Source organism: Coffea eugenioides, chromosome 11 (assembly GCF_003713205.1).
Source record: "Coffea eugenioides isolate CCC68of chromosome 11, Ceug_1.0, whole genome shotgun sequence".
NCBI classification, from domain to species: Eukaryota; Viridiplantae; Streptophyta; class Magnoliopsida; order Gentianales; family Rubiaceae; genus Coffea; species Coffea eugenioides.
This window is the reverse complement of record NC_040045.1, coordinates 38,262,450-38,324,732: the sequence shown is the minus strand read 5'-3', so window position 1 is coordinate 38,324,732 and position 62,283 is coordinate 38,262,450. Positions and strand designations below refer to the sequence as shown.

The 62,283-nt window shown below is 34.7% G+C and overlaps 6 protein-coding genes and 1 pseudogene across 7 annotated transcripts; 6 read left to right on the top strand and 1 right to left on the bottom strand.

Moving 5' to 3' along the window:
- Positions 1-10,393: 10,393 nt before the first annotated feature.
- On the bottom strand, positions 10,394-10,714 carry LOC113752521 (tubulin beta-6 chain-like). Its single transcript, XM_027296634.1, has one exon. The coding sequence runs from the start codon at positions 10,712-10,714 to the stop codon at positions 10,394-10,396; it is 321 nt and encodes a 106-aa protein (XP_027152435.1).
- A 1,449-nt stretch (positions 10,715-12,163) lies between these two features.
- Positions 12,164-25,912, top strand: LOC113753014. Of its 2 annotated transcripts, none has more exons than XM_027297087.1 (7): positions 12,164-12,753; positions 13,632-13,873; positions 13,982-14,104; positions 14,277-14,393; positions 14,492-14,674; positions 24,661-24,802; positions 25,468-25,912. In XM_027297087.1, the coding sequence occupies exons 1-7, from the start codon at positions 12,369-12,371 to the stop codon at positions 25,635-25,637; spliced, it is 1,362 nt and encodes a 453-aa protein (XP_027152888.1). In that variant the 5' UTR covers positions 12,164-12,368; the 3' UTR covers positions 25,638-25,912. The 2 variants fall into 2 exon arrangements, with proteins under 2 accessions (XP_027152888.1, XP_027152887.1); XM_027297086.1 differs by lacking the exons at positions 24,661-24,802; positions 25,468-25,912 and adding exons at positions 15,865-16,006; positions 16,726-17,150 and having other exon boundaries at positions 12,306-12,753.
- Positions 25,913-27,902: 1,990 nt separating this feature from the next.
- LOC113754272 (MLP-like protein 423) lies at positions 27,903-29,837 on the top strand. The gene is made up of 2 exons (XM_027298652.1): positions 27,903-28,207; positions 29,409-29,837. The coding sequence occupies exons 1-2, from the start codon at positions 28,021-28,023 to the stop codon at positions 29,681-29,683; spliced, it is 462 nt and encodes a 153-aa protein (XP_027154453.1). The 5' UTR covers positions 27,903-28,020; the 3' UTR covers positions 29,684-29,837.
- Positions 29,838-38,922: 9,085 nt separating this feature from the next.
- LOC113751616 (MLP-like protein 34) lies at positions 38,923-39,962 on the top strand. The gene is made up of 2 exons (XM_027295683.1): positions 38,923-39,194; positions 39,530-39,962. Exons 1-2 carry the CDS (start codon positions 39,005-39,007, stop codon positions 39,799-39,801), a joined length of 462 nt encoding a protein of 153 aa, XP_027151484.1. The 5' UTR covers positions 38,923-39,004; the 3' UTR covers positions 39,802-39,962.
- Positions 39,963-41,600: 1,638 nt separating this feature from the next.
- LOC113752520 (MLP-like protein 34) lies at positions 41,601-42,329 on the top strand. The gene is given in 2 exon segments (XM_027296632.1): positions 41,601-41,761; positions 42,127-42,329. Coding segments are annotated over 2 exon segments (336 nt in total). The 5' UTR covers positions 41,601-41,628.
- Positions 42,330-43,720: 1,391 nt separating this feature from the next.
- On the top strand, positions 43,721-44,904 carry LOC113753136 (MLP-like protein 28). Its single transcript, XM_027297233.1, has 2 exons — positions 43,721-43,954; positions 44,265-44,904. Exons 1-2 carry the CDS (start codon positions 43,762-43,764, stop codon positions 44,528-44,530), a joined length of 459 nt encoding a protein of 152 aa, XP_027153034.1. The 5' UTR covers positions 43,721-43,761; the 3' UTR covers positions 44,531-44,904.
- Positions 44,905-53,944: 9,040 nt separating this feature from the next.
- On the top strand, positions 53,945-54,532 carry LOC113753686 (annotated as a pseudogene).
- Positions 54,533-62,283: the final 7,751 nt, after the last annotated feature.

Here is a 62,283-nt window from a genome sequence, read left to right as displayed (position 1 = left end):
TACACGGTAATTTTTCACGGAAAGGTTAGGTCAAATTCCCTTGACTAATTCCGAATAATTGGGCAATCACGATGTGTTGCTAGACACCGCTCGTGATTTATAATTATGGGTTAATTATTTATTATAAGTTATGATAAAATAAAGTTGTTTATTTTATCTAATTATTAAACCATAATTATTACCAATACATTCGGGACCTATTGGGTCACACGCAATAGAGATTTAATCCTGGATTGAAACTATGTAAATTATCGGGGTTTAATTTTAAAGGAAAATTAATCCCAGGCCTTTTTGAGCAGATAAGAGTAAATGGTTATCTCTTATCTATCAGATAATTGGTCACACGCAATAGAGATTTAATCCTGGATTAAAACTATGTAAATTATCGGGGTTTAATTTTAAAGGAAAATTAATCCCAGGCCTTTTTGAGCAGATAAGAGTAAATGGTTATCTCTTATCTATCAGATAATGATAGATAGAGTCTGGTGTGATGAGAAGTCTTATGATTTTGATTTTGAATCAGACAAGAAGACTCATCATTCTAGCTTATCATATATCTCTCTCTTTCTCCAATGGTTTTTAGGGGTTAGCTGATATGCAGATACAGAGTGTGAGCGTCACATACGATAGAGAGAAAAAAAAATATAGGTTCGAAGAGAGTAAGAAGGCTAGCACATTTTTTCTCTTCAATACATAGTTCGTGAGACGGTCCAGAGTTGTTCTAGCGTGGATATCAGTAGAGGCAGGATGACTGGACTGCTTAAGGGCTGACCATCCTCAAACAACGCTGCAGGGAGACGCCGCTTGGATTAAGGTAATCCTAAAACCCTACTTCTAGTACATCATACGTAAAATCTAGGGTGATTCCTGGATGGTTTTAGGGAAAATTTTTTTATTTTTTCGCTGCGTAGTATCCCTAAAACCCATCAGTGGTATCAGAGCCATCCCTAAGAATTTTACGTATGATTTTAGGCAATTTTGGATTCATGGATTAATATTGCTAATTGGATTTAATTGAATATGCGAAATTATGGGAAAATCAACTTTTGTTTTTCAAGAAAAAAAAAAAGGGTTTTCATGAAAGCTTTTGAAAACCTGGTTTTTGAAAGCTTTTGAAAGCCGCGGCCGCAGTCGCAGGTTTTCACAAGCACCTGGTTTTTTTCCTTTTTCCCCTTCTTTCGTGGATTTGGGTCACCCATGGTCATAGTTGATCATCTGCAAAAGTTGCAGGATGATCATTGGACCAAAAGAAAAAAAAAAAAACCGACATAGCAAGTTTGCGTTTGCAAACCTGCGGTTGCTGCGATGTTGCGGCTGCAAGGGCTGCCGCCAGCTGCTGCTGCCATGTGAGGCCATGGTGGTTTTCCTTGGTGGCAGTGGGAGGTTGTACGCCTGGTAGTAGTTGCTGGGTAGAAGAGCTATGAGCTCTCTGGGACAAAAACGCAGCAAATTTGCTGCAGGCATCAGCAAGGGCGCAGCAGCCTCCTCACGGTTGCTGCCCATGACCTGCGGTGGCTGCTACCAGGAGCCGCTGCCACTGGTGGTCAGTGGAGACTCCAGTGGTGGTGGCTGTTGCGGTGGTAGCTCCGCTATCCAGCAAACAGGCGCGACAACGAGGAGCAGCAACAATCAGGCACGGGAAAACTTTGCAGCTTGATGTTGCAGCCGACTGGTTGTTTCCAGTGAACTCCCTGGTGGCTGCCGCTGGGAGTTGCTGCCGTTGATGGTCAGTGGAGACCTCAGCGGTGGTGACTGAAGTGGTGGTGTCCAGTGGTAGTTGCCGGTGATGATAGAAAACGATTGCAAGAATGGTTTAGAAAAAAAAAAATTTTTTTTCTTAAAACTTGAAGTTTTGAACTTTTGGCAATCTTCTGAATTAAATCCCATTTTAATTGTTAAAATGTGTTATGGAATCATTTATTTCATATATTATTAGGTTGGGAATTAATTTAGAACTAATTTGATTAATTTGAATTATTTTCCCATTCTTTCCTCAAATTAGTTGAGGATAAAGTTGACCTAATAAAATTTAATTTTACCAATTTTTCTCGCATATGCATGGACCCAAAATTTTGTTTGGGACCTTAATAATTAAATTCAATTAATCCATGAATTGAGATTGCTTATTTTACATGCTTTTCTTTTATTTAAAGTTGTTTAAATTGTGAAAATGCATGGTGGATGGTTGTGGATATAGTACGCAATATGATTGTGGTATTTTGGAAGGTTACAATCATTCTAGGTTTGAATGGTTGTAATTAATTTTAAAATAGGGCCTGCGTGTCCTGCCTTTCTTATTTTCTAATTGTAATTTCTTTTCTCATCTAAATTCCCCCCGAATGTAACTCGGGGTTTCTTCTATACTATTTGTAATGTACAATAGATAGGAATAGATGATAGGAATTTATATAATTTATATAGAAATTGTAACTTTGAAAAGAAGAAAGGAGGCATACGACGACGAAGGGGTTCATCTCGTATTCAGAGACCTTAGTAAATTGCTAATTTCCCTAGTGGCCGGGGAAATTAGTTTAGGAATATCCACAACCATCCACGACTTAAATTCATGTTTATAAATTTGATATGGATATATGCATATTTATTGATGAGACCAAATGAGGAATTTTCCTTTTTTTCAAAAATTTTAATTATAAAATATTTTTGGAAAAAGAGACAAATCCCTCAACTATAATATTAAATCAATAAAATGCCTTCCATCATTATAGTATAAAACTAGAGTAGTTATTAAGTGCTAGTTTGTTGGGATTCACCCAAGGCTGCCTTACTTACTACGTGTTTTTACTATGAGAAATGTTCTCAAGAATGATGGGTTTGATTTAACTAAAATTATGATTTGTTGGGATTCACTCAAAATCATTAATTTTAGAGGCAAGTGTTGGGTTGATCCATAGAGATTTAAAGTCAAGAGTTGACACCCAACTGATCTAGGAATTACAATAAGTTGTAATTGGTAAAAGTACCTACCTTTCATAATTATTTTCGATTTGTTGGGACACACTCAAGGTCGAAATAAATTAAGATAGGATCCTAGCCACTATGGAATTTTAGAAATTCCCGATTCAATTTTAGAGGGTAATTGATTTGAAAAAAAATAGTGGAAATAAAATCATAATTTTGAAGTTTTTATGATTTTATTAAACAAAACATTTTTCTAACAAATTCTATCTTTCATTTTGTTGTAGAATGAGTAACAATTTGAGCCTTCGTACTATTCTTACTGATTGCAAACTCAACGACACGAACTTTCTTGATTGGCATCGTAATGTCCTTATCGTTCTCACTCATGAGAAAATTGAGTATGTACTTGATGGTCCAATGCCTCAAGAGCCAGAACCTACTGCGCCTGCTGCTGTTAGAAATGCTTATAAGAAACATAAGGATGACAATAGGGAAGCTTCATGTATCATGATAGCTTCCATGACTCCTCAGCTTCAGCAGCAGCACATGAACATGGGGGCGTATGATATTGTGCAACACCTGAGAGAGTTGTTTGAACAACAATCAAGGACGGTTAGATATGATACCTCTAAAGATTTGTTCAGGTGCAAGATGGCAGAGGGAGCACCTGTTGCTCCGCATGTCTTAAAAATAATTGGGCTAATTGAAAAACTGGCCGAATTAGGTTTTAAGATGGATCAGGAGCTGAATGTTGATTTAGTGCTCCAATCTCTGCCAGATTCTTTCTCACAGTTTGTTATGAACTATCAGATGAATAATCTGCAGCACACTTTGCCTCAATTGTTGAATGTGCTGAAAACTGCTGAGAAAGAAATCAAAAAGGGAAAAGGCTCTACTGGTGTGCTTGTCGTTACTTCCTCTAAGAAGAGGAAGAGGCAAGAAAAGGGATTTAAGAAATCCAAAAATAAGCCCACCCAAAGGCCCAAAAAGGCAAAGGCGGACCAGTCCAAAGCAACCTGCTTCCATTGTAATCAAACTGGACATTGGAAAAGGAACTGCAAGTCATACTTGGAGAGCCTGAAGCAAAAGAAGCTTGCTGAAGCTTCATCATCAGGTACATATATGATTGAGATTAATGTGTCTACTTCCAAATCAGACTCTTGGGTATTAGATACCGGATGTGGTTCTCACATTTGCACATCTATGCAGGGTCTAAGGGACAGTAGAAAGCTGGGAAAAGGAGAAGTCATCCTACGTGTGGGCAATGGAGCAAAAGTTGTTGCTTTAGCTGTAGGGACTTATTATATCACTTTACCCAGTGGATTGATTTTAGAATTATCGAATTGTTATTGTGTTCCAGCACTTACTACAAACATCATTTCTATTTCCTGTTTGGATTTAAATGGGTTTCGGATAACCCAGGAGAATAAATGTTGTTCTTTTTCTAAAAATGGTGTGTTTTATGGTTCTGGAAGTTGGAATAACGGTTTATATATTCTAGACCTTGATCATCAAATTCTCAATGTGAGTGAAAAAAGAATGAGAACAGATAAACTAAATAAAACCTACCTCTGGCACTGTAGGCTTGGTCATGTAAATGAAAAACGCATCTCCAAGTTATACCAACATGGATACTTGGATTCATTTGATTATGAATCGTATGATACATGCGAAGCTTGTTTACTTGGCAAAATGACCAAAATGCCCTTTACTGGAAAAGGGGAACGAGCCAGTGATTTACTTGGGCTAATACATACTGATGTATGCGGTCCAATGTCGATCACTGCTAGAGGTGGTTTTTCATACTTCATCACCTTCACAGATGACCATTCGAGATATGGTTACGTGTATTTAATGAAATACAAATCTGAATCCTTTGAAAAGTTTAAGGAATTCAAGAATGAAGTAGAAAAACAAACCAATAAAAGTATTAAGACACTACGATCTGATCGTGGTGGAGAATACTTAAATGACGAGTTTGGAGTTTATTTAAAGGATAATGGAATAGTTCCACAATGGACTCCTCCAGGTACACCACAGTTAAATGGTGTATCTGAAAGGAGAAACCGAACCTTATTGGATATGGTTCGTTCTATGATGAGCCACTCAAGTGCCCCAAAATCGTTTTGGGGATTTGCATTAGATGCAGCCTCTTATACTCTTAATAGAGTACCCACTAAAGTTGTCGACTCCACACCATATGAGATATGGAAAGGAAAGAAACCAAATCTGTCTTATATGAAGGTTTGGGGCTGCCCAACTTATGTGAAGAGGGCAGAGTCAGACAAGCTTGAATCTAGATCTGACAAATGTTTGTTTGTAGGGTATCCAAGAGAGTCTATAGGATACTATTTCTACAATCCAATTGAGCAAAAAGTGTTTGTCTCAAAACATGCTATTTTTCTAGAGAAAGAATACATTCTAGAAAGAAGCAGTGGGAGTAGAATAGATCTTGAAGAAATTCAGGATCATCCAACAAACATTGAACGATCTAATGAAGAACAGCTTCAACCACATAATGATGGGGCAGATACTGAAGCTGTTAATACACAAGGGCTTCGTAGGTCAGTAAGAACACGCTCAACTCCCAAGAGATACCAATTTCTTGTGAGCCATAGCAATGATGTTCTAGTCATTCAAGATGACGAACCTACTACCTACCAAGAGGCAATAAGTAATCCAGACTCCTCTAAATGGTTAGAAGCCATGAATTCCGAAATAAATTCCATGTATGACAATAAGGTGTGGACCTTAGTTGATCCACCTGAAGGGATAAAACCTGTAGGGTGTAAATGGATCTTCAAGAAGAAGACTGACATGGATGGTAATGTGGTTACCTATAAAGCTAGACTGGTAGCCAAAGGCTACAAGCAGAAAGAGGGAATCGATTATGATGAGACTTTCTCACCAGTAGCTATGCTTAAATCCATTCGGATATTGCTTGCCATAGCAGCATATCATGACTATGAGATTTGGCAGATGGATGTAAAGACCGCGTTCCTTAACGGGACATTGCATGAGGATGTGTATATGACACAACCTGAAGGCTTTACATCTACAAATCCTAGTCAAATATGTAAGCTACAAAAGTCCATTTATGGACTTAAGCAGGCATCTAGGAGTTGGAACATCCGATTCGATGAGATGATCAAAGAGTTTGGATTTCTCAAGAATCCGGATGAATCTTGTGTGTATAAGAAAGTTAGTGGGAGTTCAATTGTTTTCCTTATTTTATATGTAGATGACATATTAATAATGGGAAACAATATACCGATGTTACAATCGGTAAAGGGTTGGTTGTCGAAGAACTTTTCCATGAAAGATTTAGGAGAAGCGGCCTATATATTAGGCATTAAGATCTATAGGGATAGATCTAAAAGGCTACTGGGTCTTTCACAATCTACATACATAGAGAAAGTGCTAAAAAGGTTTAGCATGGATCAGTCTAAGAGGGGTAATTTACCTATGACTCATGGTATAAGCCTTTCTAAAAACATGTGTCCAAAGACACAAGTTGAGACTGATAAGATGCACAATGTTCCATATGCTTCAGCAATTGGATCAATTATGTATGCTATGTTATGTACAAGACCTGATGTCTCCTATGCTCTGAGTGTCACAAGCAGATTTCAAGCTAATCCAGGTGAGGGTCATTGGATAGCCGTTAAGAACATTCTTAAGTACTTAAGAAGGACCAAAGATTTGTTCTTAATATATGGAAAGGGTGAGTTAGAGCTCAAAGGCTATACTGATGCGAGTTTTCAATCAGATAAGGATGATTGTAAATCACAGTCAGGCTTCATTTTTACTCTTAATGGAGGTGCTGTCTGTTGGAAGAGTTCCAAACAAGACACCACAGCAGATTCTACAACAGAGGCTGAGTACATTGCGGCCGCGGAAGCAGCTAAGGAAGCAGTTTGGATCAAGAAGTTCGTAACTGAACTTGGTGTGGTTCCAACCATTGTTGATCCGGTCACTTTGTACTGTGATAACAATGGAGCTATAGCTCAAGCCAAGGAACCTAGGTCTCATCAGCGATCCAAACATGTGCTTAGGAGATTTCACTTGATTAGAGAAATCGTTGCTAGGAATGATGTAAAGATAGAGAGAGTCTCCACAGAGGATAACATAGCTGATCCTCTTACTAAAGTTCTTCCTCAAAAGAAGCATGATAATCATGTATTATCTTATGGGATGAAAAACATGGATAATGTGTTATAGTGCAAGTGGGAGATTGTTGGAATGTATGCCTTAAAACAATGTATTTGGTTTTATTTTATACATTCCTAAATTATATGTTTTGTATTTTAATAACTTCTTATTTATCTGTTAAATATTAGATATAACTGATAAAGTCCTTAGAATGTTTACTAATGTGATGGTAGTCACAAGAGTTGATGACTATGAGATATCAATCACTTTTATAGTAATATTCTTAAAATTCCCTAGTTATAGTACTAATGAAATAGGACATCTTTAGTACGGTAAAACTAGTACACAGTTAGCCTCTAATTAATGTAATTAGTGGTTGCTCTCATCAACTATGGTATGATGATACCTAGGCTAATGTGTAGATGATTTGGAAAGTACAAATGCATTGGATTGATCCGTTTAGAGATCCCGTTAGGATATCTATCTAGTGCCAATGGTGTATCTCTAGTGAAAAATTGTGTAAGTGATCCTACGACTTGAGATCACCATAATATCTTGAGTGTGAATCGCTACATTTTGACTCTAATTACTTATTACTCTTCGTGAGTGCCTTAAAGTGTAGAAGTTGGATGTAGTGTAAAGCATGTAAAGAAAATGGGTGATTGAGATAGGATTTACCACTCTGATAGAAGGAGTTGATATCCGGTTGGCCACTAGTGAGAAATTAACCCTAAAGTCGACTATTAGGTAAATTGAAGAATGTCTTCAATTTAACCTAATTAAGGGTAAATTTCGGGAACTAGAAAATTTAATTAGTCATCAGGGAATTGGCACTTATTCCTTATTCCTGACTAATTGGATATCTTTGGTGAAAGGATAATAATTACACGGTAATTTTTCACGGAAAGGTTAGGTCAAATTCCCTTGACTAATTCCGAATAATTGGGTAATCGCGATGTGTTGCTAGATACCGCTCGTGATTTATAATTATGGATTAATTATTTATTATAAGTTATGATAAAATAAAGTTGTTTATTTTATCTAATTATTAAACCATAATTATTACCAATGCATTCGGGACCTATTGGGTCACACGCAATAGAGATTTAATCCTGGATTGAAACTATGTAAATAATCGGGGTTTAATTTTAAAGGAAAATTAATTCCAGGCCTTTTTGAGTAGATAAGAGTAAATGGTTATCTCTTATCTATCAGATAATGATAGATAGAGTCTGGTGTGATGAAAAGTCTTATTGTTTTGATTTTGAATCAAACAAGAAGACTCATCATTCTAGCTAATCATATATCTCTCTCTTTCTCCAACGGTGTTTGGGGGTTAGCTGATATACAGATACAGAGTGTGAGCGTCACATACGAGAGAGAGAGAAAAAAAATATACGTTTGAAAAGAGTAAAAAGGCTAGCACCTTTTTCTCTTCAATACATAGTTCGTGAGACGATCCAGGGTTGCTCTAGCGTGGATATCAGTAGAGGCAGGACGATTGGACTGCTTAAGGGCTGACCATCCTCAAACAACGCTGCAGGGAGACGCCGCTTGGATTAAGGTAATCCTAAAACCCTACCTTTAGTACATCATACGTAAAATCTAGGGTGATTCCTGGATGGTTTTAGGGAAAAATTTTTATTTTTCCGCTGCGTAGTATCCCTAAAACCCAACAGCACTAAAGCGGCAACTTTATGCACTAAAGATGGTGGAGGGTGGCAGCCTCATGGATCACATGAATACGTTCAACGGAATTTTGGATCAACTCCAAAAGGTTGGCGTAGATATTGAGGAAGAAGATAAGGCCCTTTTACTTCTTATCTCAGTCTCTGATTCTTACGAAAGTGTCGTGACAACTCTGTTGTATGGGAAGGACACTTTAGAGTTCGAGAATATGTAGTCTTCTTTGTTGGATCATGAAAAATAAATGAAGGCAAACCAGGATATGACACAAGAAACTACGTTAATTGCTCGAGGTAAGAATAAAAAAGGAAAATAATTTGACGGTGAATCTAAGGCAGGTGGTTCAAATGCCAAGAGAAAGGGTGGAATCCAGTGCTTTGGTTGTCATGAGTTTGGCCATATCAAAAAATATTGCCCTCATCGAAAGAAAAATGATGAGAATGACTATGATAATGTTGCTGGATATGCATCGGGTGGAGATATTCTCATAATCTCCAAAGGTAATAATACTTCTTCTCGTGATGGTTGGATTTTAGATTCTGGATGTGTTTCACATGTTTGCTCCAGATTAGGCTATTTTGGTACTCTCCAAAGAAAGAAGACAGGTTTTATGTCCTTGGGAGATGGATCTACTTGTCAAGTCAAAGGTGTTGGAGTGGTAAAAATCAAAATGTTGAATGGAGAGATTCGTTCTTTGGGTGGTGTGGCTTATGTCCCAAAATTACGAAGGAATCTAATTTTTTTGAGCCAGTGAGACTCCGAGGGTTACCATTTTTCCGCTGCAGGTGGAGTCTTGAAAATCACACATGGCGAGATGGTCTTGTTGATGGGGAAGAAGTATGGTAATCTGTACCATTTGAATACCTCAATGGATTGGGAGCGGAAGGGGATCCAAGAATGCTCAAATTACAAATGGTGGTGAGAGGAAAAATCCTGCTATGGGAGAGGGTGAATTGAGGCCCCTCTCGCGAGTCAACTAGATGTTGGACTCGGTTAGCTACACACGTTCATTTGCCGATTGACTCAATTGAAAACAAGACCGTTTTGATTCAGGTGTGTAGTTAGGCACCAAGGTACTTGGTGGGAAAAGGCAAATGGAGTTTTTTTTGGATGATTTGTTGTGTTTGCTAAAAGAAATATTCGCCAAGGTGGAGATTTGTTAGGAAATTGGCTTAATTTCTTTTAGTCAAGATTCCTATTTGGTGTGGGAAGTAACTAGTTTTCTAATTGGATTTAGTTACTTGAAGTAGTAGTCAAGTAAATTCCTATTTAGCTAGATACTATTTTTCTACTCTATATGAGTTTAGGAAATAGTATTGGTTTTCAATTGTTATTTGATTTTTTAGCAGTAATGTTCTCTATAAATTGGTAGATTGGAATATTACAAAGATACACAAGAAAGGGGTGAGAGAGTTTTTAGTGGGTGAGAGGGTTATACAAGAGTTGGGGCTTGGGAATCAAGTTGTAATCTTGTGGTGTTTTTCTCATAGTAAGAACAAGTTTTTTTCTCCGTGGATGTAGGCTTGGTGATTAAGTCGAACCACGTTAATTCTTGTGTGTTGTTCATCGTTCATGCTAGATATTATTTTCTATTAAATTGTTGGTCTTTTCCTTTTCAAATAATTGGCCTGATACCCTAACACTTTAGTCCAGTTGTTATCGGCACCAGACTGACCAAAGACGAAGTTGTTGGGCTCGAAGATCTGGCCATAAGTGCCGAACCTACTGTTGTCCATTGTGTCGGCTCGAGATCCATGAGGATAGCCCGAGGAACATAACAGCCATCGGAAGCCTCATTGAAATAGACATTGATGCGTTCCAATTGAAGATCATTGGAGCCATCTCCCCTGTAATGGCCGGTTGGATCAACCCCGTGCACGTCGTAGATTACTTCCCAGAATTTGGAACCAATTTGATTCCCGCATTGACCTCCTTGAATGTGCAAGATTTCCCTCATTTTTGGTTTTTTTTTTTTTTTAATTTTTGGATGGGAGAAAATTGAAAATGTAGTAGGAGGAGGAAGAAGTTCTTTTCCCTCCTTTTCTCTTGGGACGAGAAGGGGGAAGATGAGGGGGGAAGATTTTTGTAGCAGCAGTAGTTGTAGAATAGAAATTTATATAATACTCTCTCCGTCCCACTTTAATAGTCCTGTATTCCTTTTTCATCTGTCCCAAATTGTAGTCCACTTTCGAATTGAAAAATGTAGTTGTATTTTAATTTTCCTAAAATACTCTTATTCAATGTAAGTAGTTGTTACTATAAACCTACTCCATTTAATGAGAGTTGATTCTTTTTTTATCATCAATTCAAGTTCCCATAAAGTTGTACCATATTTAATGTGAGGGTATTTTAGGAAAATAGCAATCTAAATTTACTTTTCCAACAAAATTAACTACTTTTTCTTAAACTGTGTGAAAAAAGAAACAGAACTATCAAAGTGAGACGAAGGGAGTAGTATGATGTTGGGATGGGGGAAGAGGGAGATGGAGCCAAGAGGAGAGAGACCGACAGAATTGGGGGGAGGGGGAGGGTAATGAATCAGCAATTTAAGTTGGAGAGGTTCAAGGAAAAGGCTGTGCAAACGAAATTGTCCTTCAAAAAGTTAATTTCCATCTCTTTTAACGGCATAAGTACATGGAGTGATTAAAACGATACAGATTTACTAGTTCAGTGACATTTTTTATTAATAAAAAAGTTTAGTGATCAAAACCGGCACCTCGCAATAGTTTAGTGGCATTTCGCGCAATTTGCTCAATACAATATGTACCTAGCATCACAAATATATAGAGAGAAGGTTGAATATGGCGTGCAAATTGTAGGTGATGATTACCACTTTACATCGAATTTTCATACATTATCACAATTTTTACCTCAATTCCCTTTACCCTAGTTTATCTCAAAAGAATACAAGCATATACTAAACTTGTTTTACTTCGAGATTAATTTGAGAGCTCCGACAGCCTTTGCTATTAAACACAATTTGATATTTTTAATTATACAATATACACGCTCACGTTTATTAACTTATTTAGTTTGATGCGATTTCTTATGATTATTTCGCATTTCCAAATATCACACAAACAATATATAAGCAGTTAAGAGGCCGTTTAGATTGTTATTTTCTTAAGCCTTTTTATTTTGATAAAAAATATAATATAATGATATATGAAGAAAAGATAATAAGAAAGAAATGTGCTTATGGAAAATTAATCTTGAAGTTCAAACAAAGATATCCTAATCTTGAGGTTCAACGTCCTGTACGTGGAGAGCGTTGTGATACTAACTAATAAGGAGAACGAAGCCACTCAATCTTTAGATTGACGCAGGCTTCTTTGATCTCTGTCCAACCATTTTCTTCTTCTTCTATAGCTACGCCCGACCACAGAACCAGCCAATCAACACCCGACCACAGAACCAGCCAATCAACACCCGACACGTCAAGCAGACGGCTCTATTGTCATTCCACACTCTCCATCCCAGTCCAAAAATCGTACACGCGTCAGTAAATCACTTGTCCAATTTTTCCTCAAGTTCTCCAAATTTAAATATACAAAAAAATTAGACAAGGAGAAATCAGTCTGTGTTCAGCTGCGGCTGCACCCCATTGTACCATGGCTGCACCTTCATCTCCGTTTCACTGCAGCTCTGCCGCAGCAATCACGCTCGCTCACTACTATTTCCCGAACCGGCGTCGTTTTCACCTCTCTTCTTCTTTCACTTGCCACCGTAGTAGTTCCGGTCCGACGGAAAACAAACTTACTCCGACGTCGCATGGAACAAACGTTAAGCAGAAACAATCACGCCAGCCGAAATTCTTAGTTAAATTTCGAGATAGCGATTTCTCAAATAGTGAAAAGGAGCCCGACTTATCTAAAAAAAGCGTTGGTTTACCGGAAAGTCGAAGCTTTGAACGGAAAGCGCTATGGAGAAAGATTTTATTCGCATCGAAGAAAGTGAGGGGCATTCTCTTGCTCAATGTCATCACAATAATTTACGGTCAGTTTTTTATTGAAAACTTTTCTGAAAATCTTTTCTAGTTTTAACGATTAATTTTTAAGGTAATGAATTAACTACTATGATGCAAAAATGTGATATTGTGCTTATTAGTCAGGATAAATTGGTAGGTTGTGTCGGTTCAAGGAAAAATACTAGTAAAAGAAAAAAGGAAAAATGTAATCTTGATTATCTATGAGGTGGATGTTGTCGGAGAAAGGATGACTGATCTCCATACACAGAGTGATAGGCCAAGATTCCTAGTCGTTATTATGCTTTTCTTGAAGTAATTCTAGATTCTTATTTGAACTTGTTAAAGGAAGAATGTATAAAACGTAGGATGGAAATCTTTAAGTGGAGCTCATTTTTTAGCTCATGATGACATTTGAGAGCATCAAGAGGAGTCACATCGAGATATTTCAGAAAATCACGGGACATGTTGAATCAAACTTTGGTTGAGAAAATGTTTTTCTAGTTGAGTTTTCATTTTGGCTGTTTACCATGTCACTTTGAGATCTTCAATTGTATCATTTGGCGTAACAGAAAGCTAATTACATAAGCATATCTTCATTTATGTAAACTTTCCCGAATTTTGTGTCACTTGTATATGGTAAATACACTGTAGAGATTCTCTTCAATCCTATGTGATGGGAAAGAGCTCTAACTGGTCTAGAAACTTTTCTTAATGGCTTGCGAATGGCTGGGATCATAGTATGCATATGCATTCTCTAATTCTTTGCAAGCCTCATGAATCTATGATGCTTGCTTTTTCATAGTTTTTCTGAGGCTGACATATGAGGCCAAAATTTGTTGTGTAGCAACATAGTTCTTTTGTGGCCTTTGGTATTGTGCTTAACTAATATCATCATTTCTTTTTGCAGCTAGCAATATTCCTATAGTGAAAGAAGTGGAAGCATTTATTGATCCTGAAGCATTCACTATTGTCAGATTTGTTTTGTCTGCAATCGCATTTTCGCCATTTGTTTTGAAAGCAAGAGATGATGTTCAAACTCGGAATGCTGGGATAGAATTGGGATTTTGGATCAGCCTCGCCTACCTTATGCAAGCACTTGGATTGCAGACGTCCGATGCAGGACGGGCATCTTTCCTCACAATGTTCACTGTAAGAAAATATGCAAGGATCTCGTTCAATTCACAAATTTTTTGCCATTTTATTTTACACTGATAGACATATAAGCCAGCATTCCAAAATTTTGGTACAATTCTTCAGGTGATTGTGGTTCCTTTGCTTGCTGGTATCCTAGGATCGAAGATCCCTGCACGTACTTGGTTTGGAGCCCTCGTGTCTATAGTAGGAGTCGGAATGCTAGAATCCAGTGGCTCACCTCCTTGTGTAAGTGTCTTCTACATTTCCTGGTTTATTTGCTTGCTCAAAATTATTACATGCGAGTGTGAAGAGGTTAACTTTGACTTCTCAAGTGAATATGTTTACTGGAAACCATTGTTTGTCATTCAACAGAAGACAGACATGCAAGAGTACTCACTAGTTTAATGTGACCTTTCAGGTTGGGGACTTGTTGAATTTCTCAAGTGCCGTATTTTTTGGGGTTCACATGCTAAGAACAGAACATATTTCTAGAGCTACTACCAAAGAGAACCTCTTACCTCTCCTCGGATATGAGGTTAGTTTAGAAGGAATTGAATTACTCTCAGTGCCACCTCAATCTGTTGGCTTTGTATTTTCAGTTTACATGAATTATTGGGACATTTATTCCTTTAGGTATGTGTGGTTGCTTTTTTGTCAACGCTGTGGTATGTCCTTGGAGTTTGTTCTGGTGGCACTCAAGCATTAAATCCATCATCCTGGACATGGGCAAAATTTGCGGATTGGATGGTAGCATTCCCATGGGTACCTGCAATTTATACTGGTATTGTCTCCACAGGATTATGTCTATGGGTAGAGGTATGGCCACCTTAAAGTTTTGGTTTTCTACCTTGAGTGTTTACTTGTGAAGGTTCTTCTTTTACAAGCCTTTGTGCTCATATCTTGAGCAACTTTCTATATGGTTCCATCTATGCAATCCTGTTCTGTTGATTGAATTGAATTGCGTGTACTCATCTATTTGTTGTAGTCTAAAGTTTGTCTGTTAAACTGAAATATAAATTCTCTCCTTAAGTATTTAAAGGAGGGCTAGATGGAAATAAAGGATTACTTCTATTCTGATAAGAATAGAAGAGGCAATGGTATTTTTCCTTGTATTCATAAAAGAACCAAAAGTATTTTAGTACATGCATTATGTTAAAACTTTTTTTAATCAGATAAAATTACTTGTTATTTTGCAGTTAGAAATATTTTTAGCTCCTGCACTCTATTATGTTACTCTGGTCACATAAATATACAAGGGAGTTTCCTGCAAATTTTCAAAATTTAGGAACTAGATGTTTACCTCAGATGATAATTTTGTGAGAAGGGGAAGTTAACTGCTGAAATGACTGACAAGAAAACTAAGACCAAAACCAAGGTTTACCTATATAAAAGCTGAATTGGAGAATGCAGAATCAGAGGCTTGGGCTATTCCAGGGCGTGCCAAGTTACTGGTCGTTCTTGAGCATCTTGCCCTGGAATGTTAAAAAAGGTTGGTAACTTGTTCAGTTTGTTATGTCTTGTCTTTTCAGTCTGTGATGGGGATGGCATCCTATTCCTTCTCTTTCTTACTTCATCAATCATATCTGTTGTCTCGCCAATGAAAACAAGTGCTCTCTGTTTCAGTCCAAGAGTAGATGATTCAAACTACCTGTCTAATAAGATGTTACTTCCCATGATGAGAAACTAGTGATTCTCTTCTAGCACTTCCATTCCACAATTGGTGTTACAATTCTAATTGTCAGACATCAGAATAATTCGCTACATGATTTCTGCTGCAATATTAGATAATACTAATAGGTACGGAATTTAGTTTGACTGTCTGAAGTGTTTGAGATGCATTTCATTTTAAAGAATAGACCTTGATCATGACCTACAGTTGGAAAATTTAGCTTTTTATTCATTTCAATAAATAAATACTTGAAACCAAGACTTAACCAATATATGCTTATTCTCTAAGCAGGTTTTGCTAGCAAGTCTTGATCTAATCACCTAGTATTATAATACAGATAGCGGCCATGCGAGATGTTTCAGCCACAGAAACCGCAATAATCTATGGGTTGCAGCCGGTCTGGGGTGCTGCATTTGCATGGTTTCTTCTTGGAGAGAGATGGGGTGTCAATGGATGGATTGGAGCTGCTCTTGTTCTAGGTATAAGACATCTTCCATCTGCTATATGATTTCTAAAATCGAACCATGCATGGTAGAAACATGTAGTCAATTGACTTAATTAATTGACTTCTAGCCAAATAACTACTTGATGAAAGGAGGACAAGTTTTTAACAATGTTTCAACCTGCATATTACATTATAACTTAGGCTGTCTAGCCATCAAGGTATCTGTGCTGCTATAGTGCTTCTGGGACATTTTGTTGACCCCTTGGAGTTTTCCAAGTGAATTGCTTTTTGTTTTGCTAATCTTCACAATTATTATTTCTGACGTGGCCTATTGTAGTGTGGTTGTCCATTTGTAGCAATACGTGCCAGAATAAATTGTTGGTGACTGATTATTTCGCAATATTAACTTTAAAACTGATGCTTTTGGCAAGTTGATCCTCTTCAGATTTGCTTTCCGTACCTGGTGTGTCTATTCTTCATCTCCTTTCTGGCTATTGTCGGTGCCATCTATTTCATTTTAACTACTTAAATGGACAGGTTAATTGACTAAGAAAATCAACTGGTTCTTAAAATGACTATAGCCCTTACAGTTTGGGAGCATCACCAGGGTGACAAGTCAAAGATTTAAGATCTCACCAGAGTAACATCTTTTTTGCTACTCAGAAACTTGAGCTTGCCTGTGCTTTTGCTCTCCCCTAACCCCAAAACATATGCTGCGAAGATGCTTACCATATCTATACCGTTCAATTTTAGGTGGAAGTTTAACAGTACAGATACAAGGAGCATCGTCTTCCACTACATCGCAAAAAGATGAAAGAAGCATCAAGAAAAGCGGCGATGCACCAGATAAGGAAAACAAGTTGTCTACCCCTCCAGTTCTTGTCAATTCTAGAAATGATTCCCGTACCTTATTAAAGAAGTGAGGCTTGTAGCTTGAGCTTGTATCATCACACCTGACCCAGGATGCACAACAGTTTTGTTGCTGCATGCGCAAGAGAATGTTTTAGTATAGCCGCACTAGATGGAGATATGACCATTCAACTAACTATGTAACATAAATAGACAAATACAGGCATCCATAAATTGGAATATTTATACTTTCGATCTGATCAACTGATGTTCCGCTCTACGTAGATGATGGCCATGCTATGAAATGGCATACTTGCCATTGAATTGAACAGTTCCGCTCTACGTCGGATCCATCTAGCTAACTTAACCTTATCCCTACGCTTTTTCCTAGTTCTGATGTTGGCCCTTTGTTATATTATTTTGCTGAATATAATTTGCTACATAACAAAAAGAAAATAATTGATTCCATTGGCGAACTAAGTTAAGTGTGCAACGTAATGATGCCAATGACGAACTGATTTGAATGTACAATTCCAATAGTGAAATAATTTTACGTGAAAGATAAAAATTAACCTTGATTTTTAAGTTTAGCAAGACCCCAATTTAGCAAGCAGGAGTAAATGTGTTTGGTTATCCTGAGATTCATATTCATGGAACTAGACTTCTCATTTGAGTGTGCAACTCCACAGATGTGTTTAATTTTTTTTTTGATAAAACATTATAATTTTATTAAAATTTGCATTAATTAGTGGCAGAAGTTGCATCATCAATCGTATACAATCATATATAGATGTCAAAAAAATAGATATGATAATACATGGATATCAAAGAATAGATTTGAAAAGAATGGATATTACAAATATGAAAAACAAATAAAAATTAAGATAAAATATTAGTAGCCCCATGAACAATTGTGCATGTTTTTAATCATCAAATCTACTGATTAGCTATTTCAAATTCAGATATTATGGTGAAATCTGCCGAATAGACCTATGAAATTTTAGATTTGGCAATCAAAATCTTAAAAAAAAAAAGGTCAAATCTAACAATAAAAAAAAATGAAAAACTACCTAACTTAAAAGAGAACAAAATTCTTACTAAAAAAGTTTAGGAGAGAAGAGAACTCTCACTCGCCAACCCTAAGGCTTAGTTTGGGAGTTTAGGATAGAAAAGAAAAGAAGAGAAAACTAAGTTATGAGAGAAGAGAAGAGAAGAGATTGTTATGTTGTTTAGGAGTTTTGAGAATTAGTGGAAAGATTTTGGATATGAAAGTCATTAAAAATTCGTTCAAGACCTTTTTAAGGACAAAATAGGCATTTTAAAAAAATTGACAAGGATCATCAAACTTTCTTCCCATTTTTTTTCCAATTTGGGAGGAAAAATTTTGGCTATTATTCATCCTCTTAAATCCTTCCATTTTCTTTCTTTTCTTTCCCACCAAAAACTAACAAATGAACGAAAACTTAACTTTCTCTTTTTTCCCTTTCTTTTTTGTCCAAATCCTCCACTCTCAAACGAAGCCTAAAATGGAAGAAACTCTTAGCAAAAAATCTTAGGAGAGACTGTATTGACACAAACAAAAATAAAACTAGAGAGAGGCTCCTTTCACGGGGAAATATCAGAAGAAAGATCTAATCTCTTTCCCATGAAAGGGTTGGAAGACGTTTTGGCTAGATTTTTCTTCATGGGAAAGCTGGAGAATATTTTGGCTAGAGAGTTTTTTTAAGAGAGAAGGAAGAGAGTTTTTGCAACTCAAAGTAGTATAAATGTTGTTACATTAAACAGTTTTGCGGGATGAGAATGTAAATAATGGGCAAACCAGAAAATGAATAATGAATTTTCGTTGTCCACCCAACGATCATTTCAGCATCCTTGTTTCTTCTCGTCCATACAATCATTGTACCTCAAATGCATGAATTGGGCAATGAGTGCAAATAGTCCCATGCTAAGCCTGATGTCTATCGTCTGTACGAACCTTAAATGGAATTATTCTCATGCTTTGACTGACGTGAACAGGTTAGAAAAGGCTAATTAGCGTAAAGAAGTGAGAGCATAAGACTCAAAATTATGATTCCTAAATTACTCCACAATTTTCGTATGGACTTCTTTACAGCGGATTTAATCTTAGCGAGCGAATTGGTCTTCATAACAGCTACGACTAATGAGACACGACTAAGAAGAAGAAGACGAAGTTAGATTGATGATCTTAGCAATTGAATTGTGATAAGATAACCACTGAGCTTAGCTCAGTGGCTACCAGGAAGGAATTTAAGTCCCTCTTTGGTCTGATTTGGGGGGTTCATTACAGGAAAAAAAATTCAAGGGTGGTCTTATAGTACTCCTTTGGTCTAGTTAGATCTGCATATCTATTAGTCCCTAACACACAAGTCGCCTTACACTCTCTCTCCCTGTAGATTATGATAGAATAGGTTATACAATTGTTATTGTTGTCGAAAAAAAAAGAATTGTGATAAGATATTATTAATCCTAGTGGGTGAGGCACACCTACGGCTGTGCATAATACAAGGGAAAACAAATAATGGAAAAAATATATTATGAGATTTTTTCTACTTTTTTTTTCATTGAAGTTGGGAAGAAGACTTTGGGATAAATATGTAAACATGAATTTGAAACATGAGGTGGTCGTATATTATTCTATTATGTAAGGGTAAAATTGGAATAACAAATAATGACAGATTTTTTTAACACGAAATTCATTGCTCATGCATTATATAGAAAGATGTGAAGTTCGAAGAAAATTTTTCTTTCTTCTTTTATTTTTGGAAGGAATTGTCAAAAGTAATTTAACCCATTTATTAATAATAGGGGAAACATTTATTGATAAGGGAAGTAAATGGGCCCAAAAACAACACTTAGATGGTTCAAAAATTTGGAAATGGTTCAAAATTTGCGATAAATGGGCCCAAAAATAACACTTAGATGTCAATTGGGCAACAATGGACAACGTTACAAACTCAAGAGAACGGGTAAGAAGAGACTTGAGCCCAGATTGAATGCCATGGTTTAATGAGTTACAATTTCCATAAACGTTGCCAAATCGGTGTGTGTCGCCCGAGCCAAGTTCAAATTGGACATCACACAAACCAAACTCATGTCTCTCTCTCCCTTTTTTGGGTTTTGTTTTTGTTTTTGTTTTTTTTTTTTTGGGGAGGTAACAAATCAATCTCATGTTGAATCCCTTTAAAGCATTTTTTCTTGCAATAGAGGAATTGTGAACTTAGTATTAATCAATCCGGTTTAATTAAAAAAAGGAAAAAGAAATTACTCACTCCAAAAAAAACTTCTTATATGGTGAGAATGTAAAATTTTTCTTACACGAGTAGTTTAAAATGTAATATCAACTCTATCGAAATACAATATATGTACCTAGTGTGACAAATATATAGAGAGCAATAGAATATGGGTGTGCAAAATGTAGCTTATGATTATCACTTTACATCGAAATTTCATACATTATTGCAATTTTTACTTCAATTCCCCACAAATATATAGTTTATCTCAAAAGAATACAGTCATATACTAAACTTTTTTTTTCACTTTGAGATTATTTTGAGAGCTCCGATAGCATTTGTTAATAAACACAATTTGATATTTTTAATTATACAATATACACGCTCACGTTTATTTACTTATTTAGTTTGATGCTATTCCTTATGATGAGTTTGCATTTCTAAATATCACACAAACAATATATAAGAAGTTAAGAGTCCGCTTGAATTGGTATTTTCTTAAGCTTTTTTTTTTTGGTAAAAAAAAATAATATAAAGATTTGATATATAAAAAAAAAAAAAAGTGTTTTACGGAAAATTAATCTTGAAGTTCAAACAAAGATATCCTAATCTGGAAGTTCAACGTCACGGGCGTGGACAACGTTGTGATACTAAGGAGAACGAAACCTCTGAATCTTTAGATTGACACAGGCTTCTTTGATCTCTATTCTACCATTTCCGTCTTCTTCTGTACCTACTACCGACCCTACAACAAGCCAATCAACACTCGCCACGTAAAGTTCCACACTCTGCATCCCAAAACAAAATGTACACGCGTCAGTGCATCACTGGTCCAATTTCCCCTCAAGTTCTCCAAATTTAAATATACAAAAAAAATAAGGCATGGAGAAATCTGTCTGTGTTCACCTGCGGCTGCACCCCGTTCTACCATGGCTGCACCTTCATGTCCGTTTCACGCAATCAAGCTCGGTCACTACTATTCCCCGAACCGACGTCGTTTTCACCTCTTTTCTTCTTTCACTTGCCACCGTAGTAGTTCCGGTCCGACGGATACCAAACTTACTACGACGTCGCATGGAACAAGCGTTAAGCAGAAACAATCACGCGAGCTGAAATTCTTAGTTAAATTTCGAGATGGCGATTTCTCAAATAGTGAAAAGGAGCCCGACTTATCTAAAAAAGGCGTTAGTTTGCCGGAAAGTCGATGCTTTGAACGGAAAGCGCTATGGAGAGAGATTTTATTCGCATCGGAGAAAGTGAGGAGCATTCTCTTGCTCAATGCCATCACAATAATTTACGGTCAGTTTTTTCTTCAAAACTTTTTCTGAAAATCTTTTCTAGTTTTAACGGTTAATTTTTAGAATTAATCTTTCCTACGCAGTATCAGCATTATTAGATGAATGATAATTATATAAAATTTGAGTTTAAAATTTAATTTTTATCCACATGTCATGAATCGAAAGATGATAAATTCAAAGATGATAGTATATACACTATCAGTAATAGGAAAGATGTACTCTAATTTTTAAGGTAATGAATTAACTACTATGATGCAAAAATACGGTATTGTGCTTATGAGTCAGGAGAAATTGGTAGGTTGTGTCGGTTCAAGGAAAAATACTAGTAAAAGAAAAAAGGAAAAATGTAATCTTGATTTGAGTTTGATGATCTATGAGGTGGATGTTGTCGGAGAAAGGATGACTGATCTCCATACACAGAGTGATAGGCCAAGATACCTAGTCGTTATTATGCTTTTCTTGAAGTAATTCTAGATTCTTATTTGAACTTGTTAAAGGGAGAATGTATATAACGTAGGATGGAAATCTTTAAGTGGAGCTCATTTTTGAGCTAATAATGACATTTGAGAGCATCAAGAGGAGTCACATCGAGATATTTCAGAAAATCACGGGACATGTTGAATCAAACTTTGGTTGAGAAAGAATGTTTTTTCTAGTTGAGTTTTCATTTCGACTGTTTACCATGTTACTTTGAGATCTTCAATTGTATCATTTCGCGTTACAGAAAGCGAATTACATAAACATGTCTTCATTTATGTAAACTTTCCTGAATTTCGCGTCACTTGTATATGATAAATACACTGTAGAGATTCTCTTCAATCCTATGTGATGAGAAAGAGCTCTGACTGTTCTAGAAACATTTCTTAATGGCTTGCGAATGGCTGGGATCATAGTATGCAAATGCATTATCTAATTCTTTGCAAGCCTTATGAATCTATGATGCTTGCTTTTTCATAGTTTTTCTGAGGCTGACAAATGAGGCCAAAATTTGTTGTGTAGCAAATAGTTCTTTTGTGGCCTTTGGTATTGTGCTTAACTAATATCATCATTTCTTTTGTGCAGCTAGCAATATTCCTATAGTGAAAGAAGTGGAAGCATTTATTGATCCTGGCACATTCACTATTGTCAGATTTGTTTTGTCTGCAATTGCATTTTCGCCATTTGTTTTGAAAGCAAGAGATGATGTTCAAACCCGGAATGCTGGGATAGAATTGGGATTTTGGGTCAGCCTTGGCTACCTTATGCAAGCCCTTGGATTGCAGACATCGGGTGCAGGACGGGCATCTTTCCTCACAATGTTCACTGTAAGAAAATATGCAAGGATCTCATTCAATTCACAAATTTTTTGCCATTTTATTTTGACACTGATAGATATATAAGCCAGCATTCCAAAATTTTGGTACAATTCTTCAGGTGATTGTGGTTCCTTTGCTTGATGGTATCCTAGGATCGAAGATCCCTGCACGTATTTGGTTTGGAGCCCTCATGTCTATAGTAGGAGTCGGAATGCTAGAATCCAGTGGCTCACCTCCTTGTGTAAGTGTCTTCTACATTTCCTGGTTTATTTGCTTCCTCAAAATTTTTACATGCAAGTGTGACTTCTCAAGTGAATATGTTTACTGGAAACCATTATTTGTCATTCGACAGAAGACAGACATGCAAGAGTACTCACTAGTTTAGTGTGACCTTTCAGGTTGGGGACTTGCTGAATTTCTTAAGTGCCGTATTTTTTGGGGTTCACATGCTAAGAACAGAACATATTTCTAGAGCTACTACCAAAGAGAACCTCTTACCTCTCCTCGGATATGAGGTTAGTTTAGAAGGAATTGAATTACTCTCAGTGCCACCTCAATCTGTTGGCTTTGTATTTTCAGTTTACATGAATTATTGGGACATTTTTCCCTTTAGGTATGTGTGGTTGCTTTTTTATCAACACTCTGGTATGTCCTTGGAGTTTGTTCTGGTGGCACTCAAGTATTAAATCCATCATCCTGGACGTGGGGAAAATTTGCGGATTGGATGGTAGCATTCCCATGGGTACCTGCAATTTATACTGGTGTTGTCTCCACAGGATTATGTCTATGGGTAGAGGTATGGCCACCTTAAAGTATTGGTTTTCTACCTTGAGTGTTTACTTGTGAAAGTTCTTCTTTTGCATGCCTTTGTGCTCATATCTTGAGCAACTTTCCATATGGTTCCATCTATGCAATCCTGTTCTGTAATTGTGTGTACTCATCTATTTGTTGTAGTCTAAAGTTTGTCTGTTAAACTGAAAAATAAACTCTTTCCTTGTGTATTTAAAGGAGGGCTAGATGGAAATAAAGGTTTACTGCTAATCTGATAAGAATAGAAGAGGCAATGGTATTTTTCCCTGTATTCATAAAAGAACCAAAAGTATTTTAGTATATGCATTATGTTAAACCTTTTTTTAATCAGAAAAAATTACTTGTTATTTTGCAGTTAGAAATATTTTTAGCTCCTGCATTTTATTATGTTACTCTGGTCACATAAATATACAAAGGAGTTTCCTACATATTTTGAAAATTTAGGAACTAGATGTTTACCTCAGATGATAACTTTGTGAGAAGGGGAAGTTAACTGCTGAAATGACTGACAAGAAAACTAAGACCAAAACCAAGGTTTACCTAAATAAAAGCTGAATTGGAGAATGCAGAATCAGAGGCTTGGGCTATTCCAGGGCGTGCCAGGTACTGGATGTTCTTGAGCATCTTGCCTTGGAATGTTTCGGTTTGTTATGTCTTGTCTTTTCAATCTGTGATGGTAATGGTATCCAATTCCTTCTCTTTCTTACTCCATCAATCATATCTTTTGTCTCGTCTATCAAAACAAGTGCTCTCTGTCTCAGTCCAAGAGTAGATGATTCAAACTACCTGTCTAATAAGATGTTACTTCCCATGATGAGAAACTATTGATTTTCTTCTACCACTTCCATACCACAATTCTTGTTACAATTTCTAATTGGTAGAAATCAGAATAATTCACTACATGATTTCTGCTGCAATATTAGATAATACTAATAGGTATGGAATTTGGTTTGACTGTCTGAAGTGTTTTAGATGAATTTTATTTTAAAGAAAAGACCTTGATCGTGAACTATAGTTGCAAAATTTAGCTTTTTATTTTTTTCAATAAATAAATCCTTGAAACCAAGACAACCAATATATGCTTATTTGGTATTGGTGATTCTTAAACAAAGATCATTGTTCTTCTCTACTTTAAGCAGGTTTTGCTAGCTAGTCTTGATCTAATCACCTAGCATTATAATACAGATTGCGGCCATGCGAGATGTTTCAGCCACAGAAACTGCAATAATCTATGGGTTGGAGCCGCTCTGGGGTGCTGCATTTGCATGGTTTCTTCTTGGAGAGAGATGGGGTGTCAATGGATGGATTGGAGCTGCTCTTGTTCTAGGTATAAGACATCTTCCATCTGCTATATGATTTCTAAAATCCAACCATGCATGGTAGAAACATGTAGTCAATTGACTCAATTAATTGACTTCTAGCCAAATAACTACTTGATGAAAGAAGGACAAGTTTTTAACAATGTTATAACTTAGGCTGTCTTGCCATCAAGGTATCTGTGATGCTATAGTGCTTCAGGGACATTTTGTTGACCCCTTGGAGTTTTCCAAGTGAATCGCTTTTTGTTTTGCTAATCTTCACAATTATTATTTCTGACGTGGCCTATATTGTAGTGTGGTTGTCCATTTGTAGCAATACATGCCAGAATAAATTACTGGTGACTGATCATTTTGCAATGGTAACTTTAAAACTGATGCTTTTGGCAAGTTGATCCTCTTCAGATTTGCTTTCCGTACCTGGTGTGTCTATTCTTCATCTCCTTTCTGGCTATTGTCAGTCCCGTCTATTTCATTTTAACTACTTAAATGGACAGGTTAATTGACTAAGAAAATCAACCGGTTCTTAAAATGACTACAGCACTTACAGTTTGTGAGCATCTTTTTTGCTCCTCAGAAACTTGAGTTTGCCTGTGCTTTTGCTCTCCCCTAACCCCACATGCTCCAAAACACTTGTTGCGAAGATGCTTACCATATCTATACCGTTCAATTTTAGGTGGAAGCTTAACAGTACAGATACAAGGAGCATCGTCTTCCACTACATCGCAAAAAGATGAAAGAAGCATCGAGAAAAGCGGCGATCCACCAGATAAGGAAAACATGTTGTCTACCCCTTCAGTTCTTGTCAATTCTAGAAATGATTCACGTACCTTATTAAAGAAGTGAGACTTGTAGCTTGAGCTTGTATTTTCACACCTGACCCAGGATACACAACAGTTTTGTTGCCGCATGCGCAAGAGAATGTTTTAGTATAGCCGCACTAGATGGAGATATGACCATTCAACTAATTATGTAACATAAATAGACAAACACAGGCATCAACAAATTGGAATATTTATATTTTAGATCTGATCAACTGATGTTCCTCTCTATGTAGATGATGGCCATGCTATGAAATGGCATACTTGCCATTGAATTGAACAGTTTGGTTTTGAGCTTCATGTCATCTGTAGTTCGCCACTGCACTGATGTTTTGTTGAACGCAAACGCCGCCAAACTACAACCCCAATTTGTGCTAAACTTCACCCAGTCTCCTTACCTTTACAGTGGGTCCACACTATTTTTGTTAAATTGGTATTTACTCTTAATTTTGTTGATAACTGGAGGCATCCAATTTGGGAGGGAATGGGTTGTGCTTCTTTTTTCAGTACTATACAAAACACAACCTGTATTTCATTTTAAGTTTGGTCCTTCAAAGTTGTAAAGCATGTATTTAAAGTTCAAAATGAGGTAGAGTTCAAGTGTTTTGATACGTCTCCAAAAAGCGTTGAAGTGATCAGCCGGTTTATGAAGGGACGCCACCACAATTTTCCACTTGCCTGCAGGATCAGTTCTGAAAATGATTCTTGGAATTGAAGTTATTTTATCGAGCAGACGAGGAAAAGAATAGTGAGTCTGCATAACTAAGTCTAACCTAGCTTAGTTCTACTCCTACTGGGGGAGCTTATTCTAGAGGGGTGATTCAATTGAGTCGAGGGAATTTGACGGAAACTGAACTACTATCAAATTAGACGGGTTTGAACCTTTGATCTTTCATTTCGCAATTAATGTGGTGGTCAACTCTTCCAGAGGGAGTTGGCTAACCCCTAAAGTTGCACAATTATGGAATAGCTTTTGCAGTATAAAAAGAAAATTTTATGGAACTTGTTTGTTGATTGAAACCCTCAAATATTCCCATATGCCAGGTTATATTCATTGCAGCTCCTTTAAACTTGATTCCATCATTTTTTTTTTTTTACCTGTAGGAAAATGCGTTTTGTCGTTTTCATCATCCGGAAAGATATCTAGAATTGTGCTCCATTAATGGCCAACTAGCTTCTAATCCAATTCCCTTCTGGCCATACTGTTGGGAGAAAACATTAGGTACTTTGACGTATTGGTTATGTTTTCAGTTTCCATAATTTTCGTTCTCCATTGGTACTAAATGACGGAGTAGAAGGGCAGAAAAGAATGAGCAGAAAAGATCCTCAATTTTGTTCTGTGGAAAGATAGTTTTAGGGATAGCAACGGAGGCATCGCTCTGCTGGAAGCAACTGGGTAGGGAAGAGGGCGAGGTCGGGAGAGGGAGGCTGGGAGAATTTTCTCCCCCTACTTTAATTACAGGTTGCGAGAGGATACTCCTGCTTTAGCCCCCACTTATGATTTGATAATTGTGTAATATATTTATATATGTATAATATGAAATAAATACTATGATATTATTATATATAATATATAATATGATATATGATACTCCACGGTATTTTGTTGTGATAAAATGATGTGATTTTTATTATCAATTTATTGTGGTAAAATGATCATTTTATTATGTTAGTTTATTTTTCTTTTTTTCCACATATTGCAAGTTTATAAAAAAATAGTAGCAATTAGTTTAAATTCTATATTGTATCAAATATGAAGAAATAAATTAAAAAGATCAAAGTGATCTTTAAACTTTACTTTACCTTCAATTTTTTTTGCTAAAATTTAAAAAAAAATGATTAGTAAAATTATTATTAGTGTTATATATATTGAAAAATAAGTTCAAATAAAAAATAAAAATAATAGCGGGGTCGCGTCGAGCAAGGGCGGGGGCTTGGGAGGGGGGGGGGGGGGGAACGGGGATGAGGCAGGTGTGAGGAGAATTTTTTTTTTTGGTAGAACAGGGTCTCTCCTACCCCAGATCCGACTACTTACCATCTCTAGAACAGGTTAACCATATGATTGGTGACTTGGTATATATGAAAATATAAAAGAGTTTAGTGTTGCTAATGTCATTCGATTACTAGGGATTCTGTTTGGTACCATTATGATAAGCTATGGTGCGTTTTTTAAAATCTGAAATTAGTTTGTACCTTGTGGCTTCTTTCCGAACCCAAAAGCAGCAAGGAATGATTCATCTAAATCATTGCCTGAGCCAAAGCTATGCAAATGCACAAGAATCTGATAAAACACACACTCTTCTTTTGACATTATAAATAGGTCACATTCCAGACGTCTTGATATCAAGTTAGCAAAATTATTTCCCTTTTACATAGCCCAAAAAAGTCAAGAAAATAGTAGTACAACTATGGCTCAACTTTGTAAGCTTGAGCTCCAAACAGAGATGAAATCATCTCCTGATAGGGTATTTGATATTTACAAGAACAAAACCAGCCTCATGCCCAAGATTAGTCCTGACAAGCTGCAAAGCATTCAAGTGCTCGAGGGGGATGGCAAGAGTGTTGGCTCTATCAGACTTTGGACCTATTTCATGGGTAAGTACTATATTACAATAGTATTGCCTTTTTTTTTTTAAAAAAAAAAAAAAGAACTCCTCGGTTGATCTAAACTGGTTATATGAATTATATGTTTATTGTGATATTTCAAATATTTTTTTTAATAGGATAATCACTCTTTCTAAATATCCTTTTTTTTTTTTGAATTAGAGAACTTTCTTTGAAAAAGAAAAAAAAAATTCCTCCAATTACAAGTGCATTTCAAAAGCTTAAAAACAAAAACTAAGAACATTAACAAAGAGGCTAAAAATGACCCAAAACGAGTAATCTTATAGAATTTTTTGGGAAACCAATATATGATTGATCAGTTCCTCATATTGTCCAAGTGCTTGGATTTTTTGATGTACAAATTTCTGGATAAAATTAATCAAAAAATTGTCCGGGGCAGTGTGCTTTAATATACCACAGTTTTTGATAGATGCAATACAACAACCATCGCAATTAAGAACAATTTAATGTCTTGTCTGTTTAGACAAGCGTTAGGATTTCAGCCATACAATTGTTAGTTCAGCAATTGGAGGTGTTTTGTACATTGGCAGAAGTCAAAACATCATGTGCCTTCATATGGCCAGAAAATGACTACTGGTATTGTACAACAGCTGTGATATTTCTTACAATACTGGCAAGCAAATAGTTCTAATGTCTTGGGTGAAGAAAGTAATTACTCAGTAGTTAATCTGTAGTAGAAAAAGCAGACAAATGTATGATAGCATTTATGAAGACTCTGTTTTAGTTTTGAGAAAAAATTGTAGGCAAACAATTTTACAGCAAAGGAAACTTTGATGACTTAAAAGTTACTATCATTGTCTCTTCTGAAATGACACCAGTCAATGGCATTTTAAGAAAAGAGAACAAAAAAAAAAAATTCATTTCATCAGATTTCGTGGTAACGAAACGATACCCATAAAACTAATTAAGTAATGACGGTTTACTGAGAAATATAGGGAATTATGCTGGACTATCTTGGACTCCAAATGATTAATGACCAGACTCTAGGATGAACATATAGTTTTATAGCCTTGTAAATTACTATTTGCCCTTAACAAATTAACCGGTTTATTCATTTTTTTATAAAAATTTTGTGGTCGAATTCCGGCTTATGGTTGCTTGTTTTAATTCCACCATTTTGATATTTACTTTTATTTTCAATTAAAGTTAGACCTATGTTTTGGTAAAACAGAGACACCTGTGGTTGCAAAAGATAAGATTGATGCTATTGACATGGAAAAGAAAACCATCACATTTGAGCTTATAGGAGGTGAAGTTACAAGCTATTTCAAGAGCTTCAAAGCCACTCTCCAGGCAATTGCCCAAGGTGATATAAACATGGTGAAATGGACTCTAGAGTACGAGAAAGCAAGAGAAGATATCCCAACCCCACATTCCCATCTTGATTTTCTGATAAGTTGCTCCAGAGACGTGGATGCTTACCTTCTCAAAGCACAGAAAAATTAATTAAGATCATCGGCAGTGATTTTGATTTTGTGTATATTTCGATAACTGCTTAACAGCATACCTCTTCTTCCATGTATTTCATTCTTGCTTGCAGTGTTGTTGTGAAGTATGGTTTTGTTGGTTTGGGCTTGTAATTATGAAAGTCTTTATTTTTATGTTTTATTTTTCTTTGGTTTGGTTTCGTCTGTGCAAATTGGTGGAGGTACTTGATATACGATAAAAAAATTAACAAAGATGGGGTAAGGTTGAAAAACTAATAGGAAAAATCCGACTTTAAGCATTATATGACTTATATGACAGATACAAAATAAATGATGATCCACCTTTTTGATTTTGGGGATTTACATATTTATATCTATCGCGTGGACATGTCATAATTTTTTTAATCGCTTTTTGTCGGTAAACTCAACTAATAAATCCCCCGGATTCAAATGCTTTTAAGCTCAAATCATGAGTGATGATGCATTGCTTAATTAATTGATATCATTTTACACATTTCAGTAGAAAATTTGTTGCTTAAACTTTTCAGTCCTTCTTATGTTAGACTGAGCATATTTTGGTTCACTCCGAGGACTTGGAATGACAAAGTTGTTCATGGGATAAAAATTAAGGAGTTTTTCTTCATTTTTCAATAAAATTTCATTGTATAAATTTTCTACTATATGAATAACTCCTTTGGGTTTCCCGCAAGCGTAATTTATGATACTTCAGTTGTTTGTATGGGCAAACTAAGCGATGTAGCTCGCCAATTTGGTTCAAGTAAACATATGTTTTTTTATTTTATAGAAATAGTACTAGAAAAAGTAAAGTTCTATTATCAAGAGGATTAATTAGATACTAATTATTATATCCTCCTTAGTAACAACAGACAAAGCACTTCCTACTGTTTTTTTTTTCCTTTCTCCATTTTTAACATAAAAAAAGGACCGAGAAATTTGTACTTAGTAAACAACTAGTGAGAAATAGTAGCACATAGTGCCAATCTTGTAGAACAAAATTTGCTTTCAGATTCATGAATTTTTTTTTTCATACTTTAAACATGGAAACGATATTATTATTTCCTTTCAAAACATTTTATAGGACCGAGTTAATAAAAATATCTAAGCACGTAAACCAGTTAACCTTATAAATGCTGCCATGATTTAACTTCTTGTCTATTTATCAGAAAAAGGGATACTTCATAGATTAAAAAAAAAAAGAACTCAATTTGGGAGTTACAGATGCTTTTTGGTGCTGGAGAAAAACATTAATTGTAGCCAAGAAATTTTGGTAAACCTTTTAATTAGCAATATTGCGAAGTATTGGACAAATATTTATTTTCAGATGGTGGATGGATTGGCCCTAATGATGAAGAAGGTCCGATGAGGTACAGAGGTTGATTGACGTTACTCCAGCAATTTTCTTGACCAAAACTTTACATGAAGGATGAGATGAAGTGGGTACCTACTGCTTTCTTTTGTGGTTAAAATTGCATTTGATGCAGATGGCCATGAGGTTGTGAGGCATAATCAGTATGGAATTGGAAATTCCTACCATGCCTTCCTCCTATGTCATATTGATTGATGAAATGGGGCCTAATTGCTGAAAATAGGTGACATCAAATCATTAATACTTACATTTTGCAAATAAATGGAGACAGGTGGAAGGATAGAATCTGGTCTATTAAAAAGTATATGGTACAATGAGTTTTCTGCTATTGCTGTGACACTTTATCTGCCCCTTAATTTGAATCTGTACTAGTTGTCTCCTATATTTACATCAAAGATAATTGACCTAATCTTATTAAAAGCTCGTACTTATGACACACAATTTTCTCTTGATCCTATATGAATGTCGGTCGATGGTTAAGGTCCATATATATGTTAATACTAGGGGAAAAAAAAGGATATGTAATACAATATGTGTTAATATATGATAATCACTAAAGGTATTCCATTGTCTGGGCTTAGTGAAGCCTCTAAAAATAAGCTCTCCTGCTAGTGCTTTGTTGTAATTTATATCAATTCTACGTGTAATGATAAAATCTAAAATGAATAGGACTGTCAATGGGGCTGGGCCAGCCCGAGCTCGGCTCGTTCAGCCCAACAGAAAGCCCGATGAGCCCGACTATTTAGTGAGTCGGTCTGAGCTTGTCAATGGGGCTGGGCCAGCCCGACAGAAAGCCCGATGAGCCCGACTATTTAGTGAACCGGTCTGAGCTTGAGCCTAAAAAATAGGCCCGAATTAAATATGAGCCGAGCTTGGGCCTTATTAGGCTCAAACCCGATATAGGCCCGGCCCTTTAATCACCTATATATATAATATTTATATTTTGATATTATGTATAATTATATATCCAAATATATTATTATTAAATGCTAAATATAGATATAAATTACAAAACACAAAAATACATCTAAAGACTCTTTCATGAGCTTTCTTGAGAGCCAATATTAGTATTGCTTAACTAAATCTCTAACTTTTCTTATTGGTTGAGTAAATTTTTGTATTGGCATAATATTGGTTGATTTCTTTTTGGTCTACAAACACAAAAATCATCAATCTTATTTGGATTTAAATCACAAGATTATAAAAAAGTTTCAACTTTTAAAGATGTATTGGCTTATGATCGCATGTTTTATTGCTATTTTTCATGCATTTCGAACGAATTAAATATAAATATTGTTGAAAAAAATTTTTGTTTATATACTTTTTAAGAACTATTATTTGTTCATGTTTAGTTTTAATATTATAGTCTTGTAAATGTTAAATTAGTTTTACAACTTAATAGTTATAGTAATTATATTAAGAAAATTAAGGGGTAATAAGTGAGCTTGGGCTAAGCCCGATTAAGGCTCACAACTCGAATATTATGTGAGCTGAGTATGAGCTTTACATTTAAGAACCCGAAACTCCTAGCCCGAAGCCCGAAAATGTTTCAAATTAAATGAGCTGAGCTTGAACTCCTCAAAGCCTGGCTCATTAGGTCCGATTGACAGGCCTAAAAATGAATGTTTTGTGTGGCTTTATATCTATTAGTTGTTTTTGGCTTGATGAAGATATAAATGCTCACTGCACTGGTTCGCCATATTGAACCTTCAAATTTCAGGGATGTCATTAGTTTTCTCTATTTAAACGCCTCATGCTTTTTAGGATCTCTAAATTGTATGAGCAATCTTTTGATAACAAACACGTTAATTAATTGATCATGTACAGAAAGGAACATGAGCAAAACTTTAGTTAGCTCACAATTTCGTCATGTAATATGATAAAAATTTGCTTTATCTCCTGAGATTTATTGTAGAAATTTGGTGAGGAAAAAAAAAAAAGAAATTTGGTGAGATGGACTTTGGTAGGGGCCATGGCAAATTATGATTGTGTGACTTTGTGTCCCTGCTCAGTTGTCATACCTTCTTGGTCGGCGGACTAATGGCACCAATGGTTGTTAATAACAACCGTTCTGAATGATATAATATTTTTTGAATAAGGTGTAATTCTACATAAACTAATTATAAAATTTAACAACATAGACACAATTATTACTTATGGGACTCACATAAATAGTAACAAAATATCACACCTCTATTGTAAGGATGCATAAGAAGTTTATATAGAATTATAAAAAGTTCAAAAAATATTACACTGTTCAGATCAATTGTCCCTGCTCTACTCCGCTCGAGTTATCCTGTCTTGACTTCCTGCTAAATGTCGCCAGAGAGGCGAACTAAGCGAGGAGAAAGACAATACTGGGGTGAATTATCTCCACAACGTTATTTATATTGTAGTTTACAACTAGGACTGTAAACGAATCGAAACGAATTGAGATTTGGTTTAATCGAGCCGAGCCTTGACTTAGTTTTATCGAACTCTAACTCGAGCTCGAGATCGATAAGTTGATAATTTTGAAACTTGAGCTCGGCTTGGATAGCTCGAAAAATAAAAAATATTACTATACGAGCTCAATATTTTAAAATATATATATAATAGCTCGAAAAATAATATCTACTCGATCTCGCGAGCTAACTAGCTCAATATTTTAAACTCGAGTTCGAGTTCGAATTCGACTCGGCCAACTTGAACTCGATTCGAGTCGCTCGTGAGCGGTTCGATTTATCTACAACACATATATATGGGAAAAATAAATATGCGCAGTTGCATGACAAATATACACAGTTTACCAACTTGTCAAAATCATCACAATATCTTATACTGTAGAGAGATTCTAAATGGGAGGTATAAATAAGAAACTCTGAATTTAAGACCTCCCACTTAAGAAAGAAAAAAGGCAGCCGACATGCAGGTACCCATGTCGTTGTATCAAGGATTTTTATAGATCTGCTTGGTAATTAACAAATAAAACTAACAAGAGATGAGTCAATTGCTAAGCAGGTTTCTCAAAACGAGATAAAAGTCAAATGGTGCTCCCACTCAACATTTTGGTAATAAAAAAATAAGGTTTGAAGAATTCTTTCTTATTGTTTGTTTACGCAAAAATTAAATTTTGATTAGGACAGAAGATAATATTTACAAAATGGTGGAACTGCTTACAATAAAGAGAAAACTTTACCGAACTTGTTTGTTGATTGAACCCTCGATATTCCCAATACAAAAGAGAAAACTTTTACTCTTTTGTAGTTTGGTGCTTTATCATATAACTTTCGTATGGTTTAAAAACCTATATGTAACTCCTTCGTGGTTTGAGTTAAAGTATCATCATTAATATTTCTATTAAAACTAATGATCAATAATAAAAAGTCAAAGTTAAATTAATAAATTGATAAAATTACACTTTCATTACTTCTTTTATCCTCCAAACATAAAAAAGCAGAAATTGAAATAAAAAATAGATAAATAAGAACTAGTAAATACCATAAAAGATTTCGTTTAAAAACCTATAATGATATTTGTAGTAAAAAAAGCATTTGATATTTTTTGTTTCTTATTTATTTGTTTTATATTTCCCTTCCATCTTTTTTTTGTTTATTTATTTATTTACTTTTATTTCTCTTCTATCTCTTTTGTATTTGAAGAAAATTAAGATTTTGTAGGCCAAAATATAAGTTTTCAAAATCATCTCTTCTCTTGACGAGAGAGAGAGAGAGAGAGAGAGAGAGAGAGAGAGAGAGAGAGAGAGAGAGAGAGAGAGAGAGAGAGAGAGAGAGAGAGAGAGAGAGAGAGAAGGAAAAAAGAAAAAAGAAAAAAAATTAGCGAAATGGTGAATTTGTCAATTTATTAGTACATCAAGAACCAGATTAACCATTTGATTATTGACCGGTAAATATGAAAATATAAATGAGTTTAATGTTACTAATGTCATTCGATTATTAGGGATTCTGTTGTACCGCATGCGGTACCATTATTACAAGCTATGGTGCGTTTTTTAAATCTGAAATTATTTTGTACTTTATAGCTTCTCTTGGAACCCAATACCAGTATGGAATGATTCATCAAATAAAACAGGCAATCTTCTTTTGACATTATTATTAATAGGCCACATTCTAGACGTCTTGATATCAAGTTAGCAAAGTTATTTCCTTTTTACATAGCCCAAAAAAGTCAAGAAAATAGTAGTACAACAATGGCTCAACTTCGTAAGCTTGAGCTCCAAACAGAAATAAAATCATCTCCTGAGAGGGCATTTGATGTTTGCCAGAACAAAACCAGCCGCATGCCCAAGATTAGTCCTGACAAACTGCAAAGCATTCAAGTGCTCGAAGGACCGCAGGTGATGGAAACAGTGTTGGCTCTATCAGATTTTGGAGTTGTGTCATGGGTAAGTACTATTATTATTAACTAAATCACCTTGCCTTGCCATGGTATTGCCTTTTTTTTTTAATTTTATCTTTCACTCAGTTGATCTAAACTGGTTGTATGAAATATGTGTTTATTGCGATATTCAAATATTTTTTTTATAGGATAATCACTCTTTCTAAATATCTTTTTTTTTTTTTAATTCGAGTGGCCACTCTAATTTTGTAAGAAGAAGGAAACTTTCTGGGGGTAAAAAAAACCTTCCTCCAAAATTACAATTGCATTTCATAAATTTAGAAACAAAAACTGAGAACATTAACAAAGAGGCTAAAAATGACATAAAGCGAGGAATCTTAGTGAATTTTTCGGCAAACAAATATATGATTGATCAGTTCCTCATATTCTCCGAGTGCTTGGATTTTTTGATATACAAATTTCTGGATACAATTTCTCCAAGTGTGCTTTAATATACCACAGTTTTTGATAGATGCAATACAACAACCACCGCAATTAAGAACAATTTAATGCCTTGTATGTTTAGACAAGCGTTAGGATTTCAACCATACAATTGTTAGTTCAGCTATTGAAGGTGGTCTGTACATTGGCAGAAGTTAAAACATCATGTGTATTCATATGGCCAGAAAATGACTACTGGTATTATACAACAACTGTGGTATTTCTTTAGGGAAAAAATTGAAAAAAAAAAAAAAGGATACATATGGTAGCATTTGGGAATACTGTGTTCAAATTTGAGAAAAGTTTTGGGAGCAACTATTTGTACCTGAAATTAATGTCCTGGACTTTTACTTATTAAGTAACTCACTAAATTCTTAGACAATGAAAATTCCAAGTCATTTCAGAAGAGACAATGAAAAACATTATCTCTTCTCGTGAAATGACTCAAGCCCTTGACTTCCAAAAAAAAAATGGGGGTCTTTTCATCTACTTTCGTCGTAAGAGAAGATGCCCCTAAAAATTTGATGATAACAGTTCACTGAAAAATATGAGGATGAATAATTGACTCTAGGATGAACACAGTTTTATTATCTTGTAATAATTTCCCTTAACAAATTAAACTCTTTATTCACTTATTTTTATTTTGTGGACTGATTCAAGCTTATGTATCTTTGTTTTAATTCCACCATTTTGATATCTGCATTTTTTTCCAATTAAAATTAGACCTATCTTTTGCCAAAACAGGCACTCCTGTGATTGCAAAAGATAAGATTGATGCTATTGACATGGAAAACAAAACAATCATAATTGAGCTCATAGAGGTGAAGTCACAATCAATTCAAGAGTTTCAAAGCAACACTTGACCCAAGTCTCCAAGATGAAAGAAACATTGTGAAATGAAATGGACTCTAGAGTACGAGAAAGCAGATGATGATGTCCCAACCCCCGCATTCTCATCTTGATTTTTTGATAAGTTTCTCTAGAGACGTGGATGCATACCTTCTCAGATCACACAAAAAGGACTAAGTTCAACAGCATTGATTTTAAGGATTAACTTTTATGTTCTACTAGTGTAGTTATTTTTTATACTAACAGTTTCGAATGAATACCACATGTGTATAATTTGAATTTCAAATATGAATTCATGTTACGTGGCAGTAATCTAAACTTGTTACTGTAAAAAAAAATTATACGCTGATTGTATATTAAAAAAGTTATCCGTGATTTTAATTGTGTTATTTTAGCAAGGGTCTTTTTTTTTTTTTTTGAGGAAAGAAAACTTTCATTGATGCATATCACTTTTAGTAGCTTTTGCAATGGGGGAGTGGAAAATTATCACACCATACAACTCTAATTTTTTTTTTAATTTTACAGAAATAGAAGATTGCAAGAGTAGTCTGTTGTTGATAAACATAACCTGCGTTCGACGTTTATATATACTAGAAAAAGTTAAATTTTACTATCAAGAAGATTAGATAATAATTGGAGTTAATCTTATATACATTAATAGTGTATACACTATCATGATTTGATGCATGACACATATGCAAATTTGAATTTGAAAATTCAAATTTAAATTATATGTCATGCATCTAATAGTGAAAGTTTATATATTGTCAGTATATAGAAAATATATTCTTAATCTTACATATATAACAAAAAGGACTTTGATTTCTCCTTTGGGAAGTTTTTCGTCCATTTCCTAAAGGGTCTTTTTAGTACTTTGGCATGCCATGTAAATCATTCATGGAGCTTGGGATACAACACCTAAAGTGGGGTTTGTTAGTTTAGGTTACTGATTTATCCTTTTCCAACTCATTACACATGGACTTTGGTTTTGGACTATTTCCGATCAAATTTGTGTGGGTGTTTGGTTGCACTTCCTACTCTTTTTTTTTTCCCATAACATAAAAAGGTCCGAGAAATTCGTACTTACTTAGATTGTCGGCTAACAACTACTGAGAAATAGTAGTACATAGTACCAATCCTGCAGAACAAAATTTGTTTTCTGAATCATGCAAAATTTATTCCCATTCTTTAATCATGGAAACGATATTATTATTGTTTCCAGTCAAAACATTTTATAGAACCGAATTGATAAAAAGATCTAAGTATGTAAACCAGTTAATTAACCTTTATAAATGCCGACTTAAGTTAAGAAATTTAAACACTTGTTGTTAACCTTTACAGTTGCTTTTTGGCGCAGGAGGTACCTAAGAAATTTTGCTAAACCTTTTAATTAGCAATATTGCGAAGAACTGGACAAATAGATATTCCTAGACTTGGGAGCTCATTATCAGCAGATTAAGGCCTCATTCAGATGGTGGATGGATTGGCATTGATGAAGAAGGAGGTCCGATGAGGTAAACAGCTCGATTGATGTTACTCCAGCTTTTTTCTTGACCAAAGCTTTATGATGGATGAGGTGAAGTGGCCAGCGGAACTGTGATTGATGAACTTTGGAGGAAAGGGTCATGAGGTTGTGTGGCATAATTAGTATGGAGTGAGAAAATTGTACCAAGGTTTGATTTTATCTAATGGTTGGTCTTTAAAAGGAGACTTGTGAGCTGTGACTAAAGATTGATTAATGGAATGGGGCCTATTTGCTGAAAAAAAAAGGTGTGATCAAATAATTAAGCCAATAGATCACATTTTCTTCTTTTTTTTGTTTTGTTTTTTGAGTGCTTTCATTTTGCAAATATGTGAAGACAGGTCTAAAGATAGAATTTGGTCTGTAAAGAAGTGTACGGTACTACGAGTTTTCTTCAATTACTATATGACACTTTATCTTCCCCTTAACCTAATCTTATTAAAAGTTGTTGCCGATGACATAAAATTTTCTCTTGAACATCAAAAAGAAGAATATAGCAAGGCAAATTTAAGCGCGGTAAGCGTATTCAAATTTAAGCGTCTAAAAATGAAAATATGGGGTATGATGGTATAACTACATAAATTTAAAACATAATTGACAGGGGTTGAAGGTATTAATTAGCCCAGCTATCACAAATGTATGGGAACTGATCCTATATAAATGTTGGTCCAATGGTTAAGGTCCATATACATTAGCATTTGCATTCTACCAGATCAAGGTGAGGTACTCAGTGGTTTTGAGACTACCTAGGGCTGGAAACAACTATGGCTGACACAGCAGAAAAGTTGGAGGCTGAGATAAATATCAAGTCTGATCCTGATGAATTCTTCCATAGCTTTGGTGGTAAAGCACACCAGCTTCCAAATCTTTGCTCTGAGAAATTGCATGCTATTGATCTTCATGAAGGTGATTGGAAGACTGAGGGCTCTGTCAAGCATTGGACTTATGTAACTGGTAAGCAACAAAGGCCAACCCTGTACTCGATCTTGAAGTTTCAATTGTTATGATTTTGTAACACACACACACACACATATATGTATGTATGTATATGTGTATATAATATTATTGCTCAAATTTTAGGGTGTCATCCTTGCGAAGGGACATTTTTTTTTTTAATTTGTATAAATCATTTTCTAGGAAAATCATTAATACATATGCATCGTTCGGCGTATTGCTTTGTTTGTCTTTAGTGATTGACAAATAATTTTAGTACTGGAGAAGATCCAAAAAGTGCTTTTGACTTTGCTGGATTATTTGTTTAATTTCTACTTTGGTGAAAATTCACACAGATGGGAAAGTTGAAACTGTGAAAGAGAGATTTAAAGTTGACGAGGAGAACAGGATAGTAACTCTGGAAGCAATTGAAGGAGACATTAAGGAACAATACAAGAGCTATAAGGCTGAGTTGCAGGTTATTTCAAAAGGTGTCTCAAACTTTGCCCACTGGAGCATTGAGTATGAGACCATCAAGGAGAATGATCCTGCTCCAACTAAGTACCTTCACTGGCTAATTCATGCTGCAAAAGATGTGGATGCTTCACTTCTCAAAGCACGAAAATAAATATATCTATATATACCATATGATACTTCTATGGGTAATATATACCATATGATTGCCATCCTGTCAAGGCTTGGTTGTACTTCATATGAGTGTTAACCGTTGTACGTTTGCTGATAAAAAAAAATAAAACGAAGGTTTCGTGTGGCTTTTTATCTGTCTTAGTTTTTTTTTTTTTTGGGCTCACTGGTTGACCCCTAATGAACCTTCAAATTTCAAGGATCTCTCTAAGTTTTCTCTCTTTAAACACCTCTTTTTTTTTTTTTTTTTTGTTTCTTAGGATCTCTAAATTGTATAAGCAATCTTTTGATACCAAACACGTTAATTGGTTACGTACACAAAGGAACATGAGCAATTGCTCTATTTGGCTCACGATTTCATCATGTAATTTAATAAAATTTTGCTTTATCTCCTGCGATTTATTGTAGAAATTTGGGCAAATTAATTATGATTTTATCCCTACTCAGTTATCATAACTTCTCGGTTATGATATCTTGACTTCCTGCTAAATGTCCCCAGATAGGGGAACTAGACGATCAGAAAGACAATACTGGGGTGAAGTATCTCCACACCGTTAGTTATAACTGTACTCTATAATGCATATATGGGAACAATAAATGTACAAACGTACGTAACGAGTGTACAAAATTTAAAGAGTAAACCTTATATACACTGACAGTGTATACACTATCACCGTTAGATTCATGACATGTATGCAAAAGTTAAATTTTAAATTTAAATTTTGCATAGTTACTATTCATCCGACGCTGACAATGTATAAATAACAAGTGTATTAATCCAAATTTAAATAACAAGTGTAAAGCTACAATGATTTCTTAACTAATTTTTCGAGCTGCATATCAAAAGTTGATTTCACTTCTTCTTAATGATACTCAATTTGTATATCTGCCCATTATATATTTTGACCACAGCATAGATTTACCAGAAGATTACAAAAAAAAAAAAGAGTGTATTCGTGATAAAATATATATGTAAAATTCAATGTATAAAGTTTTAAAGTGCAAACTGAAAATCTATCAAAACATTACCTATGCAAAGTCAAAATTGTCCTCTAAGTTACGCTAGTGTTCTGCGTCCGTATTTCTTTGGATCGTTGAGGATTTCATTTCGAGGCAAAATGATCATTTCAATTTTTATTACACTATATTTTAATTTAGTTACATCATATCTAAATTTTTGTTGTACCATCTTTCAACTCAATTAAACTAAGGTAAACTTGTCTGAAATGGAAATTGTGAGGCACTCTATCTGTTGATAGTTGGCATGTGGCCCTAAATATATAACTTCACAGAATAAAGAAAACTTGTCTGACTAATTATCATGGATACAAACCTTGTTGGACTTCAATTTATTGCACAGCAATTTTGATTTCTGCTTTCTTTGGATAATATTAGATCATAACGAAGTAAATCCCGCATCATTATATCACATTGCAATTCTCTTTTGGAGATGGGAGTGCATCATTTGCCGATCTAACTAATAATCAAGTGTGAAAATATTGGCTAAACCCTGCAGCATATCATTTGCCTGAAAAGATATTGCAACATGTGGATTTATGTCATTGATGGCACGTATATTTTTCAGCCAAGACAATGGAGAACCACACATTTCTAAATTGTGGGCGCCATTACGAATTCATGAAGCATCTACAAATCAGGTGGTAAAGAAATTGAATTGCATAATACATTGGATTATTGGTCAAGGTTCTTGCTGATCAGTAGCATAATTTGTGAGCATTAGATCTAGAAACAACTATGGCTAACACAGCAGAAAAGTTGGAAGCTGAGATAAAGATCAAGTCGGATCCTGATGAGTTCTTTCATAGCTTTGGTGGTAAAGCGGTGGCTTCCAAATTTGTGCTCTGAGAAAGTGCACGGCATTGATGTTCATGAAGGTGATTGGAAGACTGATGGCTCTGTCAAGCTATGGACTTATGCAGTAGGTAAATAACAAATTAAGGCAACTCTTTACTTAATTTTTTGAAGGTTCAATTACTATGATTTTGCAATATATACTTTTTTAAGTCCATATTATTATTTTTCAATTTTGTCGTATCATCCACGAGAATTAAGGGACATTTTTTCTTTTAATTTGTATTGATTACTTCCTAGGACAGCATGAATACATAAGCATCATTGGACATACTTTTTGTCTTTATTGATTGAAGATTAATTTTAGCATTGGAGAAGAACAAGTGCCTCTAATTGAGCTGGATTGCTTTGTTTAATTTCTATTTTGATGGAAATTCAAATAGATGGGAAAGTTGAAACTATTAAAGAGAGGCTTACAAGATCATCACTTCTCAAGCGATTGAAGGACACATTAAGGAACAATACAAGAACTACAAGGCTAAGTTACAGGTTATTCGAAAAGGTGACTCGAGCATTGCCAAATGGAGTATTGAGTATGAGAACATTAACGAGAATGACCCTGCTCCAACTTAGTATCTCTAATGGCCAATTCATGTTGGAAAAGATGTGGATGGTTCACTTCTCAAAGCACGAAAATAAGTTTATATATGAAAATTCTTTTTACATATGAAATATTTATCTCTATAGCTATCTTGACTTGGATACCATATACGTTTTAAAAAAACAATGAATGTAATAGAATAGAAGTGAGCTTAGTGAAGCTTTTAAGAATAAGCTCTCGAGTTAATGCTTGGTTGTAATTTTTATGTGTGTTAGTAATTCTACACAAAATGATCAAAAACAACTATTAATAACAATAAACAACTATTTACTCGAAAGCGGATCACTAAATTTGAAAAGCAAACTATTAATAACAAACACGCAGATTGATTATGTAACAAAAGTACACGAAAAACACTTAATTTAGATCACAATTTCACAAGAAAAAACTTAGTTTAGATCAAAATTTCGCCATGTAGTTTAGTAAAATGTTGCTTTTTCGTCCTGAGATGTATGATAGAGATATGGTGTGGTGGACTTTAATATGGAACATGGCAAATTAAGATGATGTCCCTAGACTCTCCCTAATCAGTTATCATATCTTGACTTCCTGCCAATTGTCCCCAAAGAGGTGAACAAAACAAGCAGAAATCTCCACAACTATTGTTAGTCAAAATGTACTCTAAAACTTGCGCATTGGAATAACAAATGTGTACAGGTACGTAAAAAGTAGATGAATATAAATAACTGGTGTAAAGCAATATTGGCTTCTTAGCTACATTATATGGAGTTGCATACCAAAAGTTAATTTCCTCTCTTTTCAACGATGCTCAATTTGTATATTTTCCCATTTTATATCTGGATTAAACCATAGAGTTACCAAAAGATTACAAAAATATTTGTGGTAAAACGTAATGTAGTTTAACGACGATAATTTTACTTTTTAAGAGAAAAATATATGTAATTTCCAATATGATAAAGTATTTAAAATAAAATTTTCAAGTGCAAACTGAAAATCTATTAAAACATTGTGGACGCAAAGTGGAAATTATCCTCTCTATGGTTGAATTTAATTGGCATGATGCCCTAGACGCACAGCTTAGCAAAATAAAGAAAACTTGCCCGAGGAATTGTCAATTGGAATGTACAGCAACTTTGATTTCTGCTTTCAATGGATAAGGGATTAGACAGCAAAGTAAATCCCACATGATCAATAGTATTTCACAGTGCAATTCGCTGTTGGAGATAGGATTGCATCACTTGCCGATATAACTAATAGTTTTGTGTGACAATATTGGCTAAACCTGGCAATATATCATTTGCCTGAAAAGACATTGCAACATGCATCTATGTTCATTGATGGCACGTGTGTTTTGCAGCAAAGAAAGAGAGAACCACACATTTCTAACTTGTGGGAGCCAACCAATTCATGAAGCATCTATAAATCAGGTGTGACTGAATTGCATAATACATAGTATTATCAAGGTTATTAGTAATTTTTTTTTTTAATCAATTCTTGAAACTTTCTCCTATGGCTAATAATTTAGTAGGTAAGTTGGAGGCTGAATTCGAGCTGAAGTCTGATGCTGATGAGTTCTTCCATAGCTTTGGCGCTAAAGCACACCAACTCCCAGATCTTGCGAATGAGAAAGTTAACAGGATTGAAGTGCACGAAGGTGACTGGAAAACTGAGGGCTCTATCAAGCTGTGGACTTATGTCATAGGTAAAGCCACCATTCCACTTGTGCCTTGATGTCCATTTACCCCTTTCATTTTTATGAGTTTTTTTGTGCCCTTGCTTGTGAAGTAGTTAGCATACTTGGTCAATTGTTTAATTTTTACATAAGAAAATTAGAAAGACATCAATTATAAGGAGTGTATATTGTAATTTAATTTGGTGTTATGAAGCATGAAACGTTCCTAATTCATTTTTTTTTTCCATTAGAATTTTCATTTTGCATTGATTTTTTCCCAAAATGTGGCAAATAGAGCCTGATAGCTACTGATGAATCTACTTTTGTGATGAAAATATAGATGGCAAAGTTGAGGTCTTCAAAGACAGGCTCAAAATTGATGAGGAGAACAAGACCATTACTTCTGAGGCAATAGATGGAGATTGCATGAAGCACTACAAGAACTATATAATAACGTTACAAGTTATCTCCAGAGGTGACTCCAGCTTTGCCAAATACACCATTGACTATGAAAAACTGAACGAGAATGAGCCTAGTCCAACTAAATATCTGGACTGGCTACTTCATATGGGGAAGGATGTGGATGCTTCACTTATCAAGGCCTAATATGTATGCTTGTAATGGAGCATATAGATTTCTGCAGCAGTAAAAGGAATTAGTACAATAAAATTGCAATTCTCGGAAAAGCAAAACAAAAAATAAAGAATGTAATCGAATTAGATGCATATCTTTGTGCTACATGGATCAATTCATTAGTAAGATCTTTATCCCTGTGTATGCCAATTGGTCCTAGGTCTTCAATAAATGTTGCATATGTATGATGCCAATTATTAGCAGCTGCCATTTTGAAGTTGTTTCTTTGTACTATAGCATTAGTTCTCACTTGTATTTTGAACTTTCATCATAGTCACTTTATGCCACCTTAAAGTTGTCAAGCATCGACTTTGCAACAATTGAGGTTTCCATTCTGAAATTTTCAACATGGAAATGGCCGAAGAGTTGCTTTCATGGTGTTGTTCAGCAAATCCATCGTGTTGTTGAGCATCCAACAAAGAAAGGAAAAGAAGTAAAAAGTTAAAAAAATAGACGACTTTCTATTGCGCTTCACCATTCATGAAGTGGATGAATGTACAGTTTCTTGGTTTGAAGGGCCAAATTTTTTTTTTTATTTCCATTCTTGCAACAATACGAGTGACTACCTTAAAAAAAAAGTTGTCAACATACTCTGAATTCCTTTTCCAATCATCCAAAAAACATTGTAGAACTTGGGAAAAACAATTTGTCTACTACCAAGTGAACCGATGCTACGACATTTTTTACCCCTCTAATAAAATTATCAAGCTAATTACGCAAGTAGTAAATACTATCATCTGAAAGTTTTCTCCAATTGAGATCTTAAGCACAAAATGTGGACTTCATCTACGTAATAATCTTAAAGCTACTGCAACATGAAAATTGATTCTATAAACGTTGGTTCAGCCAGTTGAGTTGATACAACATTTACTAGGAAAAAATGCATAGTTGTTTTTCAGTATTGCTTCAACCAATTATGGCTAGTCCAAATCTGGCTGGAAAATTTAGAAGCTGAGATAAAGGTCAAGCCTGATCCTGATGAATTCTTCCATAGCTTTGGTGGTAAAGCACACCAACCTCCAAATCTTTGCTCCGACAAAGTACATGGTGTTAATCTTCACGAAGGCGATTGAAAAACTGAGGGCTCCGTCAAGCATTGGACTTATGCAATAGGTAACAAAAACTAACTCAATACTAAAATTGTAAGATTGATTAATTGCTATTTTGATTACATAAATTCTCCTTTTTATTTACTCCAGACCAGTGTTGCATATTAAGGTACGTAAGATGACATATGCATCACAACTTATTCTTTCTGTCACCAATTTTGTAAAATACCATATACTAATGCAGTAATTGAAGTGTAATTTTTCTTTTTGTACCAAAAAAGAAGTATAATTTTCTTTGTTTCATGTGCCTAGGATTTGGAGTAACATTTGCTAAACTAAACAGCAACGACAAAGATAAAACAGATTATGATCCTAACAAATTGAGTAACTAGGAATATTGACTTATACACTAGCACGTCCGCAAATATGTTACTTCAAGTTTGTTTAGAAACATTGATCAAATAAAATATCAAATGCACAAATATGTTCCATCAAGTTACGTATACCAAACATGTTGCATCACGTTTCAACAAATAATCAAATGTAGCTAAAACTGTGAGTTTGTATAGAATGTGAATGTAAGGAAATCTCATTTAGTTAAAATTGTATTTTTTTTTTATGAAAGTGACTTTCAGAGAATCAAATTCAGTTAAAATTAAGAGTTTGTAGCGAATGTCACATTTATAAAATCACATTTAGTTAAAATTAACATCTTGTACTAAATATGATTTACAAGAAATCAAATTTAGTTAAATTTGAGATTTTGTATTAATTGTGGCTTTGAAAAATCAAATTTAGTTAAACATAAAAGTTTGCATTGAATGTCAATTTTAAAATATCAAATTCAATTACAATTAGGAGTACACACTTAGGTCCTATTTGATAAAATTGAATCTGAATTCTGAAACTGAATATTGAAACAATTAATTTGCTAAATTTTAAGTGCTGAAAAGAAATATATGAATGTCTGAATCTTAATACTGAATCTATCTATAATATTTGATAAATATCTAAAACTGAATGTTTAATAAGCTAAACTATACAATTTTGTCTTACTATCTTTTTTTTAAAAAAAAAACTGTGATTTAATTAACTTAAAATTGTTAGGTATGAAAAAGACAATAATTATTTTTGAATGAAATTGTTAGGTATGACAAAGACAATGATTATTTTTAATTAGCTTAATTTGTTCCCAACATTCCTTTTTTTTTTTTAAACTACTTCCACTATAATTATTAGGACATGCTTTAATAAGTATAATTCTATGAATTGCCTGTATATTTTTGGATATTTCTAATTAACCCTACTAGAATTCTCTGGTTTCATACCTACATTGCACATAGATGCCTACTTAAAAACATTTTTCTTTGTCTTGAGAAATTTAGCCAAGCTGTAGTTGTAAGTTGGCAAACATCTGTCTGTAATTACTGCAATTTGGAAGTTTAAGAGATTAATTCATCGTGTTACTTAATATTAGAAAAAGGAGATCAATGTAGAAACTGCAGTAAAAGAAAAATTGTGCATATTGATTGTCTATACGAGTTGATTGTCTGTACGAGTTGAAGGGTAAAACTATTTCCCATTTTCATCAAGCTGCAGTAGGAAAAAGATTATAGTACATAACACATTCATGTAGGCTATTTATTTGACGGTATTCGGGCAGATTTGGGAGACAGTTTCACTTTCTTTTCGGTCGCATTAAATGGTAGAATGAGCTGATAAGATCAAAGTATAAAAAAGACATGAAGCATGAAGCATGTGTAGAAAAAAGACTGTTATCGTGTCAAATAATTAGTGCCTGGGGTGTCGGTGGTTGCGATATATAGCAAAGTTGCTTTCCAGAAGTAATTGATACTGCATTAAAAGAGGTCATTTTTTATATTTTCAAGTTTGTTCAAATGGGCAAGAAATAAATTTACAAATATTTCTGGTGTCAGAACAGTCAGGTTAGATAGCAAAGCCAAGAAAACAAAAGAAGAAGAAGATTAGATGGCAAAGCAAAACACGATGTGCACGTTTTGGTTCTTGCAATTAACTCTAAGATAACTGAGTTGGCGAGCAGGGCCATAAGGTCCCATCTCTTCTGCTTCCCCCCAACCACCCCGAGTTCTTTGTTGTCCAAATTAGATCGTCGTTCTTCTTGCAGGGATGAAGTTCAAATTGGGTAATAGGTCAATGCCGATAAAAGAGCTATTATTGGTGGCACGTAAAAGACTTGATATGGGTTGAAAAAATTAGTGGCTAACAAATACTATATGATTGATTTGCTGGCAAATGAATCAAGACTACAAGTTTTTGTCTAATAATTTAGTAGTTTTATTTAGAATCAGGTTTTTAGTAGTTATGTAATTTAGGAATTTATACTTTATTTAGTAATTTTTTGCGTAAGTGATTTCTTACACAATAAGTCTAGTAGGTTATATATAAAACATTAGTTAATAAATCTTGTTAAGAGTATCTATAAGAGTCAAGAGAGTTTAAGAGAATTTATAAGATCTTAATTGCAGGTGTTGGCACTATTAGAAATCTTTAAAAATTTGAGTTCTACATATATATATATATATATATATATATATATATATATATATGGTAATATAGCCCTTTACATTAGACAATGTTCATTATGCTAGGCAAAAGTTACAAGTGCATGGTTGTTGGCCACATCTTGTTGATAAAAATGAATTGGGTCATTGTATGAAATATCATACCATTGCAGTAAAGTGTAAGATAAAAAAAAAAAGTGTAATAAGTGAAGAGCCTTTAAGGGAAAATGCATAAATGGGCTGTCTATTAAACATTGTTAATTGATATATAACTTTGTATTTAGGAGGAGAAATGGTATGGTTTTCTTGAATTGGAAGGCATAGAGAATATATTAGAAATTTGGCAGTTTATAATTCAGTGAATTTAAGAAATAAAATAATATATAATTTTATTAAATTTGTGCATTGGATATTAACAATGAAAGAAGAGACAAATGAATGTAAATTTGTATTTGTCACTGAATATTGATAGAACACAAATACACTTAAAAAAATGTGATTCCACGACGAATAATATTATTTTCATTTATGCGGATAAAGTGAATTGGAAAAAGAAAACTAATTAGTGAGGACATTTTATTGGACAATAGAGAAAACGGATTACATACTTGATACAATTTTTAAAATCAATGCCTAACTCTAGCAATGGTGACCATGAGTAATTGGGTAAAACCATGAAAAGGACTAAAATATGAAGTGGAGTAATTGCTAACTACGATGGTTTTGTTTTACACGTTATTACATGTAAAATATGATTACGATGATATATGTTAGTAGATGTGAAAGAGGAAAAAGCAAATAAACAAGTTGTTTAAACACAATACAATTACTTTAGTAATGCTGAATTTTTTTTGGGATAATTTCAGAAACCTCCCCTGAGGTTTCAAACAATTTCAGAGAGGTCTCCTTAAATTTTAAAAATTACACCCACCACCCTTGCTTTCACTATTTATGCTTCAAAAATAGACCCAATGGCCTACATTTTCCTTCATATATCCTAAACTACCCTTCTTGCCAAAAAAAAAAGAAAAGGAAAAAGATTTTTGCTAATCGTCTTCGCTAATTGCCCTCTTTTGTTGATTGTCTTCTTCCAAGCAAGACTATAAAAAGCCAAGAAATCCTCTCTACCAAAAATTTTTTAAAAATAAAATAAAAAGAATTTTGATGATTGCTTTTTCTTGGCAACACCATCGGAAAAGCCAAGCAAACATCCCAAGCTGAATCAAAAGCAATTCCAACAATTGTAGGCACGCAAAACATCGCAATCCAATGTACTTTCGGCAGCCTAGGCTAATTCTTACTCTCTATCCAGCCCCAACACTTTCTCTACAAGGTAAATACACCCGCCTCTTATTATTAAACTGATAAAATTAAATCGATACTCCATCAAATTTTACCAGAAATAAAAAGCCTCAAATTTTATCTAAAACCAACACTCCATCAACAACCAATCCCACATGTCAAATCCCCTTACTCTTCCTCCCTTTGCAGCCTTTTGTTTTCTTTCAACAACCCATTTTATGAAACCAAAGATCCATTTCTCAAACTCTTGGGCTCCGTTTGGATTAGCTGTTGTTGGGAGTGTTTTTAAAAAATTTGACTGTAGCAAAGTTTTTAGAGTATATTTTGAAACATTTTTAGAATATATTTTGGAATATTTAAGAGTAGTAGAGTTTTTAGAATATATTTTGGGATATTTTTTAAACATTAAAAAAAATTTAAGACTACTTTTTAGAGTACCTTTTAGAGTACTTTTTAAAATTTTTTATAGCATTTGAAAAACTAATTTTTGAAAAACTCAATGATTGATCTTTGGCATCACCAAGTTTTATCACCCATAATCAACTAAAATTGGATAAAGAACATAGATACAAAAAAAATCAAACCCACTACACCCTGAATAGGAAAAAAAAGGAGGAAGGGATGAGTCTAATCAAATCAAGTTTGCAAAGAGAAGGGAATTGATGTAGAAAAAGTAAATAAAAAAAAAAGGAGAAGTCAATTAGGATAAAGAAGGGGGACAAGCACGGGCAAGAGTTGATGGGCAATACTTAGTGTCCTAAAGTAGAACAGGAAAGTTGGGTAGACGAGAATTGGAGAGGGGGCGATGGGAAGTTGGGCAAAGGAGGATGTGGGAAAAAAAGCAAGGTAAGGGGCATCCAAGAGAGAGAATCAATTGTTGCTGTTTTTGTTTTTGGTTTGGATATTCAAATTTTTTCCAACAAAAAATGTCTTTAAGTATTCTATGAGGGGTAGTAGAGTACTTTTGCACTGATAGGGGAGGTATGTGTAATTTTAAATTATTGAGGGGGGCTTCCTGAAATTGTCAAAAATCTCAAGGGAGGTTTCTGAAATTATCCCTTTTTTATATATAGAAAAGATCATTTCATTCAAACAAATCTGCACTAATAGCAGAAAATATATCAAACAAATATGACACAGATATATATATATATATATATCTGAAATCAATAGATATAACAGATTTAAGAAAATAATACAAATAAAGATAACATTAAACTTCTATATATCTTCCATCCAGATGGATCGCTGTATCCCAATATATTAGTGCACGTTTGCTGACAATCAGATTTGATTAAAATTGATTCAAGTTCAAAGAGAAATTTGGATCTGAAAATAATGGAGAAATTACAGATCTGAGAAACTAGATTCTAGATCTACAAAATTTCAAATTTAGTAAAGATAAAAACCTGAAAAACTCTCACAACGAAAAACCCAGAAGAGAATAAAACTCTCACTAAAATAATGTAGGAGAGAAGAAACTCTTACTAGGAAATCTTAAGAGAGAAGAATCTCTCGTTATGAAATCTTAGGAGATAATTTATTCAAATGAGAGAAACTAGAAATTATAAAGGGTACTTCCTCCCATGAAAAGGATCAGATTTGATTTCTTTTTGATGGGAGAGATGAAGGAGATTTTGATTAAAAGAGTTTTTAGTCAGAAGGGAGAGAAAAAAGTTTTAAAGAGAAGTGTTTCAAACACACCAAGTATAAACCTGCGGAATCGGTTTTACATTTTTCTAGTAATGCTGAAATTAAGAATTACTACTCTTAGACAATAGATAAAAGCATGGTTTAAATCTAATAATTGTGATTGATAGTTTGTATTCGTATTCGTTGTGGGTAGTTTGTACTTTGTACCCGACTCTAGACATCATTTGGAAAGTCATTTTTTCAAAAAAAAAATCACATTTTTTCCGTAAATAAATTTTCTAATCATTTTTCTGCATACATCCAATCACTATAATAATACATTTTTATGCAGAAACTCCAAAACCAGCAATCCACCACGACCTAAACGAGAGGTTAGACAGCATGTTACGTTTACCTTTTAGTCTTCTGACACGTACAAACAGGCCACGGTTGTATGGTCAAAAGGTTGCTATCCTATCATAGGCGAAGATGAGTCTATGGTGTGAATAGTTGACCTATTCCCTCTATTGGCGCTGTCTTGAGTGTCACAAACAAAACAAATGGACACGAGGGTCGCTGTCGCATCTCGTTTAATTAGTGGTGGGGTTGGGAAGGCCCAGGACCAGGCCCATGGATACACATACAACACGTTCTAGTGTAGTGTAGAGAGATAAGGCCGCAACGGAAGGCCAATTTTTATGCTCCTGTCCTGTCCTTGTCATTTGTGGTGGGGAAGGTGAAGGCCCATGGATGTACTGCACAACGCGCTCTAGTGTAAAGTGGTTGGGGTCCAAAGTCCAAACCGAATTTTGATGCTCCTGAGTCATCCTTTGGTTCCTATTGGTCCTACCTACCTTAGAAATATCAGTGTGAATCGCCCTTAGGTATGTGACACCACGACGGACGGTTCCTATTGTCATGGGCCAAGAAAGTTATTACTCAGTAATTAATCCGTAGGAGAAAAAGCAGACATATATGTATATGATAGCTTTTAACAAGACTGAGAAAAATTTTGGAGCCATACATTTTTACTGCAAAGTAAGCTTTGATGGCTTAAAGTCATCATTGTCTATCCTGAAATCACTCAAGTGGTTGCCTTTACACGCCAAAAAAAAAAATAAAACTATCAGTCATTTCATTAGTTTTCTTGGCAAGGAAAAGATACCCATAAAACTAAGGGCCTGTTTGGAAGTGAGTTTTTTGGCCAAGTTTTTTAGCTACTAGTTTTTTAACAACTTTAGCTACAGGAACCCAAAAAAACTTATCAAATTTTTTAACCTACACACTTCAAAATATTTAATACACAAAAAACTACCTATCTTTTCTTCTTCTTTCTCCCCCACCCCATCCACCATACCTTCATCGCCGGCCACCAACTCCGCCGCCATTTCCGGCGCCGGCCACCTATTCCGGCGCTGGCGTTCCTTTTTTTTTCCCTTCCTTTCTCCCTCCGTCTCTCCTTCCTTGAAAACCTCCCCTTCTTTTAAAAACCCTGTTCAATAACCACTGCCGATCAAGAAGCCTTACCATAACCACTGTTGCCCCTTCCATCACATGGCCAGAAGTTAACAAATGCAAAATTGGAGCATGCCATATCTTCACATAGCCAGATGTTGGTGGGGATAAGTCATGGAGATCAGCAAACTGGTTCTCTCCCAAGAAATTAGGCAGAGGGGAAGGGGTGGCGGGGCAGAGGGGGAATGGGCAGCTTGCTTCCACTGGTGGCGGGCGGGGCTGATTCACTGAGCCTATCCGCCCGCAATCCGTATGCACTACAAGAAATTTGGTCATTAGTGACAATATTTCTCAGTGATGAAAAAAAATCGTCACAAAATGGGGTCCTTTAACCACAATACGGCAAGTTGTCACAATCGAGTCAAGGAAGCCAACACATCAGTGACGACCTTGCATTGTTGTCACAATTCGATTCCCGCCAGGAGTCATGAAGAGAGCGGGAACTGCAATAGTGACAACTTTCTAAAAGTCGTCAGTAATAATAGCACCTTTCTTTGACAACTTTGCTATTGTTGTCACTGATAACATTATATAGCTGTTAGTGACAACTAGTTTTATCACTGTTTGATTTTAAATATTTATTGTTTTTTGCAACTATTACTCTTAATTTTTTGTAATCATTATGTGTTCTCTAATGATTTTTAGTTGTTGTATACTTACGAGCCTCCTTATTAGTTTAATTTTCTTGTATATGTAATAACTTCATTAGAATAAAAAATAATTAAAAAATAAAAAATTCATTAGTGTAAATAAACTTGTGACTACTTAACTTAGAATGATTATTAGTTAATTTGATATGAATTTAAATAAGAGTTTTCAAATTGAATCGGTTATCGAAGTGGATAAATCATAAACTCCATAGTTAATTAACTAATACACTTTATGTATTAGTTGAATTGTGCATTTTTTTCTTATTTGAAGATAATGGATTAATAGTGAAGTTTTATAAATAGTAGTTATAATTGATATAAAGTTTTAGCACTTATAAGAACTAGTTAAATTTTATTAAAATGCTTTTCCATTTATATGAATTTAAAAAATTTTGCCACTCATACTAAAATTTTTAATCATACTAAAACTTTAAAATTGTGACACAAAAATAATGAATAAAAATGAAATCTATATTTCAAATACAATTATAAAAGACAAAATTGCACCAATTTTTCTTGTGTAAAAAGGGGGGGAATTATGATGTCCAAATCTAGTTAAAATTCAAGACAAAAACAAAGTGGCGCAATTTTAAAATTCAAGGCAAAAAAAGAGGCGCAAAATTGTCCAAGTCTCTTGTACTACGTAGATGCAAAATAAACTTTTCTAAGTGTTGAACTCTCTCTCAGACATCTCCCCTCTCCAGTCTTTAAATCGAAGCCCGTTTTTTATCCTTCCCGTCAAAGTCTCTCTAATTTCAGCTTCAAAAGCAGCGATGGCACCAAAGGCGGAGAAGAAGCCGGCTGAGAAGAAGCTCGTGGCCGAGAAAGCCCCAGCAGCCGAGAAGGCTCCGGCAGAGAAGAAGCCAAAGGCCAGGAAGAAACTCCCGAAGGAAGGCGGAGCCACTGCCGGCGACAAAAAGAAGAAGAGAGTCAAGAGAGCAGCGAGACCTGCAAGATCTACATCTTCAAGGTGCTGAAACAAGTCCATCCCGACATCGGGATCTCCAGCAATGCCATGGGTATCATGAACAGCTTCATCAACAATATTTTCGAGAAATTGGCTCAGGAGGCTTCCAGGCTCGCCAGGTGCAATAAGAAGCCGACGATTACGTCGAGGGAGATTCAGACTACTGTGAGACTTGTACTTCCCGGTGAATTGGCCAAGCACGCCGTCTCCGAAGGCACCAAGGCTGTTACCAAATTCACTAGCTCTTGAGGAAATTGAAGAGAAAACGGTTGATTTCTAGGGTTAGTTCTTTCGGTTGATTTTTAGGGAAAATTTTTTACCTAGTTATCGTGAATCCCCTAGATTAATTGTATCCTCTACTTCTTGGCCCACTTGGGAAGGACTTGCTACTTCCCAAAGATTTTTGGTACAAAATCAGCTACAACTGGACTTGGTAGGGGGAGAATTGAATAATAATGACCAAATTAGATGAGGCAATTAGACAAGCTTTAGATGAGGCATAATAGCATACTCATTTACCTCAAAATATTTATTGCTCTGGCTGAATGATTTTTCCTCCAGAACTGCGCACTTCAATTTTCTCCAAGGTTGCAACACGAAACATTCGTTCTGTTTCCAAGAGGGTAATCACTTCTATTTCTTCTTCCCGTCTCTTTTGTGCTTTGCCCGGAGTGATAACTATGGGACTATTTTTGGTTAATTGAAGGGAATTTTTTCTTTTCATTTTTTATTGTAGTTTGGATTTACTTTTCTTCTTTGTTTGGTACAATGAATCTGTTCTACTTCTAGCATCTTAGCTCAATCTGTTTTTGTGTAACTACATCTCATAGCATTCTTAATTATTGGTAAATGCTAAAGTAATGTTCTTTAATTGTTTGTGTTAGTAAAATAGAGTTCTTTCCTGCATTCATATATGGTTCCTTGGTGTTTCTGGTGAAGTAATGACTTGTGGGAAAAGTTCCCTTTTCTAATCTGGGTATAGATTGTATATTCCAGGTGTTATGTGTACATCAAGTTGTCACATACAATAACACTAAATACTCAGATTTGGATTGGAAGGCATTTTCTGTAAGGTTGATTCAGGAAATGAAAACTTAATGCTTCTTTTTTCTTTGTGGAAATAATGTGTATGCTTCTTTTTTCTTTGTGGAAATAATTTGATGCATGGAGAATTACTTCAAGTTATGTTTATCGAACGCTTAGTCCTGACAATTGGCTTGTTCAATCTGAAGTTTTCTTCTTTCACTTCCAATATTCAGTGGCTCTTTGTTTACTTTTTCTTTACTATTGCATCACAGACTCACAGTTGTATGTCTTCCTATGTTATCTAGAATCTTTTAGAGATTTGCATCTGGCCCGCATTTTCCACTGTTGACGTTAAATGAAAGGAGAGTTTGCCATAGAAGATAAAGTAGTGAAGCTGTCGAGCTTGTGTAGTTTGCTCTGCTTCTGAGAAGTTTTGATGCCTATGTGCTCTGGACTAGTGATTGACGAGTTTCAGTCAGCTTTTTGTTGCACTGATTACAGTAGCCAGTTGAATGTCAAAAGGGAGATTTAAAAAAAAACTCAGATTTGGATACTTTTCTTAACATAACTAGTTGGACTAGTCTTTGTGTTTAAACCTGAATTATGTAATTGTCTTGCTATAAAAGTGTGTACTAAGCTTTCATGCTAGGATATAAGTTGAACTTAGTGATAAGTAGGGAATAAACACGGACATCATCTCAAAAGTTTGTAATATGATCTATGAACTCTGTTTGATTTGTGGGCTTTGGTTGCACGAGTTTTAGTTACACGGGCAATGTATTCATGTGACTTTCCAGATTTTATTCTTATGAAATTTCAAAGTGGTTGTCACATGGGTGAAAACAAATTTTGCATAAAAGAATACCATAAATTGACTGGTCTGTATTCTTCTAATTAGATGTCATGGCTGATTACTGTGTAGGCGAATTGTCTATAGTTATAATATGTGGATATATTGTGGTGAAAGTTTGTATTATCTTAATGGATTATGACACTGTAAGTATTTATTTACAGTAGCATTTTTTTAATGGGTTGCAGTTCCATGGTTGATTTTGTGCATTAATTTAATTTAGTTGTATGGTTTGACAGCTTTAATTTCATAAGGATGATAAAATTCTTGCTTTTGTTTTACTCAAGTGTTTTAGCATGGTGTGCTGAATACGTTTTTCAATCAAAGCTAAATTAGAGGTTCAAAGCAGTTGATTATCATGCTCTTTTCATTTCTATTGCACTTGTTTCTGAGCTTTATAATGTTATGGAACTTATCTGCTATACTTGCTATGTTACTCATTTCATTATGATTACTACACCGGTACTTGGATATGATTGTAATCATTCATACATAAATTTTTTGTCTTTACATTTGATTGTTATTACTTGATAATACATTTTCATTTTAGTAGTACTTGTACTCCGAGCATGTGTGTCCAGTCTTTGAAATTAGTGAGTTTTTGAAGCCAATCTGAAGCTTTCTTGAGTTCTAAAGTTTCAAGTGCTTTATCTCTTACTTTGCTCTTGTTCAGTCACTGTCTAGACGATACATAAAAGAAATGATTCAGCTTATTTTCTTGCAAATTTCTAAGTTCTCTTTCTTGTCTCAAGTTTTTATTATCACCTACTAATAATTGAAGTACTTCACTGCAGATATGTTGCTCATTTTAGATTTTTGGAAGATCAGCAGCCAGAGTTGCTAATTGACTCAAGAACTGTAGAGAAAATCCTATACTCAAGAAATTTTTCGACGACACATTAAAGTCATCACTGATAAGTTTTATTGACAACTTGACTAAAGTTGATGCTCGTAATGCATGGCAATAAAACTTAATAAGGTAGATTTGTACTCCAGAGTTGCTAATTGATGCTCGTAATGCATGGCAAAACCTTTTTCTGATCATACTTTTAATAAGGTAGATTTGTAATAGTACAAATCAAGTGCAATATGAATCATGGACATAATTTTCTGCCCAATTGACTTAATGAGGGCATTTATATAGATGGTTTAATTTTGGGTAGTAAGCTAATTTAAAATAACCTTTTACGGGTTGAAGAATGAACTTAATCAAGTTATTGTAGCACAGCAATTTGCAGCGAATCATTGTTTTATGTTATCCATGGCTAATTTTTATAAGTAACAATCCTTTGTCTTCAGTAGAACATATAGAATATAAATAAGTTATTGACATTACTAATACTTTAAGGATTAATCTTTAGTGAACGTTGGATTATTGACAACTATGCAAAATGAATTTGAAAAATGCACACATGTCATTATGATAGTGTATACACATTACTAATACTTTAATAGCTAACTTTTGAGTTCATTTGGGATATTGTTCTTGTTATGACAATTCTTCACCTTCTTTATTCTTTTCCTTAATAATTTCCTACTCATTATTTGAGTTTGTGATAAGTAAATCTAAGATTTTTTTCCTTTTCAAAATGCTTGTTACTTACTATTGTTATACTACTTTATGCAGACAAATGCTACTATGTCAGATTTTGTGCAAAATTCACAGCTACTAAGTGGACTCAAGAAGGATGAAGATAAAGCTTCTTTTTTGGCTCGTGAAGTGTTTTGGAAGTTTTTATGACTTTTGAGGCTCGGATGCTTTTTGTAAACTTGATTGACTTTGCATGAACAATTTGGGTTACACAGTACCACTTCTATTGTAGTATTTGTAGGATGACATTGAACTTAAACATTATATTTTGGTCCTTTGTAGCATAATGGATGCTTTTAGCTATTAATTAGCAGGCCTTTTATGGTTCTTTTGATTTGATGAATTGTTGGATTCCTTTTTAGTATAATGGATGCTTTTAGATATTAATTAGCAGGCCTTATATGGTTCTAATTTGATGTATTGTTGGATTGGTTGCTTTTAGGACAATCGTTTGTATCAGGTTTCATAGTGACAATATATTGTTACTAATCAGATTTCTCCACTAACAACAAAAAGTTGTCACTAAATAGGGTGTATAACAAAAAGGTATATAGTGATGATAAATGTTGTCAGTAAAGAGCCATTTTTAGTGACGACTCTAAAGAGTTGTGAGTAACCAATCAATACCAACGGCAACTATGAAAAGGATTTTACTGACGACACTACTACGAGCATCATTGATAAGGTGAAATGTCGTCACTATATATGTATTTATTATTGACAAAAAATATTGTCACTAATGAATAACATTTACTGACGACATTTAATGTTGTGACTGTGTACCTTTACCGACAGAGATTCACTGACGACTTTGTGACAACTAAAATGTTGTCAGTAAAACACGTTAGTGACGACTTTTACATTTTCTGTGATAATAATCAGTTGTCACTGATGACCAAATTTGTAGTGATGGGACGTCTTCCTTTGAGCTGGTGAGGGAAGGAGGAAGGGGCAGCGGGGGTGGCGGGGGAAGGGGTAGTGGGAGAGGGTGGCGGGGTAGCGGGAGAAGGGGCAGAGGGGGAAGGGGTGGCGGGGAGAGGGGGTGGCGTGCAGAGGGAGGGGGAAGGGGCAGAGAAAATGGCGGGTAGCGGGGAAGGGGCAGGGCAAGGGGTGGGACAGCGAGGAAGGCTGCGCGGGGGAGGGGGGGCGAGGCAGAGAGGAGGGGGAAGGGCAGAGAAGGTGCGGGGAGGGTGGCGTGGCAGCGGGGAGAGGGGCTGGCGGGGGGGGGTGGCGGGGAAATGCAGAGGAGAGAGAAGGGAAAGGAGGAGTGAGGGTGGCGGAGGGGAAAGGAAGAAAGAAGAAGAAAGAGAGGAAAGAAAAGAAAAAGAAAAAAAGAAAGAAAGAGAAAGAAAAAAAAAGAAAGAAAAAAAAAAAAGGAAAAAAAAATTCACCTTACAAAATTTTTTATCTTACAAAAAACTTCTACAAAAAAATTTTTCACCTTACAAAAACTTCTATAAAATTTTTACAAAAACTTCTACAGTGCACTACAGTAAAGTTTTAGACAAACTCTCAAAAAATTCAGGTTCCAAACAAGCCCTAAGTAATGATAGTTTACCGAGAAGGTAAAAACTTGGATATGCTTGATCTTGTGATACAATTTTCTACACCATCAATTCTTCAGTTGGTGAGATGATATGACAAAATTTGAATCACAGGATCTACATAAATCTAGTCTATCCAAATATAAGAAATTATACTGGCCTGTAATGTACTCCAAATGATTAATCAACAGACTCTATCTGGGATGAACATAGTTTTATGGCCTTGAAAATTACTATGTGAGTTTAACAAATTAATCTCTTTATTCTTTTTTTTTTTTTAATTTTGTTGATGGATTCCAGCTTATACATGCTTGTTTTAATTCCAGCATTTTGATATTTACTTTTATTTTTCAATTAAACTTAGACCTGTGTTTTGGTAAAAGCTGGTAAAAGCCACTCTCCAGGCAACTGCCCAAGGTGATGTGAACATGGTGAAATGGACGCTATACTAGAAAGCAAATGTAGATGTCCCAACCCCACATTCTCATCTTGATTTTCAATATACTGTACTTATTTTGTTAAGTAATAATTGAGTGAAAGTAATTTATTGTCAGCTAACTTCATATTTCAATTTAGAGATAAGTTCAGATGACTCCACAGAAGGTTTAGAGATAAGTTTTGCTAAAGTAGTAGTGTTTTTGTTCTGGTTGGTTACGTGACGAAGTAGCATAGGGTCAGTTCATTTGACTTTGACAAGAAGGGTTAGAGTAGTAGTTGTGATAAAAAATGTATGTAGGATCCATTGAATTTGAAAACATGAATTGGTAGAACAAGTCAAGTTGGATTGAATTGGTTTGTTTTTGACGTGGTGGTGGACCAAGGAATGGGGAAAACTAGATTCCTCAAAAGGAACATGTCTAGCTATATACGTTCGGTTATCTTGAATATCAACATAGTAATAACTAAAAAGGACTGTAGCCCAAAAACGTAAGGGGTAGAACGAAGGTTCATTTTATTTTTAGGGAAAAATGCACTTTTCGTCCTCATTGTTTGAGGTGTTGGGCAATTTCGTCCCCAAAATTTCAGTCAAAACACATTTTATCATTATAATTTTATAATTTTGACCAATTTCATTCTTAACGTTTCATGTAAACACATTCCATCCTCATAAGTTCATAAATTTGACTAATTAAGGATAATTGATGGATTGACAAGCAATTTGAATGGAATATCATCACTTGACCATAGCATGCACGTTAGTAAAACTCAGAAAATATTGGATCAACAAAAAACCTCAAAAATTATTTTTTAATTCACTTTCTTATTTAAAAAAAACTAAGAAATTTTCAACCACCATTATTCTCTTCTTAATCACAAATTGAACAAAATGATTGGGGAAAAATCCACTTTTCGTCCTTGAACTTTAAGATAAGAACACATTTCATCCCCAAATTTTTAGACATACCACATTTAGTATATGAATTAATTATTTTGGACCACATTTCATCCAAAAACAGTAAAATATTCAATTTGGATGGAGAAGGCTGACGTGACTGTTAATTTTGACTGAGAAATTGGTTTTACTTAACGGCCACGTGCCAAACACATGACTTTTTTCCTCCAAATTAACCAATTTACCATTTTTGGACTAAATGTGGCAAAAATAATTAATTCATATACTAAATACGGTGTGTCTAAAAGTTTGGGGATGAAATGTATCTCTAACTCAAAGTTGAAGGACGAAAAGTGGATTTTTCTCAAAAGATTGAGAGGAAACGAAGTCATGGAGAAGAAATAACTCCATTATAGCCAATTGGATAAATCTTTCAAACAATCCCATTGCAATCAATTGAAGAAAAATATTAACGTGAAAGAAAGAACTGTTTCGATTGCCATTTATTTCTAAAATTTTGTTTCGTAGCATTATATACATGTTTTTCAAATTGTCTATCTATCATTTAATTTATTTTTTATTTCACATATATTATATCACAAATTTAAAAGTAATAATCTTTTATCCGAACACACTCATTGTTATTTATATAATTTAATCAATAATCGAATTAAGTATTAATACAATTATCAATGGGAAATGCTAGTTATGTAATGATACTTGGTCCAAATTGGTTAACAATTATTCAATTGTCCTCAAGGGTTTGGAATAATTGAATAATTGAGATATTTTGGTTCACTCCAAGGGTTTGGAATGATAAAGTTGTTTTAGGATAAAAATTAAGAGCTTTTCTTTATATTTCAATAAATTTTTATTTTACAACTTTTCTACGATGAATAACTCCTTAGAGTTCCCCGCAAGCGTACTTTATGATACTTCAATTGTTTGTATAGGCAAAATACGCGATATAGCTTGCGCATTTGGTTCAAATAAACATATGTTTTTTTTTTTTTTAAATTTTAGAGAAATAGAAGAATAAAAGAGTAGTATGTTGATAAACACAACCTGCATTCGATGTTTATATATACTAGAAAAAGTAAAGTTTTTACTATCAAGAAGATTAGCTAACAATTATATCCTTAATAATAACAGACAAAGCACTTCCTACTGTTTTTTTTTTCTTTTTCATTTTAACATGAAAAGGGCTGAGAAATCTGTACTTAGAATATTGGGTGAACAACTACTGAGATAGAAATAAACCAACAGTCATTTGGGCTGTTGGTCACTACCATAGTCTTTAAGATTTGGTGGGGTAGGAGGTCAAGAGTTCAAATTTTACCTTCCACTACTTGCTACTGTATGTGGTTTGCCACATAAATTGCTTAAATTTATACGGATGTGTAGTGCATCCATTTGGTCTGATAGTGATTCAATCCTTGTCAGTCAATTGGGCCCTCCAACTTGAGTAAAGAAATTTAAAACCTTGTCGTCTATTTGTCGGAAAAAGAGATACTTCATAGATAGAAAAAGAACTAAATTTGGGGGTTATAGATGCTTTTTGGTGCTGGAGGACAGCATTGTAGCTAAGCAATTTTGCTAAACTATAATTAGCAATATTGCGAAGAAATGGTCAAATATTAATTTCTAGAGTGGGGAGCGCATTATGAGCAAAGTAATGTAATGTCTCATTCAGGTGGTGGATGGGTTGGCATTGATGAAGAAGG

What these genes read in the sequence shown, in the direction of transcription:
- LOC113751616 (XM_027295683.1), top strand. Translation starts at nt 39,005, where the DNA reads ATGGCTGACACAGCAGAAAAGTTGGAGGCTGAGATAAATATCAAGTCT. An exon ending in GCATTGGACTTATGTAACTG is followed by an intron (nt 39,195 to 39,529) that starts GTAAGCAACAAA and finishes AAATTCACACAG; the next exon opens with ATGGGAAAGTTGAAACTGTG.
- LOC113754272 (XM_027298652.1), top strand. Translation starts at nt 28,021, where the DNA reads ATGGCTCAACTTTGTAAGCTTGAGCTCCAAACAGAGATGAAATCATCT. An exon ending in ACTTTGGACCTATTTCATGG is followed by an intron (nt 28,208 to 29,408) that starts GTAAGTACTATA and finishes TTGGTAAAACAG; the next exon opens with AGACACCTGTGGTTGCAAAA.
- LOC113753136 (XM_027297233.1), top strand. Translation starts at nt 43,762, where the DNA reads ATGGCTAATAATTTAGTAGGTAAGTTGGAGGCTGAATTCGAGCTGAAG. An exon ending in GCTGTGGACTTATGTCATAG is followed by an intron (nt 43,955 to 44,264) that starts GTAAAGCCACCA and finishes ATGAAAATATAG; the next exon opens with ATGGCAAAGTTGAGGTCTTC.
- LOC113752521 (XM_027296634.1), bottom strand. Translation starts at nt 10,714, where the DNA reads ATGAGGGAAATCTTGCACATTCAAGGAGGTCAATGCGGGAATCAAATT.
- LOC113753014 (XM_027297087.1), top strand. Translation starts at nt 12,369, where the DNA reads ATGGCTGCACCTTCATCTCCGTTTCACTGCAGCTCTGCCGCAGCAATC. An exon ending in CTTTCCTCACAATGTTCACT is followed by an intron (nt 13,874 to 13,981) that starts GTAAGAAAATAT and finishes ACAATTCTTCAG; the next exon opens with GTGATTGTGGTTCCTTTGCT. An exon ending in GATTATGTCTATGGGTAGAG is followed by an intron (nt 14,675 to 24,660) that starts GTATGGCCACCT and finishes ATTATAATACAG; the next exon opens with ATTGCGGCCATGCGAGATGT.